At 47.3% G+C, this 51,822-nt stretch overlaps 1 protein-coding gene across 2 annotated transcripts; it reads right to left on the bottom strand.

Moving 5' to 3' along the window:
• Positions 1-2,093: 2,093 nt before the first annotated feature.
• ACOD1 (aconitate decarboxylase 1) lies at positions 2,094-17,734 on the bottom strand. Of its 2 annotated transcripts, XM_069972323.1 has the most exons (5): positions 17,638-17,734; positions 16,120-16,281; positions 9,131-9,220; positions 3,863-4,068; positions 2,094-3,752 (listed from the first exon to the last, which is right to left on the bottom strand). In XM_069972323.1, exons 1-5 carry the CDS (start codon positions 17,650-17,652, stop codon positions 2,804-2,806), a joined length of 1,422 nt encoding a protein of 473 aa, XP_069828424.1. In that variant the 5' UTR covers positions 17,653-17,734; the 3' UTR covers positions 2,094-2,803. The 2 variants fall into 2 exon arrangements, with proteins under 2 accessions (XP_069828424.1, XP_069828425.1); XM_069972324.1 differs by lacking the exons at positions 9,131-9,220; positions 16,120-16,281; positions 17,638-17,734 and adding an exon at positions 5,592-5,819.
• Between the last annotated feature and the right edge of the window lie 34,088 nt (positions 17,735-51,822).

A 51,822-nucleotide genomic window follows, 5' to 3' on the forward strand; every position in this document is an offset into this window, starting at 1 on the left:
TATTATGTAAGTAACCCTCCACCTGCCAAAGGTCGCCGAGGACAGCTCATTCTTAGAGGGGGAGCATGTAATGGCCCAGAAAGGTATTTATTGTCAGGCGTCTGGAAATGTATTGTTGCTATTGGCAACCCTGGACTGCCTGTATTAGGACCAATGTATTTGCTACTTTTTCCTAACTCTCTCATGGAGATAGTGTTTTTTGTCATATATTTATTCAATGTGTTGTTATGTATTAATCGCTAATAATACAAGTGTTGAGCTTGATCAGTGCTCCTCCACTGCAACCTATCACACTCTAGTGATTGGCCAGGGGAAAGCTAGCTAGCCCACCTTTTACCCAGAAGGGCTGTGCGGAGTCACATCTAACCTCCCTACGTCACCTCAGTAATCCTGTCAGACTCCATCTACAACCCCCTAACCTGTTTCCAGTCAGCCATGAGGACTAATATGTGTCTTCAAAGTCAGCAGGACATCCTCTATTTATTAGTGCCTGCTGTCTGATTGGTGAAGTAATAGAGGGTCTCCTATTCACCGTCCACATCTTCCTGGCTTCCAAGTCGGTGTGTCCATGCGTCTTCCTCCTACATGATAGTAAGCGTTGACAGCGTCAAGTCTCTTCAGTAATTTCTAGTACCTATTCACACGTACCTTATAAAGGCTGGAAAACCGCAAAGTCCCTGGAAAAGGTCTGTCTACTTGAAACCCTATTTATCCACCAAGTCTAAGCTATAGTAACCAAGGTGACCCTCCCCCTGAAGCTAAGGAGTCTGATCAATCCAACAGTTTACCCTCATCAGATGCCGCTGTATTGGATTGTATATAGTTATCCTTCAAGTAAAGTCTTAATATACTTTCACCGCTATAATGTACTTTAAGACTTTTATTAAGACTTTTATTAAAAATTATATGTCCCTGTGTGTATGCTGAAGAAGACAAGGGCCCCAGCACCCTCGGACACCACCGTGACAGGAAGGTTTCAGAAGGTGAGCCCTAAGGTTGCACTACACCACCCAGCAACACAACCCCTCAGCATATCACACCACATACCACCAAAGGGACATTATACCCTCTATCGCACATGTGGGGTCAGACAGTGCATTAAGGGTGTACAGTTCTATATACTTCATTGGGGGGGGGGGGGCACCACAGTGAATCTTTGCCTCGAATGCAGAAAAAGGCTAGCTACGCCTCTGTGTACCTGTGGTCCCTTATCCTCAGGCAGCAAGGTTTACCACACAGGCAGGGCTGGATGTAGGGGCTGAGTGTGTGTCTACATTATTTTAAAGTAGAAAGAAGTACTGTACCCCCTAGCAAAGTAACCAACACATTATACTATAACATAGTGGGCACATAGTACATATTACATACATAGTCGGCACCTTGAGGAGACAAAAGCTGTTGCTATGTATTGGTCCCCAGCCAATTAAAGGTAATAATTCAATAAATGATAATGCAACACTATTTGAGTATATGTGGAATTTTATACTGTCACCAGAACACAATATTATTAAAAGCTTGTCAGCTAAAAATGTATGAGTTATGAACATAAAGCTTTTTTTTTTTTTTATTCGAGGCACTGACAGTTTTACATTGATCAAGTATATTCATAGTACAATGAAACATTCATAATCATGCTTCACACTAAACATTACATGTTAATAAAACAAAATGTATTGCAACAGTGATATAAATTATTGAGATAAATATAACTTTATATACATCTTACTAAATGAATTTACACGGTGTATGTATTAATATATGTGTTCATGTATATGTTTATAATCTTGTTATTTTTAAGATAATTATTTTTAATAGCCAGCTTTAATTTTTGCCAGAGCAGGTCTAAAGAGAAATGATTGGTAGCTATTAGAGATGAGCGAACTGGGTTCAGGTTCGAGTCCATCCGAACCCGAACGATCGGCATTTGATTAGCGGGGGCTGCTGAATTGGATAAAGCTCTAAGGTTGCCTGGAAAACATGGGTATAGTCATTGGCTGTATCCATGATTTCCACATAGCCTTAGGGCTTTATCCAAGTTCAGCAGCCACCGCTAACCAAATGCCGAACGTTTGGGTTCGGATGGACTTGAACCCGGTTCGCTTATCTCTAGTAGCTATGGATGTTCTGTGTCATAGGACATCATGTAGTCTTTCTGGACATATTACATGTCCTATTTCTCCAAGGCTTGGAATACTGTATATTGCTGTTGAAACTTTCATAGCTGTAGTGTGTTCTGGAGTGCTGTATAGAGAGGTATCTGTCACTGTCCTTCTGCACAGCTCTGTGATTCTCACTTCCTGATTGGTCCATGCTGAACACATACTCCTTCCCCTCTGCTGTCATGTGACCACACAGACCTCTGACAGCAGCCCTGCTGCTCTATTCTAGCCTGTTGTACTACGCTACTGCATTCTGGGGATCTGCAGTTCCATCCTGTATCTACAAACTGCTGCTTTTCCAGGTTTATGCACCTGCTATGTTATTCCACGTGCATGTTATTCCCACTTAAAAATCATTATTTTTGGGGTGTGGAACCAGTTGTCTGAATTTCAATGATTTTTTAGGGGAAAATTTGCTTTGGTTTAAGAGTGGATTTAGATTACAAGCACGGTCCCTGAACAAATTATGCTCGTAATCCAAGGCACCACTATACTTGCATGCTTCATCAGACGCACCTCTTTGACAAATGGTAAAGAACATAGCTGGAATGGCTTTTACATATAAAAATATTTACCCTTTAAAACATGATGTTACTATAGTCATATAGATGTATTTCAGTATTAAAATAATGTCTGTAGTTTTGTTAGGATGATCTTTCCTGCTTGCTGGAGACCTGAGCTCTTTGTCTCAAAAGTGAGCTTAGAACTGAGCAGTCTGACAGGTCTTCCAGCTTGTTCACCATTTCCACAATACCTTCCACTCCATCTTCAGAGAGCACTGTCAAAGCATTAGACCTGAATTTTTTTTCAAGGTCTTCATTGCTCAGTGGTTTTCTCCAATGCCCATAGAACGTGTTGCACCTCTCTGTAAATGTAGCTCCATTTGTCATTGTAACACTCACCTCACAATACAGTTTTTCAAAATTTGGTTGATTATCAGAGGGGTGAAGAACCTCTATTTTACTAAGCAAATTCTGTAGTTCTGACCTGGAAATATTCTTAGCACTGAAAGACTGAATGGACACAAGTCCATCTAATAGAGCTGTGCAGGTATTGAACTGGAAGGAATGTCGAGCTTCGTGTTCTGTACTTGGAAAAGAACGACTCACATACTTAGCATCTGGGATTTTGAGTACAATCTTCTGGATATTATGGATAGGCAGTGAGTCATTATTGCCAGTAATGTGTTTTCTTACGGCACATGCTGCGTCTGCAACCCAGTGCATCCCAAGATGTGCAGGAAACCGTTTAAAAGCCACATCTTGTTTCTCTAGTAGCCAATTGTAAGATTCCAGAGATGGCAGAGCTTGTGGGTTATAGTCATGGTAGAATGCACCAAAACCAGACTCTAAATCCAGGATCTGCTTATTCCCTTCAAGACCTAAAAATGCAAAGCAAGCAGCTTCCAGGCCATATCTGCTTGCATTACCTATGTGCAGGGGCTTAGTCTGTGTCCCTGCATTGGCCATAGGAGCACCAGAATATGATGCAGCAATAGCTAAGGCTTCTCTGCACTGAACCTGATCCAGGCCTAAAAATTTTGAAGAAGCTGCAGCACTTCCCATTGTACCAACCACAGCAGGAGGGTGAAACCTACAGAAAAAGGGGAAGATAATGAGAAGAAAATAATACATATAAACGTACAAAAAAGACAACATGCATTCCTAAGCATATATATAGTATTTGGAATAAACATGACATACCTTCTAGGAATATTGCTGGCTTCATTAGAAAAATGCATGAGTCTTCCCTGCACCTCTACACCAACATTAAATGCCAAAAGAAAATCTAGTCCAGATTTCTTGTGATGTGAAGGTAAGGTTTCTGAAAGTGCAATCAAAGAGGGCAGAATAGCTCCAGATGGATGTGTGGCAGGGTGCCAGGTGTCATCAAAGTCCATTGAGTGAACCTAGGAAATATTGAATGTGTAGGTCAATTATTTAGAAAAAGGCAATACTAATATTCTTATGAATTATTTAGATTATCATTTAATATTAAAGGCCTATCAGTAGGCTAGGTCATTCAGATTGGTGGGGGTTTCTCTCCAGCTACCCTACTGATCACCTGACTGGGTGACACCTGTTTATCTGTATATTAAACTCCTAATAAATAATTACTATAATAAACTCCAGGGGAAATGGTCAGTGCAAAGTAAAGATAATAAACTCTAGGGGAAATTGTTAGTGCAAAGAAAAGAGAGGGGTAGTTGCCTATGGCAATAAACCTTAGTTTATTTATTTATTTATTTTTTTACGATTTTTGAAAATTGAGAGCAGGAATGAGATTGGTTGTTACATCGTGGTTGCTACATCATCCATCATTACACTTGCAATACTTCTGACTAATCTTTCCCAGATTATATTGTGGTACGTGTTCATCAGGAGTCCAATATGGAGATACATCTATTTCCCTCTGATTGAGAAGCGATGATAGCATGCAGGCTGCATTAGATGGATACTAGAAATTTGGCACCTACTGTTAAAGAACAGGATACAAAACCTTTGCAAAACATTATAGAATCACTATACTTAGAGGATGTTCACCCAGCTTCTTTGTAGCCAATACATAAATCACAATGCTTGTTTGATAATTGTAAAAATGTTGCTTTGTGAAAGATATCTCAAACTAAATTGCACTTGCACATACCACAAAAAGTCTTAATTTTTTTTACAAACTTCACTGTTTGTAAAAAAAAAAAAAAAAATGGTGACTTTTTGCCAGTACACAACCAACACACTAGATGGGAGGGGCAGGTGGCACGGCATAGCGGTGGGACGTGGCCTCTCCTGTTCCCAATTTACCACTAGTTATACCCGCAGGCAGGTATAAATCACAGTAAAAATCTACACCAGCTCTAATACTGCTGCACTGCAACCTTTGATTTGGCGGATTTATTGACAAATGCGCTGTGGCTGGGATATAGTTCCCTTATTTAAGTATTTTCTTCTTTGAATTTTCGTTCCTCTAAAATACAAGAAAAGTATTTGCTGTATGTATTATGACTCATGTTGGGTAGATGAAGTTTCTTACAAAAGTCACATCTTGGGAAACACTGAAAATGATACTTATTACACAACAGAAAACATTGTTGGTGTTTTCTAAGTCTGGACCGGCTTGATATTGGGAGCAGCAGGCAGGGACAGTATAAAAGCTTCATTTATAGATTTGAGAAAACTGGTTCAAGACCCAAAAGGATACCAAGATCTTAAAGGAGAACTTCAGGCTGGGGTGATTTTTGTTGGAGATGGGGAGGATGAAAGAAGAAACACACTGGCTGGCTGAGCAGGCCTGGCATATCACGTATCCCCCATATCCCCATTCAGACCCAGATGCGTCTTTCTTCAAGAAGACTACAGGGTACTTTGTAAATACAACAAATGTATAGCAATACAACAACATACAATAAAAGCTTGCATACACAAAAAGTCTAACCTTCATGTTCATTAGAACATATAATAAATAACAAACTTCTCCAGTCCAGGCCCTTTTCCACAGGTGGGTGCAACACTGCAAGCAGGCGCCAATCATTGAGATTGGGGCTTGTTGGAAGAACCTTTACAAGGCTCAATCAATCCTGTGGCAGGGCTGTATGAAAGATCACTGGACTGTCTGTGCAGCCTATTAACTTCATCATATTCGCCTGCACACGGAAAGATGTGTGGGTGGTTAGCAATGATTTAAATGCTCGCACAAATAATGCAATCAGCCGACTAACAAAAGATTTTTTATTCATTGGCTGATCACTGCCCATTTTACACAGGCCATTTATTGGCAGTGAGATTTCCTGCCTGGCCGTGTAAAAGGACATTATAAGTCCTTTTAAACACTCAGATCACACAAATAATCACTATATTGCTGCGTTTACACAGAACGATTATCGTGCGAATTTGCACGATAACGATCGAATTCGACCTATAATCGTACGTGTAAACGTAACAAACGATCGAACGACAAGCGAGAAATCGTTCATTTTCATGATCTTTGAACATGTTCTTAAATCGTCGTCCGCAAAAAAATCACAGATCGTTCCATGTAAATAGTTGTTCACCTATTTTACCTATGTGCGAGATAGGCTTAAACGATCGCAAAACGATAGCAAAACGATCGCAAAACTAATTTTCCAAACGATATATCGTTCCGTCTAAACGCTGATCGTTTTAAAAGAAAAATCGTTACTTCAAAGTCGTAGTCCGTGTAAACGTAGCATATCTCTTAGGACTCAGGCCATGCGTTCAGCTTGGCTTCCATAGCAGCCAGACTGCTTCTCATGATTTGTTCTGCTCTGCTTTTCCGTGTTGTAGCAGAGCCCAGTTTTTCACTCTCTGGCTGATCAGCTAAGGTGTGGTGTGTTCACTGATTATTGACAGCTGGCTCACCAGTTAGCTGTTGGTATCTGGGCAGGACCTGGGCCCAATCACGCCAGGGGCTGGGACTACAGGCTCCATAAGTATCCTCACTTGCCTCATGTTCCTTGCCTGCGATAGAGCCTATTTTATAGTGTTTCAGTTATCTAAATTTTGGCTTTTGGACTTGTCTATTCTCCTGGATTATGTTTTGTACTGCGCCGCTCTCCTGTTGCTGTCCTGGACCTCTGACCTTTGTGTATTGTGTACGTTTGTCCTGTCTGTTGTTTCGTGTTTAAACTATATAGGATAGGGACCGTCGACAAGTTGTCCGCTGTCACTAGGACTCCTGTGGCAAGTAGGCAGGGACAGCAGGGCGGGTGCCAGTGTTAGGGCAGCACCAGTCCTTTGTCTTGCACCTGTCCTTTTCATACAGCCTTTTAAATACAGTGATATTGGCATACATCTCTTGTTTAGACAGAGAGATGTGTGGCCGCTACCGATGATTTTTACAGCCACACATAAGATCCAATCAGTCAACAAGCGGGCATTTACTAAGCTAATACCTGACACTTTTACATGGGCCGATGTTTGCCTAATTGAGCCTTCTTATGCTGCGTTTACACGTAACGATTATTGTGCGAATTTGCGCGATAACAATCGAATTCGAACAATAATCGTACGTGTAAACGCAGCGAACGATCAAACGATGAACGAGAAATCGTTCGTTTTGATCTTTCAACATGTTATCAAAGCGTCGTTCGCAAAAAATTTGCCGATCGTTCCGTGTAAACAGTCGTCGCGTGATAGCTCGCTGCCCGGCCCCCCCGCTCGCAGCCCACCGCCGCCGCTCTGATCGACACCCCCGCCGGCGCTCTGATCGACACCCCCGCCGGCGCTCTGATCGACACCCCCGCCGCTCCGATCGCCACCCCCGCAGTCGCCGCTCCGATCGCCCCCGCCGCGACCATATGTTACCTGCTTCGCGTAGCAGGTCTTCGACATCCCCGGCTCCCCTCTTCAGTGCACTGATTGGCTGAAGAGGAGAGCCGGTAATTTCAAACGGCTCCTCTTCAGCCAATCAGTACTCCTCTTCAGCACTGATTGGCTGAAGAGGAGCCGTTTAAAATTCCGGTAAAATTCCGGTAATTTCAAACGGCTCCCCTCTTCAGCCAATCAGTGCACTGAAGAGCGGAGCCGGGGATGTCGAAGACCTGCTACGCGGAGCAGGTAACGTATGCTCGCGGCCGGGCCGGCGGGGGCGTTCGGAGCGGGGGGGGATGTGGCGATCGGAGCGGTGGCGGCGGGGGGGTGGCGATCGGAGTGGCGGCAGGGGTGGCGATCAGGGCGGCGGGGGTGGTGATCAGAGCGGTGGTGGGGGTGGCAATCGGGGCGGCGCAGGGGGCTGCGGATGAGCGGGGGACTGGGCTGCGAGTGGGGGGGGCGGGCTGCGGGCGGGCCGGGCTGCGGGCGCACGTTCGCAAAACGATTTTTCCGTACGATATATCGTACCGTCTAAACGCTGATCGTTATGAAAAAAGAAATCGTTACTCCGACATCGTTAATCGTACGATCGGGCCAATTATCGTTTCGTGTAAACGCAGCATTAGGCTATGTTCACACATAACGTTTAATAAGCATTCAGTTAGCATTAATTAGGTAGTGACTATGGTTGGGCTGCATCTCATGGGTACAATTTATTTACATTATTAAACACAGCAAAATAAACATGCAGGAGCAGGAAGCAGCACAATCATGGTCACTAGATGACTATTAAAATGAACAGACACATATCTGTATATGTCAGCATCACTTTTTTGATGGTATGCCAGTGTGTTGCTCATACAGCAATGTTGTGTAAACCCAACCTAAGGAACCTGATGGAAAGGGTCAGGGGGCAGTAGGGACAGTGAGGCATCTGAAAAGAGGAGTGCAGTAGGGGATGGTAAGGTATCTGGCAGAAAGGAGGCATTAGGGGATAGTGTGGCATCTGGTATGGGGAAGCAGTAGGGGATAGTGAGGCATCTGGTATGAGGAGGAGGTAGTAGGAGATGGTGAGGCATCTAACAGGAGGTGTAGCAGTGGGAACAGTGAGGCATCTGACAAGGAGTGTAAAAATATGCCAGTGAGGCATCTGACAGGAGAAGGGGAAGTACAGAAAGTGAGACATTTCACAGAAGAGGAGGGGTAGCAGGAGGGGTAGCAGCAGGACAGTGAGGCATCTGACAGGAGGGGTAGCAGTAGGACAGTGAGGCATCTGACAGGAGGGGTAGCAGTAGGACAGTGAGGCATCTGACAGGAGGGGTAGCAGTAGGACAGTGAGGCATCTGACAGGAGGGGTAGCAGTAGGACAGTGAGGCATCTGACAGGAGGGGTAGCAGTAGGACAGTGAGGCATCTGACAGGAGGGGTAGCAGTAGGACAGTGAGGCATCTGACAGGAGGGGTAGCAGTAGGACAGTGAGGCATCTGACAGGAGGGGTAGCAGTAGGTCAGAGAGGCATCTGACAGGAGGGGTAGCAGTAGGACAGTCTTAAATCACTTCTAGTGGCATCTAAAACATTATATATTACTACTACATAATAGTTAGTGGTGATCTATTATTGATCAGATATAGAGTCATTTCTTACAGCAACACCATTGACAAAGGAGGCATAGAGTGGAGGAAGACGGAGGTCAGACTGGCCCCAGACTGTGCTTGATATGTCAGTGCTGTAAACCTGAAATCAATAAAACAGGCAATCACATAAGCATGGAAAATAAATAAAAGAAGAAAATTCCTAGAAGAAAAAAAAAAAGAAAACAAATGCTACACCAAAACAGGATTTTTATTACTATGAGTAGCTAACTGTAAATGGCCGTTCTTCAATAATATCTTTGGAAGGTAGAGTATTTAGTTGGAGTATGTTACATAATATATAAGCAGCATTAATATATGTGCAGTAAATTTATTGTAGACACTGACACTTTTAAATCAACTTTAAAGGGAATCTGTCACTAGAAAGGGCATATGCAACTACTGACAGTGTTATACAGCTATGGTTGCACTCATATGAATGTTTCCTGTATATAGCATTCTGTGGCTGCAATACTGCAAACAATATATATATATTTGCTGGTATGAAGAGCCAAAGAGGCATAAAGATGGCAATGATGAGCCTAGGGGACACCAGCCTGTATAAGGCATGGTGTCTTGGACTGATGGGGCGGTGGTGAGTGCAAGGGGTTAATGGTTGGTGAATGTGGTATAGCTGGGATGGCTGCACTTGGGGAAGTTCCGGTGGTAACTAGGGGAGGTGTAGTTGCCAGGAAAGGGCAGGCCAGGGGTGGAGGCAAGGATATATAAGCCCAAGGAAGGGGCGGGCTTACCCTCTTTCGGCTTGTCCAGCTCAGGAGTTTGTCATGTCTCAGGAGAGTCTGACCGAAGCTTTGCGGCTGCAGCTGCAGCAGGACCCGTCTTTCCTCGGCCGCCTGCTGGCAGGTTTGGGGGAAGAGTCGGGGCATGATATGTCCAGAGGTGGCAGGCGGTCCGCTCGGCGCATCCGCCCACCCGCGCGCCTTAGTCCCAGTCCCCCGCTCTCTGCCCGGCGCCGGCAGGGGGGAGGTGGTAGAGCCGCATTAGCGGTTGCACCGGCGTCACTTCCGGTTGCGCCGCCGATGGCTCCGCCCCTTCCGCCCTGCGCCCACGCTGCCAGCATAGTGTCCGGAGGCAGCGCGGCTCCACAGTCTCTACCAGTGCCCGGTCCCCCCCCCCCTTTAGCATTGTCAGTAGCTATGGGCAATCAGGCTGGAGTCTCCCCTGCCTCCCATGAGTCCGGTGAGTGTAGCTCTCCCAGCCCCTTGCAGCAGGCTATTGATAACTGCCAGAGCCTGACTGCTTCCCCCCCCCCTCCTGTTTCACAGCATGAGGCTCAATCCCTCTCCCTCCCTGATAACCCCCCCCTCCTCCCCCCCCCGCCCAGCCTTATGCGGCCCAGCCAGCCCCCCGGTGCATTAGCCTTCACCGCGCAGCGTGGTTTTGATCAGGCCTCCTGTGGGGAGCGGCTGCCTGTGACTTCGCTAGCGTGCGGCGGGTCTCGTGCCAGTGTGTGCGGGCTTAGGCGCTCCCGCTCGCCATCCTATGCGTCCTCTAGAGGATCTTCCAGGCATAGGCGCCATAGATCCCGCGACTCTAGAGTTCGCTACTCCAGACGTCACCATAGGGAGTCTAGACAACGGAGCCGATCGAGGCGCTCCAGAAGTTCTAGGTGGCGATCCCCTTCCTCTGGGTCCTCGTCTTGTACCCCCTCGAGCTCTGATGGGGAGTCAGTTCGTGGCAAGAAAAGGCGGGAGCCTTCACGCCGGAAGAGGAGTTCATGCTGCTCAGTTCGGCCAGAAGCGGCGGCTCCAGCTGTGCAGACTTTGCCGTCAGCCCCGCCGGCGCCGGTACAGACGCTATCGGCAGCACCGATGTTGCCTTCAAGCTCGGTGCCTATTCCTCAGGAGATGCCGGGTCAGTCGTCATCTGCAGTTGGCGGTGAGTTTGACTTTGCACGGGCATGGGGTGGGGGGGCGGGTGATTTAGTCCCTGCCCTTAAGGCGATTCTTAGCAAAATTGACCCTGTTCCTTCGCCTCAGGCTGGAGCTAAGCAGCCTCCGGCAAAGGCTGGCGTTCATAAGGACGCCTTTTTCTGTGGGATTAGCCCGCTTGGCACGCATTTGGACGATGACACGAAAGGAAAAATTTGGGATAACCAATATGTTGATATTTGGTCCTTGATCACTACGGATCAGCACACCGTCGACAAAGAGCGACGTGTTGCCGCTGACCGTTATGATAAACGACCAAAGGTAGCAAAGACCATAAACAACTGGTTACAGGCCTTCTCTGTACTCGGTTGTGTTATGGGTATGAAGCATCCGGAGCGTTGCTCTGAGCTTTTCATTTATATGGACTCTATTTATAGCGCTTTTAAGTCACACGGGGGCAGCGCCTGGTGGCGGTACGATGAGGAGTTTCGCCGCCGCCTCGCTTTGCAGCCTGAAATTGGGTGGGGGGTAAAAGCCACGGATGTGTGGCTGCGTTTGATGATGGCTCAGAAGAGCAATCCCTTTCCCTCAGCGGCCACTGCCTCAGCGCCTGCAGCTCCGGGGGCAGTGGCCGTGCGACGGCCAGGAACCTGCTGGCTTTTTAACGAGGGCCATTGCAGGTTCTACGGACTCTGTAAGTTCCGCCACGAGTGCTCCTCCTGCGGGGGGCAGCATGCGGTGGTTAGATGTCAGCGATCTAAGTTGTCAGGTAAACCAGCAGCGGGTGTTGACGGGAAAGACCCCGGTGAACGTGGACGCGATGCGCCCGTGGTTAAGTAGTTATCCTAAGCGTGATGCAGCTAGTCAATAATTACATGGTTTTACCCATGGGTTTTTGATACCTTTCTATTTTTCTCCCTATCTATTATGGGCGGATAATCTGAAATCTGCCCGGGAAGCGCATGAGGTCCTCGTTGATAAGGTTAGTCAGGAGTTAGCCCTGGGCAGGGTTGAGGGTCCTTTTGTTTTTCCTCCGTTTGAGAATTTGAGGGTGTCCCCTCTGGGTGTGGTCCCTAAAAAAGAAGTTGGTAAGTTTCGTTTGATACATCACCTTTCTCATCCTAAGGGCAGTTCTGTCAACGACGGTATTCCCAAGGAGGACGCCGCGGTTTCTTATGTTTCCTTTGATAGTGCTGTCCGCCTTCTTGTTGCGGCTGGCCGCGGTGCCCTCCTTGCGAAGTCGGATATACAGTCTGCCTTTCGTCTCCTCCCGGTGCATCCGGAATGTTACCATCTGCTGGGTTTTCAGATAAACGGTTTGTATTACTATGACACTTGTCTCCCCATGGGCTGTTCCATTTCGTGTCACTTTTTCGAGATGTTCAGTTCTTTTCTCGAGTGGGTGGTGCGCTATGAAACCGGGAGTAATGCGATCATTCATTATTTGGATGATTTTTTGTTTGTTGCCCCAGCAGATTCCCAGTGGTGTCGTTTTTTGTTGAACACCTTCCTTTTTTAGATGCGTAAATTTGGTGTTCCTATTGCCGGTGAAAAGACTGAGGGCCCGGCGACTTCGCTGTCTTTTCTTGGAATCGAGCTCGATTCCATGGACATGGTTTTCCGCCTTCCGGCGGACAAGCTAGCTCGGTTGGCTTCTCTGATTGACGGTTTCCTGTCTGTGCGTAAAGTTTCCTTACAGCAAATGCAATCCCTGTTGGGATTGTTGGTTTTTGCCTGCAGAATTATGCCTATGGGCAGGGTTTTCTGCAGGCGCTTATCGCTGTCCACCAGAGGAGTCAGGTTGCCCAGCCATCGCATCCGGCTGACCGCTGCCTTGAAGGCTGATCTGATGGTGTGGAAGGAATTTTTGCGTTCCTACAATGGTCGCACTTGCTGGCCCTCTCAGGAGGTTTCTAGCGACGAATTGGAATTGTTCACTGACGCGGCCGGTTCCTGCGGTTTTGGAGCTATCCTGGGCAACGATTGGTGTGCCGAGGCATGGCCTCCGAATTGGTGGGAGCTCGGTCTCTGTCGTAATCTTACGCTGCTGGAGCTCTTTCCCATAGTGGTTGCTGTTGAACTTTGGGGACGAGCTCTGGCTAACAGGCGGGTATGCTTTTGGACAGATAACCTCAGTGTCGTTTTCTGTATTAATAAGTTAACCTCTTCTTCCCTCCCTGTGTTAGCTTTGTTGCGTCACTTAGTTTTGCGTTGCCTGGAGGGTAATATCGTGTTCAGGGCCCAACATGTTCCGGGTAAAATTAATGTGGTTGCTGACGCTTTATCCCGTTTTGATTGGCAGGTTTTTCGACAGCTCCGTCCGGAAGCGGCTCCGAATGGACTGGCATGCCCGGAGCACCTATGGGACTTAGTGACACACGGCTGCTCCCGCTAGTGCAGGCTTCAGTGTCTCAATCGACGTGGTCTGCGTATGGTAAGGCATGGGCTGAGTGGTTGGGTTGTGTCGGTTCGAGAAATGTCATGCTGAGTGAAGACGACCGTGTGTCTACTACGGTTGAGTACCTTCTGTCTCTACGGGATAAAGGGCTATCAGGTGTGGTTGCGCAGCGTAGGATAGCGGGCATTAATTTCCATTTTAAGTTGCGAGGTTGGGCGGACGTTAGCGGCAATTTTACTATACGCCAGGCCCTTAAGGGCTGGAGGAGGAGTCAGACTCCTAAGGACAGCCGCAGGCCGATATCTTATTCATTGTTAGTTCGTTTGTTAGATCAATTAGGTAAGTTATGTCGGACCGAGTTTGAAGCTCTACTGTTTTCTGCTGCCTTTGTCCTAGCCTTTTTTGGTGCGTTTAGAGTCAGTGAGCTGGTTCCTCCATCTAGTCTCCGGGCTGGGGGTCTCTTGACCGAGGATGTGTTACTATCCAACGGAGTGCTTAGGGTTAGGGTCCGCAGATCCAAGACAGACCTTTTGGGTCTGGGTGCATGGCTTCCCCTATCCTCGGTCCAAGGTCCGGCTTGTCCTGTCAGCATTGTTTCTAGGTACATGGCTGCTCGTCCTCGGGGCACCCAGTTTCTGGTACACGCGGATGGTGTTCCTTTATCCAGGTACCAGTTTCAAGCGTTAATGAAAAAGGCCTTGGAGGCGGCCGGCGCCCCCCAGGCCGAGTTTGGGACGCATTCCTTTAGAATTGGCGCGGCGACGGAGGCAGCTAGAGCTGGGTTGTCAGAGGAGCAGGTGATGAGGATAGGGCGCTGGAGGTCCGCATGTTATGCCTCTTATGTTAGGCCGGAACTTCTTTGCTAATTTGTTTTTCTTGCAGGTCCTAGACGTCCGGTGGTGTGGCTAATTGGCCACTCGTACATATATTGGGCGGCACAGAGAGCGGCGCATCGCCCAGGAGGCCGGTCTCTTGGTTTCCGGGATCTGGAGGTGCATTGGAAAGGAGTCAAGGGGCTCCGTTGGTCCGAAGTCCTGTCCCAGGCGATCGAGATAGGACGTTCTGCTCGTTTTCCAGTGGTTTTGGTTATCCATGCTGGGGGGAATGATTTGTGTTTACTTCGTTTGAATGAGTTGCTGACCATTATTCGTTCCGACCTTGAGAGATTGCCGGGCTTTTTTAATGAAGTGGTGTTGGTTTGGTCGGAAATAGTTTCAAGGGTTAAGTGGCAAGGCGCTAGGGATGCAGCTGCGATGGAGAGGGCCCGTAGGACAGTTAATGCTCGCACTTCTAGATTCGTGCGGGCGAACGGGGGTGTGGTGGTTCGCCATAGGCAATTGGAAGGGGACAACCGGAGGTTAATGATTGCTGACGGAACTCACCTTAATGATATTGGTTTGGACATTTTCCTGTCGGGGCTCCAGGACGGGGTGGAGCAGGCCTTGTTTATTTTGGGGGGGGGTCGGGGCTCGGTCTAGGCTTAGCCGAGCCCCTCCGTGGCGGTGAATAGAAGGAGAAATGGAGGCAGTGCCCGTCGGCCTTCCGACGGCTGGCACAACCCCGAGAAAATGTTTGGTTACATTGATTAAGTTAATAAAAGCTGTGGCCGACCCCGTCCACTAAAATTGGAACTGTTGTCTGTGCAGTTATTTAGCTAGCACCATTCACGTGGCAAAGGGTATCCTAGCAGTCTAGGGGACACCAGCCTGTATAAGGCATGGTGTCTTGGACTGATGGGGCGGTGGTGAGTGCAAGGGGTTAATGGTTGGTGAATGTGGTATAGCTGGGATGGCTGCACTTGGGGAAGTTCCGGTGGTAACTAGGGGAGGTGTAGTTGCCAGGAAAGGGCAGGCCAGGGGTGGAGGCAAGGATATATAAGCCCAAGGAAGGGGCGGGCTTACCCTCTTTCGGCTTGTCCAGCTCAGGAGTTTGTCCCTCCCTCCCTCCCTATTTTTTACACTCAGGGGCGTTGGTTTGTGTAAGAAGTTGGTATTTGTGTTACGTCTGAAATGTTTTATGCAAGTCACAGCTGGCGGTGAATAGAAGGAGAAATGGAGGCAGTGCCCGTCGGCCTTCCGACGGCTGGCACAACCCCGAGAAAATGTTTGGTTACATTGATTAAGTTAATAAAAGCTGTGGCCGACCCCGTCCACTAAAATTGGAACTGTTGTCTGTGCAGTTATTTAGCTAGCACCATTCACGTGGCAAAGGGTATCCTAGCAGTCCTGAGCTAAAACGTCTCTCCCCACTCACTTCAACCACCTTCTCCCTTCATGATGGATACACACACGCAGCAAGTCTCTGAAATCACTGTCAGAGCTGTTAATTGCCAAGCCCTGGCAAAATCCTGTGTATATAACATGCGTCAAGATTGCAGCGCACACAAACAGCTTGACAGCTCCAGAAAGCTTCAGACACTCACTGGGCGTGTGCCGGGGTGGCCTGGGTGGCTGTTCAGGAAGACAGAGAGACTGGTTAAAACAAGCGAGGAAAGGTTTCACAGCACAGGGTACCTCTGTGCCACAACCACTCTATTTTTACTTTTCTGACCAGCAATAAAAAGGATTTTTTGCACTATTGTAGCCATGAAAATGTTATATACAGGTACTATCAGTTGTGTAATATTCCCTTTAATTAAAGGGGTTATACAGCATTTACAGACGTAACGTTTATAAATAATACCTAGAACATATAATGATAAAAAGTTCTTACTTTGCTGTACTGCAATGCCTTCTGGAAGACTTCTGTTGTGGTACCAATCAAACCAACTCCCAAGGTGTCTAAAATCATACGTTTGCTTCTCCGAATCAATGCTTCGGTTAGATTATTAGTGGTCAGGCCATGTATAACTCCAGCAAAACTCCCTGTGACTGACTGAAAAACAATATATACTTACTGTATGATTTGTTACAGGGACTGTTTCATGACTTTTGCCCTGCCACCCCCAAAAGCACTAAAAACATTATGTAGGTGAAAAGGTGAGTTGACAAACTAAGTGCAGCTAGGTTAACACTATGTGAAACACTATTGTGCAAAGAATGGCCGTTATTTGAGAATAGCCGCTGTTATGAAATATGGCCATTGTTTTTACGTAGTGTGAAACCTAGCCTAAACATAAACTCACCATACACTATGGGGGACATTTATTAAGTCCGGCGTTTTTTGCACTGGGATTTAAAATGTCAGAAAAATGATAAATTCAGGGAACCTTGAGTCTTTCAGGTGACTTCTTAGTATAAGCTGTCCTGTATATGTATAAGAGGAGCTTACTCATACTATTCTATTAATAGTATATGCCATTTTCCCCCCAGTTACCACCCTGCAAACTCCATTTCTGTGTCTGGTTTCCCTATGCTCAGTGGCAGTGTGGATGCAGAGTAGTGTCTGCGCTGCCTCCTATACACTACATACATCCTAAAACCAAGACCCTGCAATCCTACCTCATTATAGCAAACCTTCAGAAGTTTCCAGACCAGCACTGAGCAATCTAACATGTGAATCCAGTATTTTCTCTGACCAGAAAGTCTGCACATTGCACAAGCTGTTTCTCTCCTTTTCCTTCTCTTAACCCCCCCCCCCCCCTGGCCACTCTGGAGCAGGTGTAGATTTATGCCATGATGTACGCCTGTTAGCAGGTGTAAGTCATGGTGAATTGTGCTTCTCTATCTGCCACTCCGATGGGTGAGTTTAGGTTGGCAAATGCCAGGGGAAAGTGTGCCAACTTTAAAGATGAGGGTGAAGAGATAATGCTATGGGTTTAGTCATCAGGGGTTAGCCTAGGCCCCTTAGCTCTAATGATTTAGCATACAAAGGCACTGTGGACAACTGTATGTTATCAGCTCTGTTGGAACAGTTTGGGTTTGGCCCTTTTCTGTTTCAGCATAACTGTGCCCCACTGGTCCAGGCAAAGTCCAGAAAGGCATGGTTGGGTGACTAAATGAGAAAGATTTTGATAGTCATGATTTACATATATCGCACATTGTATACCTTTTTTATAATCAGCTATGGCACAGGCATATATGTAAGTCACGTTTTTCAATTAATTGTATATAACATTTTTGCGACTCCCAGCGTGAAGTAATAATATGTATAATATAATAATTGCTAAGTAGGAGACTATGCATGCTACAAATTAAATGCATTAGATGTCATCATTGCCACTGACGTACTGGTACTGTATAAAACTTTGAGCATATTACCAGTAGTAGTAAAGGAAGAAAAGAATCTTACCTTAGCAGCAAGCATATTTCTTTAAAGAGAGAGCAGTGTAGGTTCCAATTCAGGTTCTTCTTATAACTGCTTCAAATATCCTGACTCATTTTATAGTCTATCCACCTCTGTGGTAATGCATAGTACTCTTCCCACATGTCTCTTTCTTCCCTTTTCTTTTAAACTGGGTTTCCCCATTTACATAATTTTCAAGTTCCCAGTCAGCTGAAGGTAAAGAGGTAATAGTATTGAAAAGTCAGATATGTGACCCACGTGATGATGACCTATTCCACATTAAAATATTTTCCCATATACTCACATATAATTTATCTCAATGCTGTAAACTGCTGCAGAACACTTGCCAGATACTGCAAGAGGAATATTTGTGGTTGCGCTGTGACAATAAAGTCTTATACACAAATTGGGTATACAGGCAATTTCTGATATGATGCGTGAGTATTCCACGTATAATTTCAAATTATGTTCCCAGATCCTGTTGGGAAGATAGCTTTATCTTTTCTTATGATAATCTGTTTATCCAGGCGGTGGTGATGTTCATTGATGACATCTTCATTGTGTGGCATTCAGAAGTGGCAGCTGTACAGGACTTTATGGATTACATCAACAACACCTTGAACTTGCGGTTTACACACATCTGGAATAGGGTGGAAATTACCTTTTTGGATCTTAAACTCAAAGTAAAGCTTAGCTCACACAGAAGTTTAACCCAAAATTATAGAAAGGAGATTTCTTGCAACAGAATCCTGCGAGTAACCTTGTCATTCTTTACACACTGTTAAAGTAGTACTTCGTACAAGGGCCTGTTTTAATATACGCCTAGGGATAGGTCACTGTTTGGGTGGGCGGGTCTGTAAGGTCACAACCCCAGGACCCAGAAGCGAACAGCGCAACAGATCGGTAAGATACCGACAGCACCACGGGAGCCAGGGAGGTAAATGCACCTAAGTTAGCACTTCGTTTTTAACAACCTATCCCTATCCTCCACAGACTGTAAGGTAGTTAGAAAAAAGGGAAAACAATAGTGTGATAGACTGAAAGCAAAATGATATTAAAAGTGAATGCTGGATCGTGCTGTCAAAAAAGTAGGTCCAAAAAAGATCTGATTTAGGTTGGTCAAAAAATAAATCTCAACTAAAACCTAATTTTGCAACCACTCATAGTTTAGAATCTGCGGAGATTAAGGCTGCATTCACATATTCTGTTAAGTTGTCTGTGCGCACAGGCAAATTTATAGCCCATTGCTTTGAATTGGGCTATTGAGATGTTCAGTTTTTTCACGTATCCCCAATCCGTTACGTGAAAGAATAGGACATGTCATAACTCGGAGCGGCAGCACGGCGCGTATTTCCCTATAGAAATCAATGAGATCCGTGTTTTTAAACTAGTACACTACAATTTTAACCAGTCTGTGAAAAACACGGACACAGATTAAAAACGGATGTAAACATGGACGGTTTTGCACGGATGATGGATGTAGCTAGCTGACTACAACCACGGACCAGGAAAACAATGAACGTGTGAATGCAGCCTTATTTTGGAGACTCGACACATGATGCAATTAACATTGTTCATTTACTAGAACTTACACACGTGCAATGGGAGACAGGACAGACTAGTGTGGTAACTTGCAGTAAATTCATTACGGAACAGGAATTAACGTTGTGGTATATGCATTGACCTAAGGAAGTGGTCATCTGTGAGACAACAATTTAGTTACAACATAGTTTGTCTAAAATAATTTGTTCTAAGCTAGCACAGTAAATATTTCAGAGGTAAGGTCAAATCCAAGAAAACAGATCCTAGTTATTATACAGGGATTTTTTGTAGAATTTTTTATTTAATTATTTGTCAGTAATGGAATAGATTGTCTTACCATGACAACCCTTTTAGGAATGAAGTTTGGAGTATGGACAAACTAGAAAGCATAAATGAACATATAAAATATCATACACATAGGGATTTATGGGATGCATTGGGGAGAAAAATGTTATGTAAATCCTGTCATTATGGAAGCTTCTTCCTGTGATGTTTTATATGGCTATATTAACAGAAAAAGGCTCTAAAAGGCCCTATCTACTTTATACTTTTGTCATCCGTACCCGCTGCTTGCTGTCATTATAAAGTGTATGGGATTCTCTCGACAGCCCCCCAACAGAGGATATCAGTGAAGAAAGAGGTTGGGCATGATAGAAAATCACTGCCTGACCCCTTTGTTCTAGGAGATTAAGCCACACCCAGAGCATTCTAGCTTTGACTTTCCCTCCCCTACTTATAGAGAACACAGGAACACTTGATTGTACCAAATGTTCCTGAGTATGGGGAGTACAGTGGAAGCAAAGAGGAGATAATTGTTCGGCTGACAATTATTGAAGGTTTATGGCCGCCTTTAAAATACAACAGTGAAAAAAAAACAAATAAAGTTGGGAAAAATAATTGGGCGATTGTGCTGCAGTTAGAGACAGCTATGGTGTTGTAAAGGCATAGAATTTCACAGACATTTGACTTCATGTCATGTCAGTTGTGCTATTATTCTATTAAAGGGAACCAATCACCAGAAAAATGCCAATGAAGCTATATATAGTGTAATAAAGCCCCCAGCACGGATACCAAACTTAGCTGATGGCTATCTGCTTTCCACATTACCCACAAAAATAAACTTTGTAAGGGTGCATTCACACGTACAGGATCCACAGAAGATTTGATGACCCAGATTTGATTTACTTTGAATCTGCGCCATCAAATCTGCTGCAGATCTGCTGCTGATCCTGTAAGGGCCCTATTCCACCGGACGATTATCGTTTGCATGATCGTTAACGATTAACGATCTCAAACAACCGCTATTGAGAAAGACCTGAAAACGTTCACTTATTTCCATGGAACGATAATCGTTACTTATGATCGTAATTGCGATAGTTTTTCTTCGCTATTTATTCGCTAATACTAATGTTCGTATCTATTGTGAACGACTGAACAATGTCTTATTCAATGCGAACGATTTGCGAACGTTTTGCGAACGAGCAACGATAAAAATAGGTCCAGGTCTTATAACGCGATCAACGATTTCTCGTTCGGTCGTTAATCGTTAACTGCATTTCAACCGAACGATTATCGGTCAGATTCGAACGATTTAACGATAATCTGAACGATAATCGTCCAGTGGAATAGCGCCCTAAGAGTGAACGCACCCTAAGGCGTTACAGACTAATATTATTGATTCCCAGGCTTATAGAGGTTGTATCACCACATACCACATCTGGAATATAGTGTCCAGATCCAAAGACCTCACCTACAAAAAGATATTGATAAAATGGAATGGGTACAAAGACGAGCTACAAAAATGTTGAAGGGTATGAGGTATAAAACATATCAGGAAAGACTGACTTAGGGCTTATTCCCATGTTGCTTGAAACACGAATGGGGAAGACGGGGAAGCCCTATAGTAGGCTCTTTCCCTGTTCTGCATCATGTATCAATATGATGTTGGGAGTGGGCAAAGTGTTTGAATCTTCATGGCACTGTAATGACACAGCAGCAGAGTGCCACAGAGATTCAAACACTTTCCCCACTCCCAGCATCATATTGATACATGATGCAGGGAAACACTCCACTACAGGGCTTCCCAGTCTGTGGGAATAAGTCCCTTAAAGTGATTCTTAGTTATAACATGACTAATAGGAAGCAATAGGTCCAGTTCAACATGGCACAATTTAGTTTTTTTTGTTCTGTCTGAATGTATACACCTCACACTGGCCAACTCATTAAGATTATAAATGCCCTCAATAAAGGTACATTTTTGAGGGCTAAGAAAAAAACACAAAAAAAAACTATTTTTAACTTTTCCCCCCATGCAATTTAATGCCTTCTTTGTCAGTTTGAGTGGAGCAATAGTGCATATATACAATGGTGACGGCAAGGGCACTCAGAACCTCTGTTTCTGTGATGGGTGAGGTTCCAGCAAACAGATAACCACTGATCAGTTGTAGTCTTTGTCAGGGCTATATTACCCATTAGGCAATCTTGGTCCTGTGCCTAGGGCAGCAGTGTTAATGGGGGCCGCATTTCAGTGAGTTAGGGGGGGAAAAAAAGAGTATTAAAGTGGTACTCAAGCAAAAAATTATTATTATCTATCTATCTTCTTTTTTTTTTTTTTTTTAATCAACTGGTGCCAGAAAGTTATACAGATTTGTAAATTACTTATATTTAAAAATCTCAAGTCTTCCAGTACTTACCAGCTGCTGAATGCCCTACAGGAAGTGGTGTGTCTGACACAGTGCTCTCTGCTGCCACCTCTGTCCGTGACAGAAACTGTCCAGAGCAGTGGTAAACCTCATAAGAAACCTCTACTGTTCTGAACAGTTCCTGTCACAAACAGGTGGCAACAGAAAGCACTGTGTCAGACTCAAAAGAATACACCACATTCTGCAGGGCGTACAGCAGTTGATAAGTACTTGAGATTTTTAAATAGAAGAATACAAATCTGTATACCTTTTTAGCACCAGTTAATTTGAAAAAGATCATTTTCAGTAGGAGTACCCCTTTAAATCTGTGTGCCAAGGGCAGCACAAGTTGTAAATACAGCCCTGGTCTTGGAATAATGCCTTGCTGCATCCAGATGGCCAAAACATTTTTCAAAGATGCCTGAATCTATAGGATGTATGTCTCCAGAGGCACAAGCGGGACGCATTGAAATGGCATGTCTGTGGAAAAATTGCAACTCTCACTTTGTGGCATCTGATTTGTTTTAAGTTCTGGTAAATATCTGAGGATTTAGGTTCAAAATGCTCACTACACCCCTAAATGAATTCCTTAAGGGGTGCAGTTTACAGAATGGGGTCATTTGTGAAAGGTTCCCCCTGTACTGGTATCTCTGTGGCACCTTAAAACCAATCCAGGAAAATCTGCCCTAACAATGGTGCTCCTCCCCTCCTGAGCCCTGCAGCGTGTTCGAGAGTCACTTCTCTAGTCATGAGATAGTATGGTGTGGCCTGGATCTTTCAGTCATAAGTAGGGCTGGGCAATATGGGCAAAAATATATATATTTTTTTACATTATGGACAATCCTCAACTTAAATCTTATTTATTTATTTATGTGCTAAATAGAAAAATTTTCTCCCTACAAGCTGCCTCTGATACTATTTTAATGGGAAGGAAGGAAGGGAGGGAGGGAGGGAGGGAGGAAGGGAGGGAAGGACCTCATCTGGCACCAGCTTATCACCCAAGCTCTGTGAGGCCTCTCTCAGCACTCTGTAATGAAGTATAAGGGCTCCTTAAGAGCCCTTATAGTTATATGCATAAACGCATCACCCAGCAGGCTGACTCCCTTGGGTGTCCTGGTCTTTAACTCTTTTAGTGCTGCAGCGTGTGAGACACTTACATGCTACTGCACTGCAAGGGTTAAAGACCGGAACACAAGACATTTCTGACTTACTGACTTCCTGCCCCAACAAACCTCCAACCTGCCCACCAGAGTCCCACAACTTGCCGGCACCCTCAGAACGGAGGTCAGAGGTTATCAGTGCAGGGGTCAACAGGGTAAAGACCAGAACAAAGGACATTTGTGCCTTATCGGCTCCTGCACTTATAACCTTAGCAAGTTGCGCCGGTCGGAGGTTTAACAGTGCAGGAAGCCAGTAAGTCAGCAATGTCCTGTGTTCTAGTTTTTAGCTCTTGCAGTGCTGCTGCATGTAAGTGATGCACAGCTTAATTACTGTGTCACTTAGGGGCCTATTCCACGGAGCGATAATCAGCCGAATCGGCCTGATTATCTCCAATTAACGCTCGGTGAAATAGAGAAGATTATTAGCCGATGATCGTGTCATCGACTGATCGTTTATTTAGGCCCAAGCCTAAAATCATCGGTCACCCACCGCGCATTGCTTCATGGAATAGCGGTGCACGGGGGGCGACCAACGATTTAAGAAACAGCATACATTACCTAGCAGGGCTTCTCCTCCGCTCCGCTCTGTCTTCCCCCCCGGGTCCTGCGGTGCAGCATCAGTTTCGGTGCGGCCTGACTGAGCTGTCAGACAGCTCAGCCGATCACTGGCCGCGACCGCTGAAGCCAGTGATTGGCTGAGCACAGGGGCGTAGCTAATGTGTCCTGGGCCCTGGTGCGAGAGGCCAACTTGGGCCCCCCCCCCCTCCTTTCACGACCAAGTGATGCTATTAGTGTGTGTATATATATATATATGTATATATACACACACACCAAGACAGATATTACCACTAACACCAGCATATTGGAAGAGAAAGTATTATCACCGTACATATTACTGCCATACTGTTACCGACCAAATCCTGTATACTGAGACCTATATTACCAGTAATACCAGTATTTAGGAAGGAAACATTACTGCCACACCACAACCACTACCATCACCACCATATTGTTACTGACCAAATCCAGTACACTAAATCACCTCATCCAGTCATATAGAGGTGGCCCCAGCTCTACACAGGTTCTATACACCATATACATTACAGTGCAGATATATCAGGTGACTCACAGGGGGACGTCTTCTCTGATCGGAGTTCTTCCCTTTTCATCTTCTTCTCCATTTGCCCTGGGCCGTTATGAGAACTTCTCCGAGCCACGAATCCACAGAATCTGCCAGACAGACATATTAGTCTCCTCACTCTGGCACCATCCTCATCTCTATACACACTGCACATCTGTATTGTCCCCTTTACACACTCCTTTAGTGGGTAGCCCTGACTCTATGTGACCCCCTAATAATATATGCCCCCCTCTGTGTATTCCCTCTCCCCCTATGTTGCCCCCCCAAATAGATGGCCCCTCTCCCCCCATGTTGCCCTCCTTATAGATGGCCCCCTCTCCCCTCACCCTCCCTTATAGATGGCCTCCTCTCCCCCCTCCATATAGATGGCCCCCTTTACCCCCTCCCTTATAGATGGCCCCCTCTCTCCTCACCCTCCCTTATGGATGGCCCCCTCTCCCCCCACCCTCCCTTATGGATGGCCCCCTCTCCCCCCCTCCCTTATAGATTGTCCCCTTCCCCCCCCTCCCTTATAGATGGTCCCCTTCCCCCCCTCCCTTATAGATGGCCCCCTCTCCCCCCCCTCCCTTATAGATGGTCCCCTTCACACACACCCCTCCCTTATAGATGGTCCCCTTCACCCCCCCCCTCCCTTATAGATGGTCCCCTTCCCCCCCTCCCTTATAGATGGTCCCCTTCACCCCCCCCTCCCTTATAGATGGTCCCCTTCACCCCCCCTCCCTTATAGATGGCCCCCTTCACCCCCCCCCTCCCTTATAGATGGTCCCCTTCACCCCCCCCCCTCCCTTATAGATGGTCCCCTTCACACCCCTCCTCCCTTATAGAAGGCCCCCTTCACCCCCCTCCCTTATAGATGGTCCCCTTCACCCCCTCCCTTATAGATGGTCCTCTTCACCCCCCCTCCCTTAGGCGCGCAGGGAGCTCTGGGATGCGTGCGCTGCCGGGGATAAGACGCGACATCCCCGGCAGCTGCGCAGCAGCCGGGGGAAGACAGAGTCGGACTCTTGTGAACGCAAGCAAAACAATGCTTGCGGTCACAAGAGTGATTGAAAGGGAGGGCCTTGCGGGGCCCTGAGGGCCCCGCGGGCCCCCCTTTGTGGCGGGCTTGGTCGCGGCGGCGACCCCCGCGACCACGGTGGCTACGCCACTGGCTGAGCGGTCTGACAGCTCAGTCAGGCCACTCTGGAGTTGATGCTGCGCACAGGACCCGGGGAGGAAGACAGAGTGGAGGAGAAGCCCTGCTAGGTAATGTATGCTGCAAGGGCTGCAAGGACATCGGTAACGATGTCCCCGCAGCCCTCGCTAATGATTATCGGGCCGTGGAATAGGCCCAGTAAACGAGTGCCGATCTAGCAGATTGTTGATCGGGCCCTGCTCGGCCCGTGGAATAGGACCCTCACACTCTTTAGCATATAAGACATACAAGACTAATAATTGCAGTAGAAAAGCTCCAAAAACAGCTAAAACACATCACAATTGTGATGACATTGTCTGACCATGACAACAAACAAGAACCACTATTCTGTTTAATTCTTCCTACAGAAGAGGCACAAAGTAAATCACAGCATTGCAACATATGGTAATGCAAGAATTGCAAAACTGTAAAAAATGATTTCTTCACATTCTGTCACTAAGAGTCTATTATGGTCCCAAGTTACGCAGCAATTTTCTTCCAAATGAGACTATCACCCCATGTAACAGAGATAGCGATCAGCTGACAAGCAAGTAAATACTCACAGGTCAGCTGATCGGCCACTTTAATTCTGTCAAAAAATTATTTGCCATCGGCAGGACATCTCCGCATGTAATAGGAGACTTGTGACAAATGGCTGAACACTGGCAGCACTGGCTGCGTGGTCACTGAGCCACTATTATCATTGCACAATCATTGAGCTTTATTGATCTAGCAGCTCCGGTGCACAACTCACACCGCGCAATACAACCTTTAGGCTCGGAGCCCTGGCATTTAGGGAGGCAATTCCTATCACTATGATGAATAAAAACTAATATTGGGAGCATTGGGGACCACACCATAGTTTCAAGCACTGTTTATAATCACCTGCATGTGACCCAATAGTATTAGCTAGCAATGGAGAGAGATTTAATTTTAGGGTCATCTTTTTAGTTTAAAAGGCCATAAAATAACATGATAAATCTCTCCTCACCCTTCTGCCCTACTCACACAGCTAAACCATGTGCACGGTCTGAGAACCCTCCAGGAAATGGGCAGGCAGTTGGAAGTACAGAGGGTGGCCTACATACTACCATTGTTTGCTTCATTACAGATTATACCTGCCCTATCACTAGCTTTAAGAAGTTTGCACCATCTACTGCTGAGGCCAGTGACTGACTACAGGGTATACAGAAACATAGGGGGAGTGCAGTGTCCCAGAACAGAGGTTTTGTGGAAGTGTATATTGGTGTCAGGATTTGTCTGTATTCTATTGTTCCTGTTCTGGAAACTATAATGGCCACTGCAAACTGCTGGTATTATGTTGCCTCCCAGTGTTCAAGTCTAGTATTTCTCATGCATATGTATCTGCCTATGGTTTAATGGAGTGATAATGCAATAGGCTTGGTGACACGTGACTTTCCCCTGTTGCCATGGTAACGCCAATAGCCATCGAGCTTTGGCTGGGGATGCTATGTCACTTCTGTCACACTCCTGTGTGTGCCTTCTCTCCACCTTCAGGGGAGAAGGAGTTATTCTCTGCTGCTCCAGCGTTACCTCAAAAGTATTCCGGTCCAGTCGGGACCTTTCCCTGATCCTCAGGCTTCTCCTGTTCAGCAAGATCTGGGTGACGTTCTCAGTCATTACTCTCCTCCTCATTCGTCCTCATCAACAGCAAGTATTTCAGTCAGCTTATTCCGCCCAGTATCATATCTCCGGCATTACTACTCCCATCATTCAGTTTCTCCTTGCTCAAAGTAAAGCTACCATCACAGCCTATTGCAGCATCACCCATTTCACAGTTATATTCAAGTCTGCCTCAATCCTGGTTGCATCCAGAGAGACTGTGCTATTGGTTACCTCCGTTATAATAAACGCACAACTACCGTTGTTTCTGAACCCTGGCATTGGTCTAGTTATTGGTGCCTTCACTAGGGACAACGAAAAATTGCTCGGGCCCCGCATGGTCAGGTTCCCGTGGGTTAGTCAGCTCCCCTCGTGCCAATACCGTGACCTAACATCTGGCAACTGGCTACCCGGGTCCTACCCAGTACTACTACCTACTACTACCCTCAGCGGGAGGCCCCAGCACAGGAGATCTATCAAACTGGTGTAAAGTAGAATTGTCTTAGTTGCCCCTAGCAACCAATCAGATTCCACCTTTTATTTTTCAAAGAATCTGTGAGGAATGAAAAGTGGAATCTGATTGGTTGCTAGGGGCAACTAAGACAATTCTACTTTACACCAGTTTGATAAATCTCCCCCATATTCTCTGCAGGGAAGTGAACAAAGGTGGTGGGATGAAGCAGAGCTGCAGCAGAGATAAAACAAGTGAGTATAACATATTTTTTGTTTTCTGTTTGTTTTTTGTTTTAAGACAATTCAGCCAGTCCCTTTTAAGGGTTTATGGTGGCATAATTATTTAGATCAGGGAACATGCATTCAGCATTGTGTGACCATAGTAGGAAACAGTATAGAGAGTTAAAGGGGTTATCCAGCGCTACAAAAACATGGCCACTTTCCCCCTACTGTTGTATCCAGTTTGGGTGGGGTTGTGAAACTCAGTTCCATTGAAGTAAATGGAGCTTAATTGCAAACCGCACCTGAACTGGAGACAACAGTAGGGGGAAAGTGGCCATGTTTTTGCAGCGCTGGATAACCCCTTTAAAAGGGTTATCCAGCACTACAAAAAGATGGCCACTTTCTTTCAGAGACAGCACAACTCTTGTCTCGAGTTTGGGTGCAGGTTTTGCAACTCAGTTCCATTGAAGTGAATGGAACTTAATTGCAAACCACACCTGAACTGGAGACAAGAGCTGTGCTGTCTCTGAAAGAAAGTGGCCATGTTTCCCTAATGCTGGATAACCCATTTAAGGCTTTAGGCTATGTTCACACTACGTAAAATAACGGCCGTTGTCCGCGCCGCAAAACAATGGCCGTTGTTTTGAGGTTCCCTATAATGACTGCAATGCAATGTAACTACAGCCGCTGAATTCACACTACGTATCAGATAACAGCTGTTGTTTATACGGCCATGTGAAAAATGAACATGTCAATTATTTCCGGCCGGTAATACTGCAACAACGGCCTCGGATTTCAATGCGGCCGCGAACGTAAAATTTATAAGGTTTTCTTCAGTGGTCAGAAGAGATTTGTAGAGGCTGGGAGACCGGGCAGAATGCTGGCTGGGATACTGAAGGCCCAAAGGGAAAAAAACTGTATATCCGCTATATTAGATGGGCAGGGAAGGTTGTTAAATGAGAAAGAGGAAGTAAAAGAGGTGATTAGAGATTTTTATGCTACACTGTACACTTCTGAAAGTGAGGTGAGTGGAGAGGCTTTGAAGGTTTTTTTTGATGGCCTAGACCTGCCGTTGCCCTCAGAGGCGCAACAGGCTGCTTTGAATAGACAAATAGGGATAGAGGACCTTAAACTGGCATTATCAAGTTTTTCGGGTTCCACGGCTCCGGGCTCTGACGGCCTCCCTTTTGATGTATATAGAGAATTTGGCGAGTCTCTCCTGCCTAAGCTTTTGGAGGTGTTTCATGAATCCTGTATAGGGGGGACCCTGCCGAGTTCTATGAGGGAGGCTAATATTGTTTTGATACTGAAGAAGGGGAAAGATCCTAGAGTAGTGGGGTCGTATCGGCCGATCTCCCTTCTCAATACCGACTTCAAAATTATAGCAAAGGTTTTGGCAGGGAGATTGTCCAAGGTATTGCCGGACTTAGTTGGGAGGGAGCAGGCCGGGTTTGTGCCCGGGCGTTTGATTTTTGAGAATATTGAGAGGGTTTTTGCAAATGTACAGATTGGTACAGAGGCGCCCCACTCCATCCTGTCTTTGGATGCTATGAAGGCCTTTGATAGGGTGGAGTGGGGCTTCCTCTGGGGGACTTTGGAGGCTTTTGGCCTGGGTCCCAGATTTGTGGAATGGGTGAAGTTGTTGTACTCAGGAGCAGTTGCGAGAGTAATAGTTAATGACGAGAAAACTGTTGATTTCACCCTCGCTCGGGGAACTCGGCAGGGTTGCCCCCTTTCTCCGTTTCTTTATGATTTATACGTTGAGCCACTTGCGGAATTAATTCGGAAGGATAGTGAGATTGAAGGGTTTGGGATTGAAGGAGGGAAAGAAAGAATACTGCTTTATGCGGACGACATCTTGTTGTTTGTTAAATACCCCCGTGAGAACATTCCAAAAATTATCAGAATCGTGTCGGAGTTTGGCCATTTGGCGGGACTGAAAGTCAACTGGGCTAAGTCCGCTGTAATCCCCATTGGGTTAGAGAACTTGGAAGTAGGGCTAGGGGAGGCACAGCTCTCTACAGTTGATGTAATAGAGTATCTCGGAGTTAAGATTGCGGTGGATGTAAAGAAGTATATGGACCTTAATTTAAAACCATTAGAAAAAAAAGTGGAACAAAAAATAGATACATGGTTAAGGCTTCCTCTCGCGCTTGCGGATAGAGTGGCAGTTGTTAAGATGATTCTTCTCCCTCAGATTCTATACTATATCCAGGCATCCCCTATCTGGATTCCGGATTCCTGGTTTAAGAGGATTGAGGCCATGATTAATAGGTTACTTTGGGGAAGGAAAAAAGTAAGAATAAAATATACAGCATTGACCAAGCCGGAGGGATGGGGGGGTCTTTCCCTCCCCGACTTCGGGCTCTATTTTATTGCGGTGGGAGCCCGCGGTTTGGCGAGGGGGACCTCTTCACCCGTTTTGAACTACACAATGGGACTTATTGGGGAGGGCGGTAATGTGCTTGAAATAATGGAATCAGGGAGGACTTTATCGGGTGAAGGGTCTTCTTTTTCTTTTGTGCATTTGTATTTAAGGGTATGGGCCAGGATTAAGAAATTATGTGGGATTAAGGGAGGCTTAGCATGTACACCTATTTGGGGGAATATAGAGTATAGAGAATTTATGGGAGAAGAGATGGCTAGTTTTTGGAAGGTTAGGGGGGTTACACGAGTAGGTCAACTATTTAAAGAAGGGAAACCTATCCCGTTTGAAGTGTTAAAGGCTAATTTTGCACTAAATGATAGTCACAAGTTTTGGTATATTCAAGTTGTATATGCGTTTAATGCCACTCAGTGTAAACATAAGTTTGTTATTGAATCACATGAGGTGATAGAGAGTTTAGAAGGGGGGAGTAGATGTAAGATTCTCACTAAAGTTTATAAATTACTCATAAGGGAAACAAATGTGGTGCAACTTACTAGGGTGAGAACTAGGTGGGAGAAGGCATTTGGCTCAATTACAGACGAAACCTGGAGTCTGTGTGTTAAAAGTGCTGGCATTGCTTCAAGCAGTATGGCGCATAGGGTTATTTTTTTAAAAATGTTGTACTGGCTTTATTATACACCTGAATCCCTGTCTAGGTTTCAGGGTAATGGGATCATCTGCTGTAAGAAGTGTGGTGTTGAGAGGGCCGATTTTGTTCACTTGATCTGGGAGTGTCCAAGGGTGAAGGACTTCTGGAGGGGAATAATACTATATATGGAGAGATGCTTGAAAAGGGCTCTACACTTGACGGCTGTGGAGATTGTTTTGGGGGGAATCATGGATGATGGGGAGAATGGTACTTTATTGTTAAGGGCTTTCGGCTGTGCCAAAGTGCTGATCGCAAGGCACTGGGTGAATGATGATCCTCCTCAATTGAAAGAGTGGATTAATTTAGTGGGGAAAATTAAAAGATATGAGTATATATCCGCCCGGGCCTCAAGGAGAGCAAGCAGTAGACACAAGAAGATATGGGGAAAGTGGAGTGAGCAGCAAAGCTAGGTGGAATGCAACGTGATTGGAGTGGTTTCTTTTTTTTTTTTTTTTTTTTTTTTTACCTGTTGTGCCGAATGGGAGGGGGGGCGGGGGGTGAGGGGTAATTGTATCTATTTTGTACTGTACGTACTGTGTATATGGTATAAGTAGTTCACTGTTGAAAATTTAAAAATTAAATAAAAAGAGACACTACGTAAAATAACGGCCGTTGTCCGCGCCGCAAAACAATGGCCGTTGTTTTGAGGTTCCCTATAATGACTGCAATGCAATGTAACTACAGCCGCTGAATTCACACTACGTATCAGATAACAGCTGTTGTTTATACGGCCATGTGAAAAATGAACATGTCAATTATTTCCGGCCGGTAATACTGCAACAACGGCCGTGGATTTCAATGCGGCCGCGAACGTAAAATTTATATCTGCCGAATTAAACTTGATTTTGATGTAAAAAAAATTCTGAGTGGTTTCTCGGGCTGGGCACAGTATTTAAAGTAAATGGCCTGTTTCATCCTGTCTATAAACATGCTAGGAAACAAAATTAAACAACAGCCGTAGTTTCACAACTAGCCCGTACGATTGTAATTCTACGGCCGTAGTTTTGGTCGCAAAAGTCCCGCCGGTGAAAACAATGGCCGTTATTTTACATAGTGTGAACATAGCCTTCAGGTCCAAAGACACCTGGGTAAGAAACTCTGCACAGAGGGAAATGGAACTGTAAGAAATCTTCAGGGCAGTGCAAATTGGATGGAGAAGAATACAAAAATGAATGTCACCTGTGATATAACACTGATGGGGGCGGCAACCTGAAATTTTGTACCTGGGCCCACAAACTATTTTTCAAAAACTTCTGTAACATTCATAGGCTACGTACGTGACGAATGGAAAAGCTTCCACTAAAGCTGTGAGTCAGTGAAGGAAAAGGGGTGTCTACATTTGAGTAATCATTCGAAAACCAGCAGTGGGGCACCAGAGACCATTATTTTATTACTCTTTCTTTGACATAAATGTGTTTTACGCAATAACCCTTTTATTAACCTTATGAAATACAGTAAAAAAAAAATAATAATAAAGCACATAAACACAAATTGTACTGCACAACCGAGAACTGAAAACTGATGTGTGCTCACTTCACTATTTGTGTTCAGAGAACTCAAGCAGCTTCATTCTTGGAAAGATACGGTACAGCTATAATTATAAAACAGGGTTTCCTTTACTTAAAGAGGAAGTCCCACAAAAATGAAAAAAGTCAGGCAAGGGGTCTGCGAGAAAATAATAAATAAGTAAACTAAGGGTCCATTTACACAGAAAGATTATCTGACAGATTATGTGCCAAAGATTTGAAGCCAAAGCCAAAAACAGAGATCAGATCATAAAGGAAAGCCTGAGATTTCTTCTTTTTTTCAAATCCATCCAGCTCAGTGATCTATGTAATCTTCTGCGATTGCGGAAGATTTTACATAGGTAAAACTAAGAGAGTACTTCACACCCGTATCAGGAAAACTTTTATTCCTTAAAGGGATATTCCCCCCAAGAGCTAAAAAAAATAAAATGCTCCCAGACCTAGCTGGTCTTACTCACCAAGTCTCCCTGAGAATTTTGAGCCATCTCCCGCCTTTCTAGCTGCTTCCGTTCCATAGTTTTTTTTAAAAGCCGAACTATATCCAACATGGCACCGGCCATAAAACTACATCTCCCATCATGCAATGCTTATGCCTGATTGGTCCATGATGTAGCAGAGCTGAGGTAGCGACATAGCAAAGTTGAATGAGTTGCATAGCAGCGTTGAGTGAGTTGCAGAGTTAAATGAGTGACATAGAGTTAGGTGAGTGACATAGCAGAGTTGAATGAGTTGCATAGCAGAGTTAAGTAAGTTGCAGAGCAGAGTTGACTGAGTGACATAGCAGAGTTGAGTGAGTTGCATAGAAGAGTTGCATAGCAGAGGTGAGTGACATAGCAGAGTTGAATGAGTTGCATATTAGAGTTGACGGAGTTGCATAGCAGAGTTGACTGAGTTGCATAGCAGAGTCGACTGAGTGACATAGCAGAGTTGAGTGAGTTGCTTAGCAGAGTTGAGTGAGTTGCTTAGCAGAGTTGAGTGAGTGACAGCAGAGTTGAATGAGTGACAGCATAGTTGAATGAGTGAATGCAGAGTTGAGTGAGTTGCATAGCAGAGTTGAATGAGTGACATAGCAGAGTTGAATGAGTTGCATAGCATAGTTGGGTGAGTTGAATAGAGTTGAGTGAGTCGGGGGGGGGTGGGGGCGTGAGTCGCGGGGGTCTTGCCGCTTGTCAGTCGCGCGCGCGCGCGGGGGGTGCGGGCTGCAGGTGTGATTGGTGGGTGCGGGCCGATCTGTGGAGGGGGGGGGGATTGCGGGCCGCGATGGAGGCTGACCACGCTGGGAGCTCTAGTTTTGCCCCAGCAGAGCTGTCATCGGGGGTGCCGTTGCTGGTCATACCGTAGCTGCCTCTGAGAGGGGTCTTCTGCCCCAGCAAAGTCCCAGCAGAGCCGCCGCCGTTGAGTCATGGGGGGATTGGTGGGTGTGTGCCGCGGTCGTTCATCGGCCAAGATGTGGGCAGGGGGCGGGCGTTCATTGGCCAAGATGCGGGCGGGGGGGCGGGTGTTTATTGGCCAAGATGCGGGCGGGGGGGTACAGGAGTTCATCGGGGTGGGGGGTCTGAGATCTGAGATGCCAGGGGGGTTGCACTCGGGCATCGGGAGAGATGCGGGGCTGGCAGAGGAAGGAAGCCCGCAGTGCTGCCGGCATGTCTGCACCTCCGGCTTGTGCAGAACTACAACTCTCAGCATGCACGGAGGCTGAGCATGCTGGGAGCTCTTGGGGGGGGGGGCATCGGCCAAGATGCGGGGGGGGGGGTTAGGGGAGAGTCTGTGATCCGAGACTTGGGGGCGGCCATCGGGAGAGATGCAGGGCTGGCGGAGGATAGGAGCCCGCACTGCTGCCGGCATGTCTGCACCTACGGCTCGTGCAGAACTGCAACTCTCAGCATGCATGGAAGCTGAGCATGCTGGGAGCTCTAGTTCTTCCCTAGCTAAGCTGTCATGGGGGGGCGCCGGCCACGGGGTGATCGTGCTGCGGGGGGGCTGCACTCACAGGAGCGGCCACCGGGTGAGCTGCGGGGGTGGGGGAGATACAGAGTATGGGGCGGGTGAGCTCTGGAGCGAGGGGGAGCACACAGTCGGGGTGGGGGGGCTGCTGTCAGAGAGGGAGACAGTGAACAGCAGCAGCTGTCACTGTCTGTGTCCTCTCTCACTTCAGTGTGCTGGGTTAGAAGCCTAATCCAGCCCATGGAAGAGACTTAAGACTTGTGATTCCGTCTTGGAGGGTGCGAGCCAAGAGCAGGGAGCGTGTCGGGTTGGACTGAGATATAATGATTCTATGCATTCGGTGGGGGTGAGTGCATCTAGATAACAGCAAAACTGTGCAGAATCCATAATAACTTTATATTGGAAAGATGGAAAGCTAGGCATGGGCAATATATTAATGCAAAAATAATTTTTGGGGGAATACCCCTTTACGACCTGGCTCTGGTGCACATAAATGAAATACATGGTGGTAATTTGTCAATGATTAAGTTTGCAGGGATAGAGAGGGTAAAGGCCCGAGCAGGAGAGGAAAGCCATCGTTTTCTAATGAAGGCTGAGACAACATGGATCCTGCGTACTGAGGCTGAAGGTCCAGGTGGCCTCAATGATAGAATAGACCGTAGCTTTCCGATATGAGTCATGTGTCCAATTGTTTTTATATTGTTTTAATGCTCTTACTGATGTGACCACATGTTCACTTATGTCATTCTGTTTAGCATACTTAGATAGGCTGACGTAGAGAAGGGGGAGGGGTCCGTTGAGGTGCAGTAGTGCAAAACAAGCCTGTTACCTGCACCTAGCTGGCGTCTGCTCCACGATGTCCGCACACTTGTAAAGAATAATGAAGTTGTCATTGATGCCGGTGAGTGCAGCCTTTCATTTTTCTTTTTGTCACCATTCCTGGCTTTGGCTTCAAATCTTTGGCAGATAATCTGTCAGATAATCTTTCTGTGTAAATGGACCCTTAAGGACCTATTTCACGGGTGAGGGGCTGGGGGGAGCTGCGGGAGGGTGCCCGTGTGATCGCTGATTGTTCGGGCAGCCCATAGGATATAGCGGCGGTCTGCTGCCGCCGCTCCTACTCCGCAGAGCGGCGGCAGCAGATTACTGCTGTATAATGCCCCTATTCCACCGGTCGTTAAGAGGAGCAAACGAGCACTCTCAGCGCTCGTTTGCTACTCATTCCCTGCTCGCTGCCGCCGCTATTCAGCACGGCTGCCGCGAGCGGGTGAGTGTGGGAGGGGCGGCGGGGAGCTGCGGGGCTGCTCGGAGGATCGCTGATCGTCCGGGCAGCCCATAGGATACAGCAGCGTCTGCTGCCGATGCTTCTATTCAACGGAGCTACGGCAGCAGATCGTTGCAGTATCAGTCGCTTGTTTTTCAACATGTTGAAAAACAAGCGACTGCAACGGTCAGCCGACATGAACGATATCGGCTGATCGTTGCACTCTATTCCACGGGACGATTATCGTTCGTAGCGGCCGATATCGGCCGAATACGAACGACATTTGTTCCATGGAATAGGGCCTTTAGTCGTTTGTCTTTCAACATGTTGAAAGACAAACGACTTCAACGATCAGCCGACATGAACGATGTCGGCTGATCGTTGCCTCCTATTCCACGGGACAATTATCGGCTGTAACGGCCGATATCAGCCGATAATTGTTCAGCGGAATAGGACCTTTACTCCTCCTGGTGCCTCTGTTGCGCCGTGTACGTCATTTACCATACTCTTCTTGCAGCAATGTCAAGACCTAGCTAGACCTAGATTGATTGCCCTCTCAGCCAGTCAGTGTCCCACTGTGCAGATACAAAAAAGTGGTCAAACCAGTTAAAAACATTACAGTGCAGTGGAGATTCAAACTGTTTCCCCCACTCCCGGCATGATATTGATACATTATGCCATGTGGGAACCAGTCCAGGAAAGGCATTCACCGTCCGTGTTTCATGGACAGAACACGGAATATGTGAATGCAGCCTAATCTACCTCTCTCCAGCCACTCCCCCTGCCCTATACTCTTCTACGGGCAGATGTAACCTGATAATTTAGTGAGCGGATTCATCTTAAGGTTACAAACCCACTTGCTGGATCTGCAGCGAGTCTCCTTGCTGCGTTTTTGCAGGGAGACTCGCTGCAGATCCCGGCCCTATACTTTCAATAGCAGAGAAACTCGCAGCAGGGATGTACATCCCTGCTGCGATTTTGTCTGCAGCCCGCCCCATTAACCCCCCGGCCGCCGGACATTATACATTACCCAGATTTTTTTCAGTTATGACTCAAGCAATTTCTCCGGAGCCAATATGGGAAATCACCATGATTGTTCATCAGTTATTCACATTTGTACATCCTTAGATGTGAGGTGCCTGCATGCGTTATCCAAGCGTTTTGTTCGAGATGACTATAACCATCCTTTGGCCCCAACAACGGTGAAGAGTGAATGATTCAGGACACATCGCCCTATAGCCCCCACGGGAATCGGTGACTGGATTTGTATGTGGTTAAGTCCTCGTGAGTTGCAGTACACCGAAGATGGGTGTAACATCCTGTGTTAATTGGTGTGCTTTAGCGAATGTTCTCCTGGTGTAAATGTTGGAATATATGAGATATTGCCGTTATTCACTATTATGCTATTTCACTTACCGATGATTAGTGGGCCGATACACTATATACAAGTTCTATTATGACAGCTGCACATGGCCTCCTATTGGTCCACGTGACGCTGACGCTGTACACTTTGAGCCTAACGTGGGACACTTTGCGTTCCACGGTGGTCTCTGGTGCACATGTGCGGAAGATGTCTACGGTCCAGGGTGGCGTGTGCTGTACAGTGGCATGCGTTCCACGTGCGCTCCACAACGGCATCTCACTGACATGGCTGTTTAACAGTTGCTTCAACATTCTCTGATGATGTGTGGTGATAAAGACCCAGGTGCTCCGTATGAATTTATTAGGATAATTGAGTATTTTTTCACTGTAATTATGTAACACTATACAATGTATATATTTTCATGTTTATATTTGGGACATATTGATGGGTATGATGTACCCCTGAACATTTGCTGTGTAAACACATGACTTTTGATGTATGATTTAAAATTTTTTCACTAACTATGTATTTATTGAACAATGAGATTTTGGCTATATAATGCACGTATGTAATGATGTATTCACATGCTTGAGAAAAGTCTTGATTGTAAGACTGAAACGTTGCATACCCTGTACATGGATTGAATAAACCTCTGTTTACTTTTTCACTTAACCTGGAGTGCCGCAGCAATATTGTTCTTTTGCAGACGAAAAAAGATAACCTATCTGTAGACAGCTGTTTTGAGGGTTATTGCCCCCGCCACTACTAAGCAGGGTGCTGGGCAGGGGCGAAGCTAGGGGGTTCAGCCTAGGGGGGCGAGTGAGTCTCAGTGGGCCCCCAACTGATTAGGTTTCCCATAGGGAACCTCATCAGACAACACTGCTTTCCAAATAATAAAAGGAATATTATGCTACATTATTCATAGTGAATAAGGACTGAGAGCAGGAAAAATACTCTCTACATCTCACATATACAGTAGAACCACATACACTCACCGGCCACTTTATTAGGTACACCTGTCCAACTGCACGTTACCACTTAATTTCTAATCAGCCAATCACATGGCGGTAACTCAGTGCATTTAGGCATGTAGACATGGTCAAGACAATCTCCTGCAGTTCAAACCGAGCATCAGTATGGGGAAGAAAGGTGATTTGAGTGCCATTGAACGTGGCATGGTTGTTGGTGCCAGAAGGGCTGGTCTGAGTATTTCAGAAACTGCTGATCTACTGGGATTTTCACGCACAACCATCTCTAGGGTTTACAGAGAATGGTCCGAAAAAGAAAAAACATCCAGTGAGCGGCAGTTCTGTGGGTGGAAATGCCTTGTTGATGCCAGAGGTCAGAGGAGAATGGGCAGACTGGTTCGAGCTGATAGAAAGGCAACAGTGACTCAAATAGCCAACCGCAGATGGGCTACAGCAGCAGAAGACCACACCGGGTGCCACTCCTTTCAGCTAAGAACAGGAAACTGAGCTCATCGAAATTGGACAGTAGAAGATTGGAAAAACGCTGCCTGGTCTGATGAGTCTCGATTTCTGCTGTGACATTCGGATGGTAGGGTCAGAATTTGGCGTCAACAACATGAAAGCATGGATCCATCCTGCCTTGTATCAACGGTTCAGGCTGGTGGTGGTGGTGTCATGGTGTGGGGAATATTTTCTTGGCACTCTTTGGGCCCCTTGGTACCAATTGAGCATCGTTGCAATGCTACAGCCTACCTGAGTATTGTTGCTGACCATGTCCATCCCTTTATGACCACAATGTACCCAACATCTGATGGCTACTTTCAGCAGGATAATGCGCCATGTCATAAAGCTAGAATAATCTCAGAATGGTTTCTTGAACATGACAATGAGTTCACTGTACTCAAATGGCCTCCAGTCACCAGATCTCAATCCAATAGAGCATCTTTGGGATGTGGTGGAACGGGAGATTGGCATCATGGATGTGCAGCCGACAAATCTGCAGCAACTTTGTGATGCCATCATGTCAATATGGACCAAAATCTCTGAGGAATGCTTCCAGCACCTTGTTGTATCTATGCCACGAAGAATTGAGGCAGTTCTGAAGGCAAAAGGGGGTCCAACCCGTTACTAGCATGGTGTTCCTAATAAAGTGGCCGGTGAGTGTATATAAGAGTATAAGATACTGGAGGACCACACTATACTGAGTATAAGATACTGGAACACTGGAGGACCACACTATGAGATACTGGGACGCTGGAGGACCACACTATAAGATACTGGGACGCTGGAGGACCACACTATAAGATACTGGGACGCTGGAGGACCACACTATAAGATACTGGGACGCTGGAGGACCACACTATAAGATACTGAGACGCTGGAGGACCACACTATAAGATACTGGGACGCTGGAGGACCTCACTATAAGATACTGGGACGCTAGAGAACCACACTATAAGATACTGGGACGCTGGAGGACCACACTATAAGGTACTGGGACGCTGGAGGACCACACTATAAGATACTGGGACGCTGGAGGACCACACTATAAGATACTGGGACGCTGGAGGACCACACTATAAGATACTGGGACGCTGGAGGACCACACTATAACATACTGGGACGCTGGAGGACCACACTGTAACATACTGGGACGCTGGAGGACCACACTGTAACATACTGGAAAGCAGTGTGACCTCTTAATATCCCACTTGCTATAGAGCCCCTCTCTCCTCTTGCCCTGTAAAATCTGGAAGTAACAGGGTTAATAGCACACCAGCGGGCCGCATTGGGGGTGGGGCTTGTGAAAACGGGGCGGGGCTTATCGGCACATTATACGGCCCCTTCAAAACAGAGAATCTCCCCCCTCCCCTGTAGGCCCCCCCTGACCAGTATGTGCCCCCTCTGTGCTGTGCAAGATCCCCCCTCTCCTCTGTGCAGTGCCCCCTACTCTCCTCCGCTCCTAGAAGCTCTTCTCCTGGACCGTCCTCAGCTCGTCCTCTTCTAGCTTTCGGTGCAGGCAGACTGACATACAGAAAAAGGAACACTTTCAATCAGCTCACCATGCTTGCTCCAATGATGTGAGTGGCTCTCCTGATCCAGAGCACGGGAGACTCAGTATTGCGGGCCGTATCCCGTAGAGTCCAATGAAAGAAAGAAAAATCATCTCCAGCTCTTCAATAAAAGTATTTGATCTTTATTCTAAGGCATCATAAAATATCAAGCTTAAAAACACGCCTTTCTAAGCACTTTGTTGATTGCCATGGTGGCAACTTAGATACTTTATGTTTGAGTGCTATAGAAAGGGTCAATAATCCAAAAAGGGGAGGAGACAGAGAGAGTCTTTTGAGAAAACGGGAAGCCTTTTGGATTCTTAAGTTCAACACTAGGTTTCCAAATGGTTTAAATTATAAGAATGATTTGTTCTATGTTTATTAATTTCGTGTTTTTGCTTCACACTTTTTGTTTCTTTATATGTTTCATTTATATCATGTGAACAAGTCATGTGACTCCTCCATCTAGGTGGTTCCCACACCTGTGGGTATTTTCCCAGAGGAGGCGTCACTCCTTGTAGTATGCATTTATACTCTGTAAATTCTACTTACCTTTGCCATGATTAAGAGGTGCCTACCTCGCAACGCGTCGGCGTGTTTTTAAGCTTGATATTTTATGATGCCTTAGAATAAAGATCAAATACTTTTATTGAAGAGCTGGAGACGATTTTTCTTTCTTTCATTAGACTGACATACAGGCTGCCTGCACAGGAAGAATGGGTCTCTGTCCCAGCGTGCCGTCCTTTAGCTGTGCGTGCGTCTTAAAGGCGTACGCACAGCTAAAGCTCACTAGTCCAGGCAAATATCAACCTGCCACTCGGACCAACCCACCTCTATCAGTGGGCCCCCAGCCTTGGTGGGCCCAGGGGGCCGCCCCCTTTGCCCCCCCCCCCTATTTTCGCTACAGGTGCTGGGTGTTGAGAGGCCTCCAAGTCATGTCCTAAGACTCTGAACCGGAGTGAAACAATAACTTTAAGGGAAAGCTACGTGGAAAAGGTGGTGTGAAAGAGCTGCTTTGCATATCCTTTCTTCCCAGAATTCCGAGTGAAGAATGAATGGCCTGTAAGTCTGTATATGTCTTTATGACTCTCGTCTCAAAGAGTCCCACTTCATATGTCTCTCTACAGCCAGCTCCCTGTTATGTACTGCAAGGGACAAAGACCCCAAAATGGCTGAGAGAGCTGCATAGCAAACCCTTTCTTCTTCATTAATGTTATGAAAACACTTGGCCCTCCCCTATCTATCTTAGGACGCATACAATCAATTAAGATGATGTCTTTCGCTAAACTGCTCTACCCTAAGCAAATGATCCCATTCCTCATTACACATAAAAACGTCACAAAACTCAGATCCCTCTTTACCAACTTCATATGGAGATCTAAACGTCCCCGTATAGCCTATGATACCTTATGTATGTCATCAATTAAGGGGGGCGCCCAATTGTCTAATATACATCTATATAACCTAGGTGTCATGTGCAGACATATCAGAGACTGGCTCCACCAGACCTCCTATTTCTCTAACTACACCTTAGAATCCTCCCTGCTCCATCCCTGGTCCCTATCCGCTCTCTTACATTCTACAATCTTTGAGTTACCTCCTCTCCTGAAACAAAATATCCTTCTCCGAGACACTATAGCATCCTGGATGTACGTAAATTATACAATCTGCCTTTCCGCTTATCTAAATTCTTTCCTTTATGGTCTTCCCCTTCTTTTCCACAAGGATCTATTCCCTCTGACCTCTCCATATGGAAGCATAAACAGATCCACACTCTAGACCATTTATTAGACCTCGAAAACGGAACATTTCTGTCTTGGCCTGAGACCCAGGTAAAATACGACCTGCCCTCAGATCAACTTAGAAATTACACCCGAATACGAATTCTGAATCTTGTTTCCTCTATTGCATCCGCTGAAAAACCTGGACAATTCCATAACCTTAGTATTTCCCTACCTACACCCTTACCCCTATCACAACTCTACCACCTCCTTTGCTCGGTTTCCATTAACAAGTCTTCTCCTCCTTTTCTGAAGAAATGGTCCTCTGTCCTGACTTCAGAAGATTTGGAAAATAAACTACTTAAAAGTATTCATTCTGTCCGTACAGCAACTCCTAGTGTAAAACTAAGAGAATTTCATTTCCGAATATTACATAAAGCAGTATATGCCTTTGACCGTTCCTCTACTTACTCTCTGGAACACTATCTAAAAAAATGTCCCAAATGTGATGAGCCGCAGGCGGACCTCTTCCATTGTTTGTGGCTTTATAAATCAGTACAATCCTATTGGCTCCTAGTGAGATCTTTTATACGAGACGTGTGGTCGCTCACAGTTCCTCTAGATCCACTCATTTATATATTCCATGGTGACACTGGATGGTGCTACTGATACTTTTCTTCTGTACCAATGTTATATTATGTGAAAACTTAATAAAATGTTTGAACTACAGTAAAAAAAATAATAATAAATAAATAAATAAAAAACATTGGGCCCTGGGGCTGTGTGATTAGGAGTCTGGGGTGTGAATCATGCTGGGGGACTTATAATTATGAAGCACATCCCCTGAACCTAGAATTCACACACCAAGGGGGGGATTTATCAAACATGGTGTAAAGTGAAACTGGCTAAGTTGCCCCTAGCAACCAATCAGATTCCACCTTTTCATTCCTCACACTCTTTGGAAATGAAAGGTGGAATCTGATTGGTTGCTAGGGGCAACTGAGCCTACTTCACTTTACACCATATTTGATAAATCTCCCCCCAAGTTCCTATCCATCTGGCTATTCAGTGAAAAGTACAGATATTAAACCAAATAGTAAAAGCTCAAAAAAAAAATGTTTTTTTTTTGGAGACAGGAGAAAGAAGCCATGCTGGAGATTTAGAAGAGAGCTATGCTGAAGAGGAAGGAGTAGTCCTTCCCCATCGTTACTTTCAGCACTAGACGGTAGCGTATTTTTCTGACATCTACTGGCGAAAGTGAAAACTTTGCTATTTCATAATTTAATTTTATATATATTTAAAGTGAACCTGTCATGACATAAAAAATAAATCTCTCCAGCAAATTTATAAAAGGAGTTAAAGGAGAAGTCTGGAGAAAATGATAATTTTCCAGGAGGCAGTGAGGAACAGGCATCCCCATGTAGGGCTGGGCGATATGGGCAAAAAATAAAATCTCGATTTTTTTAAATTTTTTGACGATTCTCGATTTAAATCTCGATTTTTTTCCTTTTTTGCTAAATAAACAGAACATTTTCTCCCTGCAGCATCAGATACTATTTTAATATTTTAGACAACAACTGTATTGATTTCCAGTGTAACAGAGGCCCCATATAGTATAGGAAATCATGTTTGTGCCTCCATCTACGTTGGGTGTAGGAGTGGAGGTATAGTGGATAAGGGGTGTAGTAGTACAGGTATAGATGAGGGGTGACTGGGGTAAAACTGAAGGGGACTGGGGTGACACTAAAGGGGACTGGGGTGACACTGGGGGACACTAAAGGGGACTGGGGGACACTAAAGGGGACTGGAGGGACAATGGGGGACACTAAAGGGGACTGGGGTGACACTGGGGGACACTAAAGGGGACTGGGGTGACACTAAAGGGGACTGGGGTGACACTAAAGGGGACTGGGGTGACACTAAAGGGGACTGGGGTGACACTGGGGGACTGGAGGGACAATGGGGGACACTAAAGGGGACTGGGGGGACACTGAGGGGACTGGGGGGACACTGAGGGGACTGGGGGGACACTGAGGGGACTGGGGGGACACTGAGGGGACTGGGGGGGACACTGAGGGAACACTGAGGGGATTGGGGGGGGACACTGAGGGAACAATGAGGGGACTGGGGGGGGACACACTGAAGGGGACTGGGGGGGGGACACTGAAGGGGACGGGGGGGGGACACACTGAAGGGGACGGGGGGGACACTGAGGGAACAATGAGGGGACGGGGGGGACACTGAAGGGGACTGGGGGGGGACACTGAAGGGGACTGGGGGGGGGACACTGAAGGGGACTGGGGGGGGGGGGACACTGAAGGGGACTGGGGGGGGGACACTGAAGGGGACTGGGGGGGGACACTGAGGGAACAATGAGGGGAGTGGGGGGACACTGAGGGGACGGGGGGGGGACACTGAAGGGGACTGGGGGGGGGACACTGAAGGGGACTGGGGGGGGGGACACTGAAGGGGACTGGGGGGGGACACTGAGGGAACAATGAGGGGATTGGGGGGACACTGAGGGGACTGGGGGGGGACACTGAAGGGGACTGGGGGGGGACACTGAGGGAACAATGAGGGGATTGGGGGGACACTGAGGGGACTGGGGGGGGACACTGAAGGGGACTGGGGGGGGACACTGAAGGGGACTGGGGGGGGGACACTGAAGGGGACTGGGGGGGACACTGAAGGGGACTGGGGGGGGACACTGAAGGGGACTGGGGGGGGCACTGAAGGGGACTGGGGGGGGACACTGAAGGGGACTGGGGGGGGACACTGAAGGGGACTGGGGGGGGACACTGAGGGAACAATGAGGGGATTGGGGGGACACTGAGGGGACTGGGGGGTGACTGGTGGAGCAGGAGGGCACATACATCTCCTCCTCCTCTCACCTCCACACACACGCTCCCCTCCCGGCCAGATATGGAGGTCCCGGGTCTGTGGAGGAGGAGGCCGCAGGGACTACAGTAGGTGGTGATCGCATAGCTGCGGGTCACGGAGCTATACAGCGGGAACGGGGGTCTGCACCGAGCCCCCCGATCCCGCTGTATAGCTCCAGGACGAGCAGCGCCGCGATCACCACCTACTGTAGTCCCTGCGGCCTCCTCCTCCACAGACCCGGGACCTCCATATCTGGCCGGGAGGGGAGTGGGACGCTCAGTGGAAGGGGCGGGGGCAGATCAGCGGCGGCGCTGTCAGTGGCTGGAGGCCGCCGGCACTGCACCGCCCCTCTCCAGCCTGGCCACCCAGCATCTTCTCCCCGCTCACCCACACCGCCCCTCTACGGCTCTCCCGCCGGCCTGCACCGCAACCCCCCTTCTCTCAGCTCCTCCCCGACACCGCAGCCTGAAATGATTTTTTGTGAAAATCGAATTTACGATTTTCACAAAAAATCAAATCGATTTCAACGTTCTGGACGATTAATCGAATTAATTCGATTAATCGCCCAGCCCTATCCCCATGTAAATTAAACCCTCTGGAATGAAATGAGTGGAATGAATGGGGAGTCCGATGCTCCATCATTCTCTATGGGCATCGGACTCTCCTGTGAGCGCGCGCGACGGGCTTCGGGCGCTCATATCTTCGTGACCCGACCGGACCAGGAAGCGGGACCCGGCGGGATCAGGTGAGTATAGGGGGCTGTAATGGGGGGTCGGGAGCCTGTCACCCCGGCACGGGGGGTGACAGGTCCTCTTTAAGAGCTCCTTGTACTGGGTAGGAGGGGAAGTGGGGGAGGGGCCTCACATTCCGAATCATAGCAGATTCACTTCAGGCTGGGGCTTGCATCAGGGGACAGGACTGTGGAGGTAATCTCTTTATATCTGTAACTTCTCTCTCCCTGGACAGAGAATGCTGCATGTATGTGCGCACATGTCCTGCTCATTCCTTCATGCTCCCTGCAGTCTCTGTCAGCCCTTGTGTTTCCCATCCTCTCAATTCCTGCTATATTGTGCCTGCACTTACTCTCAGCTATATCCACTGCTATAATGTGCCTGCATTTACACTCAGCTATACACACTTCTGGACGTAAATGGAAGGGATTAATCCCTTCCATTTACGTCCAGTAATCAGTGCCTGGCCAGCACCGGACATCCGTGCACCCTCCGCCCTACATGTTTGCTGCAAGCAAGGCTACGCCTAGGTGAGCTGAATTCCCTTCTATCTTTTTTGTATGTATACACACTTCTGCTATAACGTGCCTGCACTTACACTCAGCCATATAAACTGCTGTATATAAAGTCTCTGTCTCTGTCCTCCTGCACAGCTCTGTGATTCTCACTTCCTGGTCCATACTGAACATACACACCTTCCCTGTTGCTGTCATGTGACCACACAATCCTCTGACAGTAGCCCTGCTTCTCTATTCTATTCTCTGTTGTACTACACTACTGCATTGTGGGTATCTGCATCTCCTTTCTGTATCTGTGTTTTTTCAGATTTATGCACATAGTATACATTATACACCACATGCTGATTGCTATACTGTACAGTAACTTATAATTTGACATTCAGCGGTTCCTAAATGTTTGTTTCATTGGTTCTACATGTTATTAAGAATAAAAAAAAAATCATTATTTTTGGGGTGTGGAACAACTTTCCTGCATTTCAATGATTTATGGTAATTTTCCGGGGAAAAATTTTATTAAAGTATTGTATTGCTCCTTATATAAATCTCCAACATACACTTATTACGGGAAATGCTTATTAAGTGCTTTTTTTCCCTGCACTTACTACTGCATCAAGGCCTCACTTCCTGGATAACATGGTGATGTCACGACCCGACTACCAGAGCTGTGTGGGCTGTGGCTGCTGGAGAGGATGATGGCAGGGGGATGCTCAGTGTCCCTCCAGTGCCCTGTGTCTCTCAGTGTCCCCCCTGCCATCATCCTCTCCTTTAATAGTGGATTTGGATGATAAGCACGGTCCCGGAACGAATTATGCTTGTAATCTAAGGCACTACTGTATTCACCTAGCTGGTGACATCTGGCGCCTCCTTCCTTTTCCTGCTCTGAATGACATCTCACCTCACCTGCACCAGTGAGGTGGGGGAGGAAGCAGCCTTATGTGGCAGGAGGCAGAAAACTGCTTTCAGCCACAAGGGTGGTTGGTAGGGACAGTAGTGGATCATAATAGGGGCGTTTTGGGCGGCAGCCTGGGGCCCTGAGCTTCTGGGGGGCCCATGACCACCCAAAAAGACTTATACTTTCAGTGGTGTACTGTCTCCTGGCTACACTTCCGCCATGATTTGCAAAAAATCACTGTTTTTTTTTAATGGCAATTTTGCACAAATCAGGACATCATGACATTATCTGTCCTGTACTATGAATGCCAGGCTAGTGCTGCCATAGTTACTGTGGGGTGGGGGGGCCCAGGCTTGGTGAACAGCCCGGGGCCTATGGTAAAGTTAATCCGCCCCTGGGTAGGGAGCCAATGGCTCCTTGCCCTGTCAGTCAGAGCCCCCATTTATCTGCCAGCACTCATCAGGAGAGTATAGTTGGGAGCCTATTTGCAGCACCCTGTAGACCAACTGGGCTGCTACAAGTGATGTCAGCTCAGGGGGCCCAGACCATTAGGATATGTGCCCACTACAGATCCCGGCGGATCACCTGCAGCTCGCGCCCGAGCGCATCTCCACCTCTGCCATAGACTCCATTCTATGGCAGCAGACCTACCTGTGCATAGAATGGAGTCTATGACACAGGGGAAGATGCGCGTGGCCGCAAGCTGCGGGTGAGTTGGGTGATCCGCCGGATTCTGTAGTGTGCACATACCCTCACAGAACTGGGCCACCAAGCCTACTGATGCCTTGAACACTGTAGCAGCTCTTCCGCCCCTGTGTATACGCATAGTGTGGCGATTTGGTGCCATTCCTATGGATGTTGGGAGGTTCTGCCAGACTGATTTCTTTTAATAAGAATGTTTTAGAAGCTGGTGTGGTTAGCTTCCTTCATCACACTGCCATGGAAAATATATTGCTCCACCCAACATACAATCCCACCCTTACAAAAATAATAATACAAAATAAAAATATCACTTCTCTGATCTCAGCCCTGCACTTGCTTTCCTGTGCACCTAGGCAAGCACAACACTACAGTGTTTAGAATAGCGCTATAATTGGAGAGGCCACGCCCTTTCTAGGAGAAGTCCGCCCCATAACATGACATCACGGCAACATTCTAAACCCGACCCTTTCGAAATAGAGCAGATACGTGGCTCTGTGTCACGTGATGGTCACATTTATTAAATAATTATGCCAGGCATCTCTCTTTGCCCAGGCTTCACGTGGGGACAGTGCTTCTTGTCTTAATCCTTTGCAACTCACATGTAGGCGCTGGCGGTATATGAATGTAAGGCAGAGGTGTGGGCTGACCGTGGCCTTTGTCCTCAGTCGTGACTAAATCCCATACCACAAGAGGACCTGATACCTCCCAGTTATGGGAAATAGCCAGCTCTATGGACCTTTTTGCCTTTTGCATAGTCCTGCATAGGATTTAGTAATCTCTTGTGAATTGGCTATTTCCCATAACTGGTAAGGACTAGAGAAGAGCGAATAGTGAAATATTCGATTTGATCCGATTCGAATAGCTCCCGATATTCGACTATTTAAACTAATATCGAATCCCATTATAGTCACCTCTGGAATGCATCTGGGAAAGCAGGGAAGCAGTATTACTCCACTATAGTGGGCAGACATATAAAACAAAATGTTTCTTCTAATGTTGCTATTGTGATAAAAAAAATAGCACAATTAGAGCTATAGAGCCGGTTATTTCCCATAACTGGGTCGTCTTGCGGTATTGGATTTAGTCACAACTACCGTTAAGGGACCTGCTGACGGCACAAGGTCATGTGGCTTACTCAATTCACGTGACTGTACAGCAGGCATGGTTTATTCAGTTTAGTCTCGCTGGTCACGGCTGCCACAAGTTTGCATCTCTCTGCGCCTGCAATTGTGGCACTGTAGGTCCTTTCTACAGGTAATTTTTATGGGGGGGCACAACATTAAATATGATCGGCTCACTAACAGGTGGAAGGAGGCATAATGGTGGGCGCAGTAGTACATGGGGGAGGGGGTACAAGGAGGCATAATGGTGGGTGCAGCAGTACATGGGGAGGGGGTACAAGGAGGCACAATGGTGGGTGCAGCAGTACATGGGGGAGGGGGTACAAGGAGGCACAATGGTCGGTGCAGTAGTACATGGGGAGGAGGTACAAGGAGGCACAATGGTGGGTGCAGCAGTACATGGGGGAGGGGATACAAGGAGGCACAATGGTGGGTGCAGTAGTACATGGGGGGTACAAGGAGGCACAATGGTGGGTGCAGCAGTACATGGGGGGTACAAGGAGGCACAATGGTGGGTGCAGTAGTACATGGGGGAGGGGGTGCAGTAGTAGGCATAATGGTGGGTGCAGCAGTACATGGGGAGGGGGTACAAGGAGGCACAATGGTGGGTGCAGCAGTACATGGGGGAGGGGGTACAAGGAGGCACAATGGTGGGTGCAGCAGTACATGGGGGGGTACAAGGAGGCACAATGATGGGTGCAGTAGTACATGGGGAGGGGGTACAAGGAGGCACAATGGTGGGTGCAGTAGTACATGGGGGAGGAGGTACAAGGAGGCACAATGGTGGGTGCAGTAGTACATGGGGAGGGGGTGCAAGGTGGCACAATGGTGGGTGCAGTAGTACATGGGGAGGGGGTGCAAGGTGGCACAATGGTGTGTGCAGTAGTACATGGGGGAGGGGTACAAGGAGGCACAATGGTGGGTGCAGTAGTACATGGGGGAGGGGTACAATGAGGCACAATGGTGGGTGCAGTAGTACATGGGGAGGGGGTACAAGAAGGCACAATGGTGGGTGCAGTAGTACATGGCAGGGCTCCAGATGGCGACCAAAATGGTCGCCAATGCGACTAATATTTTGCAAATGGCGCCCAGATTTATTAATCTGGGCGCCATTTGCGACTGGCCCCGGCGGCGGCGCGCTGTCTCTTTAAGTCCGGTCCCCGGCTGATGCGCGGCTGCCGGGGGTGTCCCATCCTATCCCCGGCAGCGCGGCGCATCAGTGAGCTGCCTGGGGCCCTGACTTCCGGCACAGGAAGTGCACGTCAGAGACGCTTCCTGTGTCAGAAGTCCCAGCCCCGGCGTACAGGGAGCTCACTGATGCGCCGCGCTGCCGGGGATAGGACGGGACACCCCCGGCAGCCGCGCATCAGCCGGGGACAGCGTCCGAAGAAGAAGAGGATCGCCGGGGGAGCGGGTTGTCAGGTGAGTTTGTGTGTTTGTTTTTTTAAATACTGCTTAGCATAGAGGAGGAGGGGGGGGGAGGGGGGGGGCATCTATAATGGGGGGAAGAGAAGGGGGGGGCATCTATAATGGGGGGGAAGAGAAGGGGGGGGCATCTATAATGGGGGGAGAAGAGGGGCCATGTTCAAGGGGGGGAGAGGGGGCTATCTATAAGGGGAGGGGGTATCTATAAAGGGGGGAGAAGAGGGGGCATCTATAATGGGGGGGGGGAGAGGGGGCATCTATAATGGGGGGGGGGAGAGGGGGCATCTATAATGGGGGGGAGAGGGGGCTATCTATAAGGGGAGGGGGTATCTATAAAGGGGGGAGAAGAGGGGGCATCTATAATGGGGGGGGAGAGGGGGCATCTATAATGGGGGGGAGGAGGGGGGGTCATCTATAAGGGGAGGGGGGCCATCTATAAGTGTAGGGCAAACTGGCTGCAGACACTGGGAGATAGATATATGCACAATTATTATTATCAGGGCCCCTCAGGTGTCTGTATTGTAGGGGGGTCACTTGCATTAGTCACTAGGTGAGAGATATATCTATCTATATACTCATCTTGTGGGGGGGGCCACTATGGCTGCAGTCATAAGTCTAGCTCAGTATGTATAGACTGTTGCAAGCTTTTAAAGGGAACCTGTCACCCCCGGTGCCGGGGTGACAGGCTCCCAACCCCCCGTTAGAGCCCCCTATACTCACCTCATCGCGCCGGATCCCGCTTCTGAAGATGGTCGGGTCACGGAGATCTCAGCCGCTGCAGCCCGGCGCGCACACTGAGAGATGAGTCCAACGCTCATAGAGAATGACGGAGCGCTGGACTCTCCTGTCATTCTCTGAGCGTTGGACTCATCTCTCAGCGCACGCCGGGCTGCAGCGGCTGAGATCTCCGTGACCCGACCATCTTCAGAAGCGGGATCCGGCGCAATGAGGTGAGTATAGGGGGCTCTAACGGGGGGTTGGGAGCCTGTCACCCTGGCACGGGGGTCAACAGGTTCCCTTTAAGTTCAAGTTCAGAAGAGTAACCCTCATTAAAAGGCTAGCCAAGTGAAGCTGAAGTACTGAGTCAGACTGGATATGGTTGTCAGACTGGATATGGTTGTCAGACTGTATATGGTTGTCAGACTGTATATGGTTGTCAGGTTGCAAGTTTCCATGTTGAACATTTTCAAACTAAGAAAAGAGAGAATCTAAAGGAGGAGGAGGCTGCCGTGGCCTCTGCACACAGTAAGTCCCATTTAACATAACATTAATTTTACATGGTTTAAAATGTTGGCGACCAAATATTCTATTTGGCGCCTAAATTTTTCAGGTTAGGAGCCAATGGCTCCTAGGTAAATTTTTTAGTCTGGAGCCCTGCATGGGGGGGTACAAGGAGGCACAATGATGGGTGCAGCAGTACATGGGGGGGTACAAGGAGGCACAATGGTGGGTGCAGTAGTACATGGGGGAGGGAGTGCAGTAGTAGGCATAATGGTGGGTGCAGCAGTACATGGGGGAGGGGGGACAAGGAGGCACAATGGTCGGTGCAGTAGTACATGGGGAGGGGGTACAATGAGGCACAATGGTGGGTGCAGTAGTACATGGGGGGTACAAGGAGGCACAATGGTGGGTGCAGCAGTACATGGGGGGTACAAGGAGGCACAATGGTGGGTGCAGTAGTACATGGGGGAGGGGGTGCAGTAGTAGGCATAATGGTGGGTGCAGCAGTACATGGGGAGGGGGTACAAGGAGGCACAATGGTGGGTGCAGTAGTACAATGGGGGGAGGGGGTACAAGGAGGCACAATGGTGGGTGCAGCAGTACATGGGGGGGTACAAGGAGGCACAATGATGGGTGCAGTAGTACATGGGGGAGGGGTACAATGAGGCACAATGGTGGGTGCAGTAGTACATGGGGGAGGGGGTACAATGAGGCACAATGGTGGGTGCAGTAGTACATGGGGGAGGGGGTGCAGGGAGGCATAATAGTGGGTGCAGTAGTACATGGGG

Source organism: Dendropsophus ebraccatus, chromosome 5 (assembly GCF_027789765.1).
Source record: "Dendropsophus ebraccatus isolate aDenEbr1 chromosome 5, aDenEbr1.pat, whole genome shotgun sequence".
NCBI lineage: Eukaryota > Metazoa > Chordata > Amphibia > Anura > Hylidae > Dendropsophus > Dendropsophus ebraccatus.

What these genes read in the sequence shown, in the direction of transcription:
- ACOD1 (XM_069972323.1), bottom strand. An exon ending in AGGCATTGCAGTACAGCAAA is followed by an intron (nt 9,221 to 16,119) that starts GTAAGAACTTTT and finishes TATTGATTTCAG; the next exon opens with GTTTACAGCACTGACATATC. An exon ending in CCTTTGTCAATGGTGTTGCT is followed by an intron (nt 4,069 to 9,130) that starts GTAAGAAATGAC and finishes AATATTTCCTAG; the next exon opens with GTTCACTCAATGGACTTTGA.